This window comes from Python bivittatus, unplaced genomic scaffold (genome assembly GCF_059951505.1).
Source record: "Python bivittatus isolate LINGU-HERP-01145 unplaced genomic scaffold, Pbiv_v1 ctg000440_np1212, whole genome shotgun sequence".
NCBI classification, from domain to species: Eukaryota; Metazoa; Chordata; class Lepidosauria; order Squamata; family Pythonidae; genus Python; species Python bivittatus.
In genome coordinates, this window is record NW_028277063.1 from 9,332,891 (window position 1) to 9,404,979 (window position 72,089).

At 40.0% G+C, this 72,089-nt stretch overlaps 4 protein-coding genes across 4 annotated transcripts; 3 read left to right on the forward strand and 1 right to left on the reverse strand.

The window, feature by feature from the left end:
* The first annotated feature begins 7,905 nt into the window (after positions 1-7,905).
* On the forward strand, positions 7,906-9,265 carry LOC148215791 (vomeronasal type-2 receptor 26-like). Its single transcript, XM_088142510.1, has 2 exons — positions 7,906-7,990; positions 8,367-9,265. Exon 2 carries the CDS (start codon positions 8,369-8,371, stop codon positions 9,263-9,265), a length of 897 nt encoding a protein of 298 aa, XP_087998636.1. The 5' UTR covers positions 7,906-7,990; positions 8,367-8,368.
* Positions 9,266-17,161: 7,896 nt separating this feature from the next.
* Positions 17,162-27,330, forward strand: LOC148215792 (vomeronasal type-2 receptor 26-like). Its single transcript, XM_088142511.1, has 4 exons — positions 17,162-17,362; positions 19,900-20,127; positions 20,954-21,080; positions 26,432-27,330. The coding sequence occupies exons 1-4, from the start codon at positions 17,162-17,164 to the stop codon at positions 27,328-27,330; spliced, it is 1,455 nt and encodes a 484-aa protein (XP_087998637.1).
* Positions 27,331-29,240: 1,910 nt separating this feature from the next.
* LOC103057547 (von Willebrand factor A domain-containing protein 5A) lies at positions 29,241-56,415 on the reverse strand. Its single transcript, XM_088142792.1, has 18 exons — positions 56,241-56,415; positions 52,695-52,768; positions 51,520-51,722; positions 48,888-49,110; positions 47,611-47,783; positions 43,830-43,947; positions 43,515-43,681; positions 42,325-42,413; positions 41,956-42,097; positions 40,872-40,951; positions 39,707-39,821; positions 38,690-38,858; positions 35,019-35,115; positions 34,133-34,401; positions 33,354-33,584; positions 31,453-31,580; positions 31,149-31,272; positions 29,241-30,893 (listed from the first exon to the last, which is right to left on the reverse strand). The coding sequence occupies exons 2-18, from the start codon at positions 52,729-52,731 to the stop codon at positions 30,814-30,816; spliced, it is 2,445 nt and encodes an 814-aa protein (XP_087998918.1). The 5' UTR covers positions 52,732-52,768; positions 56,241-56,415; the 3' UTR covers positions 29,241-30,813.
* Positions 56,416-71,017: 14,602 nt separating this feature from the next.
* Positions 71,018-71,983, forward strand: LOC103057948 (olfactory receptor 10AG1-like). The gene has a single exon (XM_007442405.1). The coding sequence runs from the start codon at positions 71,018-71,020 to the stop codon at positions 71,981-71,983; it is 966 nt and encodes a 321-aa protein (XP_007442467.1).
* Positions 71,984-72,089: the final 106 nt, after the last annotated feature.

A 72,089-nucleotide genomic window follows, 5' to 3' on the forward strand; every position in this document is an offset into this window, starting at 1 on the left:
GGCTTGCCTGTCAATTTTTCCATTCACATATCTCATTTTATTAACCTGAACACTGTATTGTACAAAGCTATCTGATTCTGCCCTCTTTAGTTTTATTCCTTCAAAGTTCCACATTTCATTACTGCTTTGCTGTGCTCTATTGTCTGGATTTTTTTTTAATCTACTACAGATTATTTTCTCCCATTCCTTCTTTCTTTACCAAATTCTTCCCTGGACTTCTGAAACAAGAACTCTGCCCTACTTCTGTAGCTTTTCAGCATAAAGTAGTGTCAGGTATTTGGAAAAAAAAAAAAAAAGCTAACATATGTTGAGTGTGCTGTCTGCTTCAGAACTTCAAATCCAATATTGAAAGGCATATGTCAAGCTATAATGAATTATACATATAAAGGAACACCTGTCAGCATGCCTCACAATTGAGTGTATTCCCTCAGTTGTGGGGAACACATTCATCTCTGTTGGACTTTATTTCTTTCAGGTATGCTAGAGTTTTCTCTTATCTACACAACTTATGACAGTCCACATTTACTAGTTTTTAATGTTACAAAAAAGTTTTTTTTTGCTAAAGTACTACTATATGTTTCTTCTAAAACATGTTTCGCTGTACCTTATGTAACTCTGCAGTATGATACCCAAAAACTACCAGTACATTCTGGCTCTCATATTTGCAATAAAGGAGGTCAATGAGGATTTCGTGATTCTTCCCAATGTCACTTTGGGTTTCCACATCTTTGACAACTACTGCAGTAGACAGATCACATATCTTGCCACCCTGCGTCTGCTTTCCACAAAGAACAGATTTGTCCCCAACTACAAGTGTGATCCTGAGGACCGTTTGATAGCTGTCATCGGAGGACTTGATTCCGAAACCTCTCGTTATATGGCCACAATATTAAATGTTCACAAGATTCCACAGGTGATATTTTGGGGCATACCTGCAAAACATTACATAACTAAAATATTATGGTATATGTATAAGATATTGAAGGACAGTTAGTATTAATTAAACATAGAGAAATAAATCAAGGTTGTAAGTAAAAGTATAGTCTATAATGCATAAAAATCCTCCATGTGAGATACACTTCAAAATACTTTCCAGGAACAGCGTATCAGAAGGTAACCCTGTGCCAGCAATTGAAGAAGGCAGGTGGGATCGTTTCCAAAGATTTCCCTGTGCAAAACATTCCTGGCAGTTAGTAATAAAACTGTCAGTGGAAAGTATTCTAACCAACTTTCTTCATTATATGGTTAATTGGCAAAGACATGAATAATCTTTATTTTATTTAGGTCCTAGAATGAAATATAAAGGTAGAAGTAGATTGGAACTCTCAAGCTTGATGCAACTGAAGTTCTGTTCAAAACCAGATTGTAAGATATTTTGGCTACAAATGCACATTAAGAAGTAATTTATTGCACATATACAAAAATTATTCCATTTTTTATTGTAATGTATGCTTTTAGATCACTTATGGATCGCTTGTTTTAGGACTGAGTGATGAAATTCTTCTTTCTTCCTTATATCGGATGGTCCCACATGAATTCAGTCAGTACTCTGGGATTGTTCAGCTGCTGATATATTTTAGATGGACATGGATTGGCCTCTTTGCAGTTGATGATGACAATGGAGAAAGATTTTTCCAAGCCATGGTGCCTATGCTTTTTACAAATCATATCTGTTTTGCTTTCATCAAAAGAACACCCAATTGGACCAATTTGGTTGAACTGTTTGACTTATTTCTAGACGATCTGGAGAAATTTTCAAGTCTCATGAAAAGCAAAGCCAATGTATTTATTGCCCATGGTACACTTGTATCCATGCTAAATTTAAGCTGGTATTTTCAGATGGTTGCCTTGGATTCCCACACAGGTAAGGTGTGGATTGTGACAGAACAGTGGGATTTCACATTAAGTGACTATCAAAAGAGCATGGATATCCATCCTTTCCATGGTGCTATATCTTTTTCAATTCATTCTAATGAAGTACCAGGATTTAAGACATTTCTTGAGAACGTACAGCCTTTCTGGAGAAGAGAAGATGGTTTTATCCAGGACTTTTGGGAAAAGACTTTTGGCTGTTTATTGAAAAATGACAAGATAGATGAAGATGAGGAGTCCAAGAAACAGTGCACAGGAGAGGAGAATCTGGAGAACCTTCCAGGGACTTTCTTTGAAATGAGAATGACTGGCCACAGCTACAATATCTACAATGCTGCCCATTCCATTGCACATACTCTACACACTATTTATGAAGCTAGAGCAAATGCTCGAGCAAGGATCCCTGAAGAAAGCCTGAAATTTTGGCATTTGCAGCCATGGCAGGTAATTAACATCCAAAAAGCATGGCTTAGTTTTCATATGGAGATTATCAGAAGCTAGAACGTTTGTGGGGAGAGGGTGATTATAATTTCCAAACTTGGTGTCTTCCATTTATGTTGAAATGCAGTTCTCAAAAAGTGTATGAGACTTGGCTTTGGAGGAAAAAAATGCTCTACTTCATGGATAGAAACATGGGGACTGAACTGGCTGTGATTGAAAGCCACAGAGATTGTATTGCCAAAATGGAAAAAGGGATATTGATTATATCTGCCTTATGAGAATTGAATAATTGTTTTCACAGAAGTGCAAAGATCTCATCCAATTTAGGAATCTGGCATAGTTACAAGTAAATTGTTTTAATCTTTTTCCCTTCAGCTATGGTCCTAGTTCAAATCAAGGGACTTTAATTTGCACTGCAAAGTAATTACTGTATATCATTAAATTAATGTGTCAGAAAGATACACACACACACACACACACACACACACGTAGACATATACACATACAAGAGCTAGTTTGGTCTAGTGGTTAAGGCTCCAGGCTAGAAACCAGGAGACTGTGAGTTCTAGTCTGTCCTTAGGCATGAAAGCAGCTGGGTGACTTTAGGCCAGTCTCTGAGCCCCCAACATCAGGCTCAGGCGACAAGCCAGTTGGTCAATTCCTGTCACAACCAATGGATCAATGTTCGGGATCCAAAAAAAGAGGATCCTGCACATGTGGGAAAACTGCTAGGAAGAAAATATACAGTATATGTATACATATACATATACACATGTATAGTAATTGATTGATTATGTGCCATCAATTCATTTTCAAGTCCTAGTGACCACATAGATTTTCTCTATGATGATCTATTCCTATCCTGGTCTTTCAGGTCTTCCAACAGTGCACTCATCGCCATTGTAATTGAGTGCATCCACCTTGCTGCTTCTCATCCTCTTTTTCTCCTTTCTTCCACCTTTCCCAGCATTAGAACCTTTTCCAGAGAGCTAGACTCTCTGGAAACAGACATAATATTCTGAACTAGGATAATTTGAGCCTGGTTATTTGTACCTTGAGTGAGAACTCTGGATTGATTTGTTTGATGATCCATTTGTTTCCTTGGCTATCCACAGTATTGTCAGGAGTCTTCTCCAACGCCAAAATTCAGAAGCATCAATACCCTTCCTATCCTGCTTCTTCAAAGTCCAACTTTCGCTTCCATAGAGTTTCACCTGGCTTGCATGATTCTGATCTTTGTCAGTATAGAGACATCACATCTGAAACTTTTCCAAGGCCCAAATATAAACATATTGCATTCCATGTTTCCCATCTACCAACTTCAATACTTGTGGACAGACCTACATAAGCATTTAGCGTGCAACATCAGTGAAAAAATGGAGATGCAGTTCTGGGCATAATCAGTACAATTTCTAGTCCCTTAATGATGGGGCAACATTTGAAATATTGTGTACAATTTTGGTCATCCCAATATTATTAAAGAACTGAAAAGTGCCCAGAATCTCCCTCTCCCCCAGGGAGAGATGTTAATAAAATGTCAGGCATTATAATTTTGGAAGTGTCTTTGGAATACTGTCTATGGAGTTGGTTACCCATCTGAAGTAAATTACTGAAGAACTGAAAGAAAAGGCTATGAAAGTATTTTTTCCTCTATCTCTTCATTATATATAATAAGACCATATGATTGGCAGTAGACACAGGACAGTTATAATACATAAATAAATAGAATATAGGATTTAGCATCACCAGATCTAGTATTGGCCACAATACAGATGACTTTAAAAGGGCATTTAAAAAAAAAAAGATGGAAGATATATTATGAATCACTGTTATTTAAAGGCGGCTTTAAGTCTCAGTTGCAAAGTAGGAGAGAAAATATTTGGAATCATCCTGGAAGAATTTTGGTGGCTGTGGATTCTATTAGAAATAGAAACCTGGGGTGGCAGCATATGATCTAATAATGTTCTTTTCATTTGGTATGATCACGTTTGAACATTGTAATCGTATAACAGAAGTTTTCCAAGTCTGCTTCCACAAAATCTGTTGTTGCATTTGAAATATTGCCAACTATATTATGACATACACTTTTTATTCTTTCCAATCTAATGGAATGTTGGAAGGAAATTAAGTAAAGGGGGTAAGGACTCTCCATCAGCTGGGTAGATAGCTCACTGAAGAAGCTTGCAAGAGAAAAATTGAGTTCAGAAATGAACTGGATCAGGGTGGGGGCTGCAGAGAGAAAAAAAATAAGAAAAAAATTCTTCCAATGCTTTCCAAGAGAAAGGCAATTAGGTAGTGACTCAGAAAGTTGCAGACTGTTTCATTCTAAGACCCCCTCCCTCTTCCCTCTTGATCACATGAACCATAGCTAAGCATTTGCAGTTCACACAAATGCAAACACAACCCACACAGATGCAACAGAAGGAGAGAACAGAAGCACATATATTTATACATAGAGATGTAACATGTTACTTTGTGACAAAGCAGAAAATGCAGATGTTTCCTATGGTCATTGCATGTTTTCCCTATTTGTTTAGGTTCAAGGTAACCCTACAGCGTTTGTTGCTCTTCAAATTGTGCAGGTTCTTCAAACGTATTTTTCTGATGGTTTTTATTGCCACAAAGATTGCACAAGGAACTTCCCCTACTTTTCTTATCATCCAGCACTTACCACAAACCTTTCCTCTCGCTGTTATAGTCATCTGAGCAATTGGGTAGCTGGAGGTCAACAGCTCAGTTTCTCATTTAAAATGACACTGGAACAAATTCTGTTATACAAAACAAATGAATACCTTTATTATCATCACTGATAATATACAACTATATACAACTTCATACTATATACAACTTTATAGGAAAACGTAATTCTTACAGTTTTCCCTCTATAATTAGCCTGAAGATGCCTACTTAACCTGACAGGCCTCCAGCTACTTCTAACCAGACTTAAAAAGTATTAATCTCTCTGCAATAAATGTTTTAATCTATTTTTCAGGATTTCAATAATCAATGTTCTTGTTTCTTTGACTTAGCTCCATCCCTTTCTGAGAGGTATATCATTCAACAACAGTGCTGGAGAAACAGTCCATTTTGATGAAAATGGTGAACTAGTCACTGGATTTGATCTTACAAACTGGGTAACTTTCCTCAATCAATCATATGTTAGAGTCAAATTTGGAAGTTTCGACCCTCTGGCTCCTCAAGGCAAAGGATTGTCCATTCATGATGAAAGCATTGTGTGGCATAGAAGGTTTAACCAGGTAAGAAAAAAAAAACTCAAGTTCTTATTTAAGAAAGGGTAGTGTCATCTCAAATTCTTGATTCCAAAAAAGGAATGATTCAGACAGCGTCCTCTCAAATTACAGTAAGAATCATAATCATTGTGTGTAGTCATGGAGCTAGAGATCTAGTTTGGAAAATGGGATTGCCTTGATTATCTTGTTAGATGACTTAAACATGGAAAGGAACAGAAAATATGCAGCCTCTCAGTTCTCTTCAGCTTTGGATAAAATGGTCTTTGATTATCCTTGTGAATGATTAATGGCAGCAAAATAGATGTTGGGAAAGGGATACTGAAGCCTAATAGCTCTTCTGGAGTTTTAGCTTTTGAGACCATGGACTATATTTTGTTCTGGGAATCAACACTGAGATAGTCTTGGGAGGTCTAAGAAGGCGATCAGTCTTATGCCCTATGCTTTTTACCACAATAGAGGAAATCACCTGAAAATTTTCAATTAAGTGTCAAAAACATGCTAATCATGTTTAGTTCCACCTCTGTATACCATCTTTGAATTCTGGAGAAACTTTGAAAGACTTGAGGAAGCATCAAGAACCCATCTGGAGATTAATGGGGGGAAAGGTACACTTTCCTTAAAGGTTGAAATCTGCAGTTCAGAAAACAGGTTTTTTACACTCAGCACTCTCTGCAGCAGTTTAGGTGGTGACTTGGTTTAAACAACTGATGTGTGCAGTACTGTAGAGGACAGAAGGAATGGCCTTGAGAACAGGAGGAGATTCATTACCAAGGCAACTGTCAGATAAAAGGGATCTGAGTCCCAGATAAGAATATAATGTATGTAAACATCTCACATAAGCCTCTCCCTAGTTCAGATAAAAGGAGGAAGGGAGGGAGGGGAGAAGTACATTCAAGATTCAAGAAGACTTGCAAGATTCCATTTCTATAACTTTACAATAAAAGTACTACTGACCTCCATGGCATTGGTTTCCTAGTCTGATTTACCTTGAAGGGCTAACAAGTGCTGTCCAGAATTATGTTTGCTGTTGCTGCTTTTGTCAGAATTATGAAAGTAGTGTTGTGCTGCAGGCTCTGTCCCTTTGGGTCATGCCGGCAATGTCATGATGCACATTAAGAAGGGGTGTGGGTGTGTCTCATAATGACACAGTGCTGCTTTTATTACTCTGAGATCTGGGTCCCTCCCATGGACACAACTGAACGTGTATAGCTCCACTATGTTTATCTTTTCATTTCTTCAAAAGAGAGTGACTATCCAATCAATTTCATATAAATTGAGGAATGACAAATCTTACTTCATCAGTCACTTTGCTTTGGGATTTGTCCTGCCTCACACAGGAGCTAAAAGGGGGAAACCCCTTAGACTACCCATTATGCACACACATACACACATACACACACACACACACAAAATGCCTAGGCAAAATCTATTTTTTGACACATCACTAGAAAGTAAGGGCAATGCATTCTAATGTACAGTTCAATTCAATTCAATTCAATATTCCTTTCAATTCAGTTTTCAAATACCAAAACCTACTTTCTCAATTCTAAATATGCTCAACTGAAACTCTTGTTATTTCTTCAACTCTTAACCATTTATAATGACCAGGCAAGAGAATTTTAAAAAAAGAAGTGGAGTCCTTGGGGTTCTCTGAGCTTGGTTCTTTTCTTGCAAACGTTTCATTACCCAGCTAGGTAACATCTACAGTGCTAAAATGGGATGAGGTTTGCTCTCTATTTATCTGCTGTGGCCTGCCTTGCCAGTGTGGTGGGGGTGGGGGTTCTGTTTTGCTCTTTGGGTAGCTCATTGTTGACTGCTTGATTGTGTGCCTGGTGGTGACCTTTGCTTATCTGGGTGATGATTGCTGGAGATGATTGCTGGTGATTGAATGATGGTGAGGTGATCTTCTGGTCTTTTGTCTCTTTTGAATAGTATGTAGATGCTGTTTATCTCTATGTGTCTGTTAACTGCCGCCTTGTCTGAATACCAGGCTTTCAAGAATTCTCTTGCATGTTTGGATTTGGCTTGGTCTAAAATGCTGACAGGTTTTTTGTTTTTGTTTTTTTGCTATTACCTTTGTATCAACAGGATGATATGGGAAGAAATCTTCGTTTGTAGAGATAATGAAATGTAGGGATTTAAAAATTATTAACAACTCCATGAATTGGTCTTGATCACAAATTCAGAGTAAATATAATTCCTTACGTTTTATTATAACGTGGTTCTGTTGTGGTCATATACATATCAATGGTGGTCATATATGTCAGTCCTAAATACTCTCCACTTATGTTTATGTTAGGTGTTGCCGATTTCTGTATGTAATGACCACTGTCATCCTGGTCTCTATAAGAAAAAAAAGGAAGGGGAGCCATTTTGTTGCTATATTTGTGTACCATGTCCAGAAAGAAAGATTTCTACCCAGAAAGGTATGAGACAAGATTCCTTTTCAAAATAGAAGCACCATATTAAGTTAAGATACCACAAAAGAGAGAATGGGACTGTTCCCGCTGGCCCAGGACAAAGTATGATGTGTTCCACGTATCCAGTAGATGACCTTTAGTTAGACTTCAGTCTAACCAATTTCATATAATTGCTGGGATGATAAAAGAGGACAGAACCATAAAAGCCAGCTTGAATTTCTTTGAAAAGCAAGGGTAAAGAAATGAAGTGAAATCAAAATGAAAATGAAAATGGGAGAACCCTTCAACTCTCCAATAAGACACTGAAACTTCTATTTCCTTCCTAGATTGCCCCAGATTTCATTCTTCTCATCTAAAATCTATTTCTTCCTCCAATTTCCAGATATGGATTTCTGCACTGAATGTCAAGAAGATGAATATTCAAATATTGAACAGAACCAATGCATCCCAAAGCTTTTAAACTACCTCTCCTATGAACAGCTGCTAGGGATGACTTCAATGGTGTCTTCAATTGCTTTTGCTCTGACAACAGTTTGGGTACTTAGAACTTTTTGGAAGCACCAGGACACTCCTATAGTCAAAGCAAACAACCGAAGTCTCACCTACGCTCTTCTCTTCTCTCTTTGCCTTTGCTTCCTTTGCTCTCTCCTTTTCATTGGAAAACCCACACCTATCACGTGTCTTCTCCGACAAACAGCCTTTGGCATTGTCTTCTCTTTGGCCCTTTCCAGTGTTTTGGCCAAAACAATTACTGTCCTTCTGGCCTTTGTGGCTACCAAGCCTGGGTCCAAGATGAGGAAATGGGTAGGGAGAAGGTTGGGAGATACTATTGTCCTTTCCTGTTCCTCTATCCAAGTGTGCATTTGTTCTCTTTGGCTGTTTACTTCCCCACCATTCCCAGATAGGGACACATACTCTTTCCATGAGGAAATCATCCTAGAATGCAATGAGGGCTCAGCTACCATGTTTTACCTTGTCTTGGGCTATATGAGCTTCCTGGCCATGGTCAGCTTCTCTGTGGCTTTCTTTGCCAGGAAGTTACCTGACAGTTTCAATGAAGCCAAATTTATCACCTTCAGCATGTTGGTCTTTTGCAGCGTTTGGGTGTCTTTCGTTCCAATGTACCTGAGCACCAAGGGAAAATATGTGGTGGTTGTGGAGGTCTTCTCTATCTTAACTTCGAGTGCTGGGCTGTTGAGCTGCATCTTTTTCCCTAAATGCTACATAATTATATTCAGGCCTGAACTGAACAACAAGGAGCAATTAATAAGGAAGAGGTAACTCTAAAACACAAGAACAGAAGCAAAAATGAAATGAAATGAAATGAAATGAAATGAAATGAAATGAAATGATGAAATGAAATGAAATGAAATGAAATGAAATGAAATGAAATGATAAAACAAAACAAAACAAAACATCTAGGAAGCAAGCCATTTTCTTCTGATTTTCTTTACCCTAAATTTTCAAATTAGACTGGAAACATTTAATCCAAGGAACAAGAATATAAAAACTCAGGTTAATAGTATTCATATGCTAGAAACAGACATATTCAAGCAAGTACTTGACTTTAAATGAAACACCTATACGTAGGCAATTTAGGGTGGTGGCAACAATCTTTTCTGATTTTTTCCCCACTTTTTTTATGTAAAAGGCTGGATGTGTTCCTTTTTTAGTGAAGGTACACCAGTCTGCTTCTTTTCCCAGTTTTGATAGCTGTCAACCTTGTTATCAGTTTCAGAAGCAAGGTAGGAAATAAGTTACATTATTTTTAACATATAAATGAAGCAGCATTCATCTATTCTTAGAAACACAGATTTCAAAATTTCAAAATTTAGTATTTATTTAGCAAAAAAAAACCTAGCTAAATTATCTAAACTTTCTTCAAATGATTATATACTGAAGACAATTAAATCTGAAAAAATATGTTTTGTTTTAATTATCTAGATCAACTAATAGTACAAATGTCCAATAAGCCAGTTGTAAGATATACAACTGAACTGAATTGAAAAAAAAGTGGCTCGGTGGCTTTTCAGCTCTTGCTTAGGAACTGCTCAGATTTTCTGGCAAAAGAAAACAAGAATATACAATATTTACTAAAAATATAGAGGAAGGGAAGCTAACCATTTCTTTTATACTTTTTTTAATGAAATGGGAGAAATGGATATAAAGGGTTAGGGAATTATATTATGCAGACTTGATGCTCATTTGTTGTAGTATCTGACTAACTCCTGTTCATTGTTCCAACCCACTGCTAATTACCCAAGTTAAATTAAGATAGCCTAGCATTATTTAATTAAAAATGTCTTGATATTGGAATAATCTGCGTTGCTGACATTTTCTCCAATAAAGGGTAACTGTCAAAAGGCAAAAGATTTTTTTCAAACTCTTCAAAATCATCAAGCTCTTCACTCCACTTTTGACAGGCCCACAGACCCATCCACTCCAAGTGATTGCCCTCTGGGACAGTGATTACACTGCTCAGGATTACGTTATTGTGGCTTTTATCTGATTTGTAATATAGTACATTGGATGATATTTGAAAAAGATGGTTCAAATAAATAAAATAACCCTGCCTTCTGCAACAACAAAACAATTTTCTTTCATTTTGGCATGAGCGTGACAAACATTCAGATTTTTAAAAAGATAGCTATCAAGAGATCCTGGACTTCACCTCTCTGTGTGTGTGTCTGTATGTGTGCATGTAATTGGGTTATGATTCAGAAGAAACAGGCAGGGAGAAATGAGTTGGTTAGCAAAAGGAAAATGAATAGATTGAGAATGAATTGATTTGCAGGAAATTGATTTGTCATCTTTTATAGTTGGCTTTATGTCAATTTTAGAGGAACTTATTTAAAAATAGTTTGGAGAAATTAAATTTTCCTTGTCTTTATTTTCTTGTTACTTGTCTCTTAGCTACTGGACACTTCACTAGACTACATTCAGCATACTTCTGCAAGAGACCTCCTGAAACTGAATAGAAGATGTAGGCATATAGTGTCTTTAACGTATGCAGGACTACAGTATCTCTTAATAAGCATGAACTCAATTTTCAATCTATTTCTCAAAGGCAAACAGAACTAAGAAAATGTTTATCTCAGTTTATTCCATTATTCATTCCCATCCAGACTGATTGTATCAAAGTCCCTAAATTTGCAGAAGCACAAAGGAAATCTAAGGGACTGTACATTTCAAAACTCTGTTATTGTTATTGTTGATGATACTTGTATATCCCATTTTTCCTCTGGGAGCTTAGGGTAACTCACAAATGGGGTCTTCCCTCATTTTACCCCACAAGAGCCATATGAGATAAGTTGGACTGAGAGATAATGACCTCGTTGAGCCTTCAGCTCCTTCAGTTCCCAGTTAGATGCCACCTTTGGTACAGATCTGGTGGAGATGCCTGGGGCAAGGTCTTGCCTGGTTATCTGGGAATGGTTTGAACCTGTTGGATCTGAGGGACTGGACAGGGTCCTTATGACTATGAGGTCAGACACCTGCTCCTTATCTCCATGCCCTTCCTGGCTGTCCAGGGGGTGTCGTGTGGTTAAGTTCTAGCAGTGGTTAATTCATCCTTGAGAGAGGGGGTTGTTCCAGTGCCCCTTAAGGAGGCTTTGATTCAACCCTTCCTCAAGAAGCCATCACTAGATCCCACCATACTGGACAATTTTTGTCCAATATCTGACCTCCCTTTCTTAGGGAAAGTTATGGAGAAGGTTGTTGCATACCTGCTTCAATGGACCCTGGATGAAGCAAATTATTTGGACCCCTTTCAGTCAGGATTCAGGCCTGGGCCTGGGACAGAAACAACATTGATCACACTTTTGAATTATCTCTGGTAGGAGTGGGACAGAGGTAGTTCATTTGTCCTTGCTATCTTTGACCTCTTGGTGGCTTTTGATACCATCAACCATAATATCCTTCTGGATTGGCTCCATGGGCTGGGAGTGGGCAGCACCATATTGGGCTGGTTCTCTTCCTTCCTATGGGGCTGGTACCAGTCAGTGTTGATTGGGAGTGAGAGGTCCCACCCGTAGCTCCTATTATGTGGGGTGCCGGCGGGTTCAGTATCCTCCACTCCTATTTAAAATCTATATGAAGCCACTGGGTGAGATCATTCATCACCATGGGGTGAGATATCATCAGTATGCTGATGATGCCCAATTATACATCTCTGCCCCTGGCGAACTAAGCAATGCTGTTGATGTCTTGTTCCAGTGCCTGGAGGCTGTGAGGGTCTGGATGGGAAACAATAGGCTTCAAGTGAACCCTGCTAAGACTGAATGGCTCCGGAGTTTGGGGCCTTTTGGATTTGGGACTTTACCATCTTTGGTACTGGATGTGATGGCACTACCCCAGACAGACCCAGTGTGCAATCTGGGAGTCCTTCTAGACTCATGACTATTGCTTGAGGAGCAGATGGCAGTCATGGCTAGGAGGGCCTTTGTACAGATTTGTGTTGTGCTGTAGTTGAGCCCTTTCCTGGATCATGAGGTTCTACTCACAGTCATTCACACCCTGGTCACCTCCAAACTGGATTACTGTAATGCACTGTGCATGGAGCTGCCCTTGAAGAGTATCTGGAAGCTTCAACTGGTGTAGAATGTGGCTGCATGGACAGCTATGTGTGCCCCTAGGATAGTACATGTTAAACCTCTATTCTATGAGCTGCATTGAATTGCTTCTGGGTGCAATTCAAAGTGCTGGTTTTGACCTACAAGGCATGGAGCCAGGCTATTTGAAGGGCCTCTTCTTCCCGATCACATCTACCCATCCCATCAGGTTGAGCAGGAGGGGTATGTTGTAAGTCCTGTCTGCTAAAGAGTTCCATTTGACAGGACCCAGACAGTGTGCCTTTTCTGCTGTGGCTCCTGCTCTCTGGAACATCATCCCCCCTGAGGTGAGGTTAGCCTCAGCCTTGTTAGCCTTTTGGAAAGGTCTGAAAACATGGTTTTTCCAGCAACCTTGGGGATCCCATAGGGAGCCTGCACAATAGTTGTGCTGTGTTTATATGGATATTCTTCTCCCACAAACTTGGTTTTTATTTATCTTTTAAGTTTTGACACCTCTGGCATGGTTTTAATTGTTGGTTGTACACCACGCAGAGACATGTACAGTGAGATGGGCAGCCATAGAAATTTGTTAAATAAATAAATTAATTAAAATATATAAATAAAGAAATGTATTTATATTTTAGGCATCTCCAGCCCCATCTATAATACTTGGGCCCATCTATCCATTGAAAAACTCAGTAGAGAAAGCATGCTGAACGTGGCTCCTGGAATTGTTTTCAGCTTCTTAATAATGGCTCTTCTTTGGTTCGTGGGACTGAGTGAGCAACTTAGAATGGAGGAGTCAGCAGCCTTCTGAATCTCTACCAATTGCCACTCCCATAGGGATGCATTGGCAATCTTCGTTCTGGATTTTTTGTCCTCAGCCCACTGCTACATCCAATTCATTTTCAGATGAAATGTTTCTTTCTCCAGCTTCTCCCTGCACCCAATTTGGTCAGTTTACAGAGAGCTGTCATGCTGATGGGCAGTCAGACTGAGTCCTGGCACCCATTACATCATGTCATTACTATATTCTAACCTGTTGGACAGGGGGAAAATACATGGAATTGTGACTGTTTGTACCTGTAAGTCTATCTTGATATCTGTTTGAATCCACGCAGCATTTTATTGAACAGCACATTAATAAAAGAGGATCTTGCCGATAAAGCTTTATTACATTCAATGTACCTGCAAGGAGAAGTAGAATCATGTCTACTTGAGACTGCCAACCTCAATTCATAACATTTAGTAGAATATCTGAAAGTTCCTTCATATGTACATGCAGTCTGTCAGATTCAGCCCAGCACGGCCAAGCAGCGGCATTGTTTCAGTTTCACCGCCGCTAGTCAGTTTCACAGCTTCAGGCATAGGCGGCTGGGAAAGGTAAACAGGCAAGCGGACTTCAATTGCAGACAGGTGGCGGCAATTAACCCAGGGCGAGAACAACGGGGAAAACAGATACCTTGTAACACAGCCGGCTTCCCCAAATGCCCCAGGCAACAGCAACCACAATACTCAAGGAACTCGGCAATTCAGCAACAGTCAGCAACCAATTAAAAACCTCCAGTTTAGCCCGCGGAAAAAAAGCCCCACGAGCACAGTGATTACAAGACAAAGGAAGCAGGCTGAAACTGCCATTAGGAGAAGGGAGGGGGAGCTCGACAACGGAAGGGCGACCCAGGTATGGGCAGTGGCAGAACCCAGGAGTACTGCGGGGCAAGGGAGAAACCCCATATAAACACTGTAAGGAAACCTGCCAAGCCAATCCTGGCTTTGTCTGTAACCATTATGCATTACACTCGAGTAAAGTAACTTTCATCCAAGCCCATGTCTCACGAGGGTTTTATTCAATGTTGAATCCGGCGATCCTTACACACTCATGGTGGCCCTCCATAGAACAAGTTCCTAAATCTCCTGTGTAGTTCCTACACAAATGGACTCTTTCAGATGTCACGTAAAATATTGATACAAAGAGGTATAAATGAGTGAAAACCTGCTGCACTTTTATCTGAATAAGTGTTTTGAAAGAACCAAAACCTCTCCAAGTGCTGGTTCCTGGTTTTCTCCCAAAGGAAGAAGCACCCTACAGACCATCCTACAATCCCAAAGCTCATCAGGTTTTTTTGTTTTTGTTTTTGTTTTTTTGCAACTCCTGGAGTCCTCCAATATTGCAATAATTTTGGTGGCAATTCACTGACAAAAAAGGATTCCCCAAGGTGTTTTTTTGTTTAAAGAAATTACAGGTCAAAGAGGTGTTCTGGTGGACTAACTGCATTTATTTTACTTTCTAAATGTATTGAAGATTCCAGTCCAGTGGCAGTGACTCTTCAGCACCTTATGAACTACTGACCAGAAAGGGCCATTAGGTATAGATAGGGAGTTAAGGATTTACTCTGCACCTCCTCTTTGTCTATCACTCTGCTTGCTCTTTGTTTTATAAGTCTGCTAATCTGAGGCCTCTTCCTTTTGCTATTCTTCCCAGGCACACACACATACTTAGAGCACATACAGATTCTCCTGGTAGGGTCTAGACTTTGCCTGACCACATAATGTTTCCTGTCAATAAATTTCCTTTATTTAATAGTTATAAAAGCTGCTTCATGGATCATTGCTCAGGTTACATTCCCATTATTAGAAATATGCACATGCACAACATTTCAACCTCCAACCAAAGGCACCTTGGTCCCTCAAAAGAGGGCTAAACAGTCCCTCAAAAGAGGGCTAAAAATCCCCTCCCCAACCATTGATGTCCCTGCATCACCATTAAGCCCCTGGTGGCTTGCAGAGGCTTAAGGAAAAACATTAAAAGGTAGACAAAAAAGTAGTAAACCTTTCCTCAGCCAGCTGCTCCAAATTTCTCACTGAAGGGACATGGAAAGAATGGTATCTGCTATAATGAATCCTCATAAATATATGAAGAACCTAAGTTCTCCATTCTTAGTCATGGTTCTCCAAACTGGTCTTCAGACTGTAATCATCATAACACATGAATTTATAATTTATACATCTGGCTTTCAGGAGAGAGAACTTGGCTCTACTAAGGCCATTCAAAAGCCTGCTTGGGATTTCCGAGGATGGAGAAGTGGGAGTCTGATACTCCAGATTCTGGTGTATCTAGTGCTACAACAATGTCAGCAATAAGGAAACACAGTGTAATTAACTGCATTTCTCTAAGGAATTTCCCTGCCAGTCAAGATTCTGTGGAAATCTGGGTAATAGAATAAAGAAACAAAGCCAGAGAGTATATTTAAGGAGAGCTGGAAAGGACCTGCAGCAAAAAGGACTCTGTCATTTTGGTCTTTAGGACTTTTAGTAGCAAGAAGTTGTGTGAGGTCATGAAACTATATGCACAGCAGATGTAATATTTAGAAACATTAAAACCACTGCAACATCCTCTTTTAAATCAGGCTGCAGATGAGGGTGCCACTATTCATCAAAGCAGTAGTGTTAACCACCATTGCATTAGAAGTAAAAGACAGCTGAGGGGAAAGGGAAAATGAGGACCTGGGAAGCAAGTTTTATCCTCAAGATGATGATGCTTTTTATAGTCCTGCTTGGGTTATTGCCTCGTACTGTGTGCAAACTGCGATCCATTCATCCCAGTACAAAGTCTGATTCCACCAAGTGCAGCATAAGTGACCCACTTCCCATTTTGCATGAGTTTTACCAGCCAGGAGACCTTACCATTGGACAAATTACTTCCCAAGTCTTTTATCTGCGTTTCCCAACTAATTTTGGTGAAGAACCCTCTCCAGTGTTGATCAAGGAAGCGATGTAAGGAGTTCTCTCCTCCTTTTGCTTAGACTTTATTGATTGGGAACAGGGCTTGACAAGAATTTGAAGTGCCCCTGCTTGCAATCTTATGAGCAGAATTGGGATAGGCACAAATAATCTCCCAGGATTAGTTTGTTCCTACTTTAATCTATTCCCATCTCCCTCCAATCCTTTCACCTTTAACAATGTACATTTACCAATGTTCCCCATAACTGAGGAAAAAAAATATCTTGGAAATGGTGATGCTAAGTAGCAACAAAGAGAGAGAGAGAGAGAGAGAGAGAGAGAGAGAGAGTTGGGGGGGCTATTAACATGAATAAGTTTGGCAGTCTTTCCTCTTTCACAAAAATGATCCTGGCAGAATCGGCTAATTGTGCAATGTGAAATGGTTATTCATATTTATTATATAAAATTAGGCATGAACTACTCCTATTGTTTGACTCTAGATAGCTTACGAGGTCTAAAATTCTTATAAAATATGACATATCACATCTCCTAAATAATTTCTCCAATATAAATTATATAGACCTTTGAAATCACTATAATGCATCAACAGTAAGAATGTACTTTGAAAGCAGAAGTTTGAGAGTAGGAGATAGCTATATTGGCATTATGAAATATAGAATATTTTCCTTCATACATATTTCAGAAAGGTAGTTGCTATTTATTCAGGATGAAAGGCTACAAGCCAACCTACAAACAACCACGATGATGATGATGCTTTTTGTACTTCTATCACACAGCAAATCTCTTTCATTGCAGTATGATGCCAAAAAACTACAAGCATGCCCTTGCCTTGGTATTTGCTATAAAGGAAATCAATGACAATCCTTCCATTCTACCAAACACCACAATGGGATTCCACATCTATGACAGCTATTATGATCCACAAATGACTTTTATGAGCACCTTTGGTCTTCTTTTCACCCGGCATAGATTTTTGCCCAACTATAGATGTGATATCCAAAGTTCTCTGATAGCCACCATTGGGGGATTTTGTTCTGAGACCACCCTGTATATGGCCATTGTCTTAGACACCTACAAGATCCCACAGGTAGGGTTGAAACGTGATAGAAAATATTTCAAGTGAAATTGGACTTTTCCTCACTTTGATCATGAAAGGCTATTCATTTTAAAAGGGAGAGCATATATAATTAAAAGAGATTGGTTTGGTTCTTTGAATATCAGCCCTTAAATTGAAGGAATTCTGTTATTTTATCAGGAGATATATTTATTTATCTATTAGGATGTACACACATAAGAATGGTGGAAAAAGTTAAATTCTCTTTATCAAATACCATGGATAACTACTTCATCCCCACTACAGTTTTTCTTCTTATAATACCAAACCAGGGTTGCTCAGAGAAATTCAGAAATGTCAATATTGGATTGAATCCAACTTAAGATTTGCATTCTGTCCTATTGTTTTCCATATGAAAAGTCATGACAGAAACTAAAATCATTTAATAAAAGTAAAACATGCTATATGATCAGAGATCATATTTTTTCAGGATCTGCATTCCTATACACCATACGTTCATTCCAGGAACGTGTGTATCTTGACTGTAGCTTCAGCCCCAATTTGAATAAGAGGTACAGGCCTGAGGTTTAGGACTGCATGCAGCCCCCCAAAGCAATTGAAGTGAATCTTCTAATGACATCTAAACATTATTAAAAATGCCTCTAGTAATAGCAACAAATAATATAAGTAATAATAAATCATAATACATTGCAATTGTTCCCATGATAGCAGACAGAAAGTATTAAATACCTCACTGAAGAATGTTTGCATTAAAGAGATTTAATTTTAAGAACACTTAATTGTAAATTAAGTGAACTCGAATTTAGTTTTTACCTTGGATCCATTGCTATTTTGGAATGTGCCCCTGCTTTGCTTGTTATTCAGATGAGAAAAGGTTGCATATAATTGTCTCTAAATGAGAATTTTTTGCTGAGAAATATCCAGCTATGCAAGCCTGAATACATAAAGTATAACCTTCATTTTATATGAAATATTCGCTAGGCAGTTAAAATATGTTGGCAACAGATCTGATCATATCATATACATCATGTACTGCTTTCAAAAAAGTGTTTGAATCTATTCTTTTAGCTTGTTTATGGTTCCCTTGATTCCAGTATGAATAAGAAAATGTCACTCTCTTCTTTGTATCGAATGGTTCCAAATGAATTCCATCAGTGCACTGGGATTGTCCAATTACTTTTGCATTTCAGATGGACTTGGGTTGGGCTCTTCACTGTAGATGACAATGATGGAGATAAGTTTTTGCAAACACTGGGACCTATGATTTTTGCAAACGGCATCTGTTTGGCCTTTGTGGAAAAAACATTAAAATGGACTTTTGCAGATAGTATGCTGGATGTGTTCTCAAATGAGGTAAAAATATTTTCAACTCTTATGGGAAGCAACGCAAATGTGTTCATTGTATACGGTACACCTCCATCCTTGCTGAATTTGAGCTGGAAACTTCATGTGACTATTTTGGATTCATATTTGGGTAAGGTGTGGATTCTGACACCACAGTGGGATTTCAGATCCAGTACATACAATGGAGATCGTAACATGCAACCCTTCCATGGGGCCATATCTTTGTCTCTTCATTCCAATGAACCCCTAGGATTCAGGACATTTCTTCAAAGCATAAATCCCTCCTGGGCAAAGGAAGATGGCTTTGTCAAAGACTTCTGGGAGCAGAGTTTCAACTGTTCATTCAAAAACATTATTGTGCAAGAGGGTGGGGAGACCAAAGAAAGCTGCACTGGAAAAGAGATACTTGAAAACCTTCCAAGCACTTATTTTGAAATGAGCATGACTGGCCATACTTACAATGTTTATAATGCTGCTCTTGCTCTTGCATATGCTCTGCACAACATGTATGAGTCCAAATCCAAACACAGATCATGGCCTGCTGGCAAGATGCTGGATTTTGGGAATTTAAAGCCATGGCAGGTAATGACATCTCAATGTCCTGCTTTGTTTTCAGTTTGCAAAACCGTATTATTTTCCATACATACATATCTGCCTACTGCTGATTCATCCAAGGATCATCTGTTGAAAGTATGAGGTATGATCATCTACTGTAAACCATGGTGAGTTCCTCTCCTCTTTTACATAGAGACCTTGTCAGCAATGTCACGTGTGTGATTTTCTTTTCCATAGAGCCATCATAATTTTATTTTATTTCTGAATTACTTTTATAAGTTCCTTTTGAAAAATAATGTCATAAAGGAGTTTGCAACTATGTAAAAGAAAAAAAGAAAACCAAAAGAGGGAGTAGAGCTGGAAGCCAACAGCTCAGTCCTTGCTACTTAGGAAAAATAACATTGCTAAATATACCATTTTCTTTCTTTCTTTTACTGCACAGGATCCATCAGTAGAAAGACATTCAACCTCTCAAGGAAACTGATCTGACTTTTGGTATGACATCTGTCTAACCACTCAAAGGGCTGAATCTAGATTTAGACCCAGTCTAAAGTCTGAAGAACTGTAGCTTAGCAGTCTCATTGTGAGCATTTCAACATCTTCTCTTTGTCCTTCTGAATCTTTTCCTCTTTTTCTCTCTTTCAAAATAGCTCCATCCTTTTCTAAAGAGTATTTCATTTAATAACACTGCTGGAGAAACAGTGCACTTTGATGAGAATGGAGAATTGATAACTGGCTTTGATGTTACAAATTGGGTGACTTTCCCTAACAAATCTTCTGCTAGAGTCAGAGTTGGAAGGCTGGACCCTCAAGCTACTCCAGGCAAAGAATTATCAATTCAGGATGAGCATATTGTGTGGCAAAAAACATTTAACCAGGTGAGATCAAATGGTGGGTCTTTGAAGTCACAAGATCATTGGAACATAGATTAGTAAATCGTATTATATTTGACTATTCAGTTCTTTAGCAAGTTTCAGCTTTAAAAGACAGATATTAAGATAATGAGAGGTTTCTTTGTTTAGGATTTTATAATATATCCAAAGAGTATAGCACTGTGAGAAGTGATACATTAAGGATGCTATAAGAGTGCAATTGTTTATTACTTTTCTATCCCACCTTTTGTAAATAGAGCTCAATGTGGCATACATAGCGCTTGCTCCTATTTTTCTCCACAATAACAAACCTGTGAGGCAGGTTAGACTGAGAGTAAATTGCTCAGAGTCATCGAGAAAGCTCCCATGGCTGAGGATGGACTAGCACCTGGGTCTCCCAAGTTCTAGCCCAACACCTTCATCGTTACACCACACTGGTTCCCTTTTTGCCCCATGGACTAGTGTTTAAGAGCTATGCAAGTCTTTCATACCTCCAAAATAGGAGATCTAGGTCTACTTCAGAGTGGGGTGGGGGGGAACAGGAGAGGAATTTGCCCTTAGAAAGGTAAATCTTAGATTGGATTAGGTTAGGTGATATTCAGAACCAATGTTCAGCTCAGTCTTCTACTTCAGCCCTTCCCAACCTGATGTTTTTTAGATGTGTGGGACTTCTATTCTCATGATTTCCCCCCCAATCACCATGGCCACTGAAATTGAATGGCATTTCAAAGCTCAACATTTGTCAGCTTTCTTCTCTAACCACCAATGCCTGAACTCTAAGTGTCAGTATGTACTGTTGTGCATAACATTCTCCATTGATATATCTGGGAAGGTGCTGCCCATTTCTTTGTGCAATGACAACTGCCAACCTGGTTACCACAAAAAGCCAAAGGAAGAAGAACCATTTTGTTGTTACGATTGTGCTCCATGTCCAGAAGGGAAGATTTCAAACCAGAAAGGTAGAATATTTGAGCTTCATTTCCCCTCTAGCAAACTATAAATCTGGAGTGGGTGAAAATTCCCCCTGGGTATAAGACTGTTGTTAGATACATTTTTTGCAGATATCTGAAACTAGCAATCTCTGGAGTAAAATCCAGTTTGTAGAGTTTCTTTTTGTCCTTTTGATGTTTGTAGGCTACAAAGGCCTTTCATCCCATTTCTGCACTAAATGTGTTTTTTTTCCTAAAAAAAAATGCATTACATTATTTTTATTTTCAGTGGCAATGTGGGCTGCAGGTTAATAGGATTATTTTTCATACTTAAGAAAAATAAATAATGGTCCTTTATAACAGTGTTGTCCAAACTTGGCCACTTTAAGATGAGTGGACTTCAACTCCCAGAATTCCCCAGCCAGCATGGCTGGCTGGGGAATTCTGGGAGTTGAAGTCCACTCATCTTAAAGTGGCCAAGTTTGGACAACACTGCCTTATAACATCTAATGTTGATCCCAGAGTGAAATGGGGCGGCAAATGGCCCTGGGAATATCAAATCACAACAGTCCCTTCCCTTCCTTTCAAGAGCATTTCACACACACACACACAAGTTGAGTATCTTACTTACCTATATGACAGCCATCTTTTTATTCAACACTTCTGGCAGTAGAGGTAGGTGATCATCCCTCTTTCAAAATCTGCACTTTGAAACTGTTCCAGATGATTATTGCCTGCCTGTAATACTTTTTAGGGGGAGTTTTGCAGCACAACCACCATCCCCACTGCTATTTCTATCTCAGTTCAGAAGCTGTTTCCCTTATTCCTGACAGATTCTGTTCAACAGCTATTTATTTCATTTAATTTAACAACGTAAGATTCAAGGAAGTTTATGCAATAATAAATCAGCTAGTCCTTAACATACTATAACATTTAGCATTGGCTTTGCTTGAAAGTTCCTTAACTTCTGGTTAAGATGGCGGAGAGAGAGGGAGCTACTATCGAGCAGTCCTCTTGAATGTTGTGGCTTTCTGCTTGTGTTTTGAGGGTGCTGTTGGGGTGTTTGTTTGGTTCTGCCTGGGCTGGAGAGAGGAGCCATGAGTCAGATAAGTACAGCTGGAGAGGAACGGAATGAAGCAGAGCAGAGAACGGCCACGCCCGTCGTTTGCCGCTCTTGCTGCTTTTCGGCATTTTGCAGCGTTTTGGGACGTTTGGCTGGCCACAATTTCTGTGCTGCCCCTGTTTGGGGTGTGTCGGACTGGATGGTGGCTTCCTGTACTCATCAGTGGCTTGTTTGAACTGGGCTGCTTTGTTAATTTTTTAGTGTTTGGGGGCGGGTCTCTGAGGGACTGGGCTGTGGAGAGGGCTGGAGGATGAACAGGTTTATGGACTCGGCTGTGTCTGGTGCCTGATTCAGCTGTTTGACTGTGTGGAGACAGTCCTCTTTTGCTGCTGGCGGGCATAGCTGGACACTGCTGGCCTCTGGATGCTTCTGCTATTGACTATCCTTCTTGTATTGCTTCTTTTTGTTTGTCGTTGGACAGTGGTGGGCGGGGAGGTTACAGTAGAGTGGCAGGCTGCTGTGGGCCCCTTGTGGAAGCCACTTGGCTCCCCCCCCCCCCCCCCCCGTATAGGAAGGCATTGAGGAAGGAAGAAAAAAGCAACCCGCTCCATCTCCTGGCTGAGTCTGGATGTTATTCCTCCTCCTGGGTGAGAGCCAGAGGGAAATTGGTAGGGAGTGACTGGAAGAGAGCCCCTTACTGGCTGGTGAGGGGAGTGGGGAGGGCTCTTGTGATTGTTAGATTGTATGAATGTGTTGTGAGTGTTGTAGTGAGCTGGGAGGTGGTGGCTGGGCGCTGAGAGCTTGTGTAAAGTGCCTCAGGGTGTCTGGCTTGCCCTCTAAGGAATGTTTGAGGAGGACGCTAAGAGGTTCCCAGCCTTGAGTCATGGGGGGCACGAGTCTGGGGATGGGATTGTCACTGGGGGAGTGGAGGACAGCCACAATATAAGGGTGGTTATGGGCATGGGGAGATATGGTGGGAGACAGGAAACAGGCCATTCCAGAGGAACTTGGGACCAATATCTCATACCGGTTCCGTGTTACAGCTCCATGATCTCAGCCTCAATATCCTGTCAACAGACCTTCAGTAGCCCTGGCCTCCGGCTGCTGCTACTGAATGCCAGGGCGGTCTGCAATAAGGCTTCCCTTATTCATGATTTAATTGATGAGAGGACCAACCTGGCATGCATTACCAAAACCTGGCTGGGTCCAGAAGGGGTCCCCAGATGTGTGACTCTATTCCTTAGGTTGGGCTCTAGGGATCAGTTGGGATTGTTGCTGTTGTACCAGCCTCCCTGCTGCATAGCAACTTCCCTGACTGAGCTCCTTGACTCCATCTCAGGGTAGGCAGTGGAGTTCCCCAGACCTATGGTTCTAGGGGACTTCAACCTGCCTTCTCTTGGAGTGGGGTCTGAGGTAGCTCAGGAGTTCATGGCTACCATGATGGCCATGGGCCTATACCAGGTCATCCAGAGCCCAACATGAGACTGGTCACGCTCCAGATTTGGTGTTCCTGTTGGAGCACTGGCTATGTGATCTGTAACTGGAGGAGCTTTTGGTGTCTCCCTTGTCATGGTCAGATCACACTAGCACCAATATCCACTGCAGGGAGGCTGGACCCATTAGATTGGTCCACCCCTGGAGACTGATGGACCCAGATGGGTTTCAGAGGGAGCTGGGGATTCCTTCCTTTGCCAAGGAATTTGCTCAGCATCTGTCAGATAAAATCGCTCAAATTCATTCGCAGTTGGATGCTGGTTTTGTTGCAGGTCCAGAGGAGATACCCGTGGTGGAGTCTTGCTCAGTTATCTGGGAACGGTTTGAACCTGTTGGACCCAAGAAGTGGACAGCGTCCTTCAAGCTGTGAACTCAGCCACCTACTCCCTAGATCCATGCCCTTCCTGGCTTGTGAAAGAGGCTTGGGGAGTGTCATGTGAGTGGGCTCTAGTGGTGGTGAATTCTTCTTTGAGGGAGGATGTTGTTCCATTGCCTCTTAAAGAGGCTCTGGTGTGCCCCCCTCTCAGGAAGCCATCGCTAGATCCCACCATATTGGAAAACTTTTGTCCATTATCTAATCTCCCTTTTTGGGGTAAGGTGGTTGAGAATGTGGTTGTACAACAGCTTCAGAGGGCCTTGGATGAAGCAGATATATGGATCCTTTTCAGTCTGGATTCAGACCTGGGTATTGGACAGAAACAGCATTGGTCACACTTCTGGATGATCTCATGGGCGGGATGGAGGTTGTGCATCCATCCTTGCCATACTTGACCGTCTTGGCAGTTTTGGATACCATTGACCATGGTATCCTTCTGGATCGGCTCAGGGGACTGGGGGTGGGTGGCACGGTGCTCTGCTGGTTTGCCTCCTTTCTCCAGGGTCAATTCCAGTCAGTGATGATTGGGGAGGAGAGGTCCTGCCCTTGGCCCCTACTCTGTGGGGTGCTGCAGGGTTCAGTGCTCTCCCGTCTCCTATTTAATATCTACATGAAACCACTGGGTGAGCTCATCCATCACCACAGAGTGAGGTATCATCAGTGTGCTGATGATCATCAGATGTATAGTTATACATCTCTACCCCTGGTGAAGTAAGTGATGCTGTGGACGCCTTATCCTGGTGTCTGGAGGCTGTGAGGGTCTGGATGGCGAACAACAGGCTTCAACTGAACCCTGGAAAGACTGAGTGGCTTTGGGTTTGGGGTCCTGCCGGTTCTGGAACTATACCATCTTTGGTGCTGGATAGGGTGGCACTGCCCCTTACAGAGCCAGTGCATCCTAGACTCGTGACTCCTGCTCAAGCAACTCCGTGTTGTGCGCCAATTGCGCCCCTTCCTGGATTGGGAAGCTCTGCTCACACTCACTCATGCCCTTGTCACCTCCAGGTTGGTCTACTGTAATGCGGTTTACAGGGGGCTGCCCTTGAAGAATATCCAGAAGCTTCAACTGGTGCAGAATGCGGTGGCATGGGCAGTTATGGGTGCTCCTAGAAGAGCACATATTACACCTCTGTTCTGCAAGCTGCATTGGCTGCCGATTTCTGGGTCCAATTCAAGGTGCTGATTTTGACCTTTAACGCCCTTTATGGCATGAGTTATCTGAGGGACCAGCTCTCCCTGATCACATCAGCCCATCCCATTAGACCCGACAGGGAAGGTATGCTATGTGTTTCATTGGCCAAGGACTTGTATTTGGTGGGTCTCAGGAGGCAGGCCTTCTCTGCTATGGCTCCCTCCTTGTGGAACATTCTCCCCTCTGAAGTTAGCTCGCCCCTTCCCTGCTATCATTTAGGAAGTCCCTCAACCGGAGACATTCTTAGATGGCTCCACTGTAATTGATATTCTGCTCTCACTGTTAGGTTTGTATATTTTAAAATCTAAATTTTTAAAAGTGTCATAATGTTTTTATCTTAATAATAACTTATCTTTTTATAATGCTTGTTTATATTCACTTGTTATTTTATTTAATTGTTGTATGCAGCCCAGAGTCACTTTGCATGAGATGGGTGGCTATAAAAATATGACATATAAACAAACAAACTTTGGTTTACTTACAAAGTCCAAAAGATCAAACACTGTACATTCAGATAAACATAATGGGGGAGGGGAAAATGATACTAATAGAAAAAGTTATAAACTATCCTAGCAAAGATAAACCTAATGTGTTTCCTGGCCATCACATCTGAACACCATTTAGCAATTTTCCTAGATATTTCTGTAGATCTGTCTCCTAACAAAAATAAAGCATTCTCAGCCCAAGTGGGAGGTTAATTCAAAACACCGTGGCTGGTAGAAAGGACAGAACAAAAAATGCAACTCCATCTAGACAAGGATACAGGATATATTGAACCTTCTCCTCCAAGATGATAGATGGGAAGGCATGCCTTCTGCCCAATGAAAATGCTTTTCAGTAAAGCATCTGCTTGTAATTTGTATGTGAAAATCAGCCTAGATCAGTTGGTAAATTTGTGGTGGATTTTCTTAACCATACATTCATGTTTAGATGATCCAAAGAACTATAATTAAGTAACCATATGACAAACCATCAAGATACTGACTTAACCAGAACCTGGAACCATCTCTCAGTTCAGATGAGCCACAGAGCCCAACTATAATATGGTTTACCATGTTATCCAATTGCATCCTCTGTGCTTTGAATCTTATATGACGTATACTATACAGATGGTACCTGAGAATTAAAAATGGCTTGTCATAGGCTTTCGAGCCCAAATTCCTAACTAAGGCAGTGCTAAGTCAGTCACTTTCCATCTTGCAATTCATGTATTTAGACTAACAACTTTGTCTCATTTTTTTTCTACTCATTTCCAGATGAGGATGTTTGTGTCAATTGTTCAGAAGATCAATATCCAAATCTAGATCAAGACCAATGCATTCCCAAGGTTATAAGCTACCTCTCATATGATGAACCCCTGGGGATCATTTTAGCTTCATCAGCTACTGTCTTTGCTCTGATCACAGCATTTGTGTTTGGAATCTTTGTAAAGCACCAGGACACTCCCATCATCAAAGCTAACAACAGAAGCCTCACCTACATCCTTCTCATCTCCCTCCTACTTTGCTTTCTCTGCCCCTTGCTGTTTATTGGTAAGCCAAAGGTGATGACCTGCCTTGCCCGGCAGACAGCATTTGGCATTATCTTCTCCATTGCTCTCTCATCTCTTTTGGCTAAAACAGTCACTGTGGTTATGGCATTCACAGTTATTAAACCAGGATCCTGGATGATAAAGTGGATGGGGAAAAGACTAGCAATCTTCATTGTCCTTTTCTTCTCTCTTATTCAAGCAGGACTTTGCACAGTTTGGCTAAGTATTTCCCCTCCATTCCCACATATGGATATGCATTCACTGAAAGGGATAATCATAATGGCTTGTGATGAACAAACTACTTTTTTGTTTGGCTGTGTGCTGGGTTATTTAGGTGCTTTGGCCATTATTGGTTTCACTGCTGCTTTTTTTGCTAGGAAGTTACCTGCCAGTTTTAATGAATCCAAACTCATTGCTTTCAGCATGTTGGTCTTTTGCAGTGTTTGGCTGTCGTTTGTGCCAACCTACTTGAGCACAAGAGGAAAATACATGGTAGCTGTGGAGATCTTCTCCATCTTATCCTCCAGTGCTGGCTTACTGGGCAGCATCTGTTTCCCTAAGTGCTATATTCTTGTACTAAGACCCCAGCTTAATAACAGGGAAAGGATAGTAAAGAAAAAGTAATAAAATATGAGTACCTATTTTTTTTCCTTCTGTGTAATCATGTCATAGCCAGTTTGAGTTCTAGTCCCACCTTAGGCACAAAGCCAGCTGGGTGACCTTGGGCCAGTCACTTTCTCTCAGCCCCAGGAAAGAGGCAATGGCAAACCACTTCTGAAACACTTTGCCAAGACAACCGCAGAGACTTGTCCAGGCAGTCTCTGAGAATCAGACACAATTGAAGAGGGGAAAAAATGTCATAGGCCACATCCACATCTGAATCTGGTGTTATTTTTAGAACTATGATAGTTTCTTTGTATACAGACAACCAGCACTATCTAACAATCTCTGAATGCGAAAGTGTGATTTTGTTTCCTACTGTGCAAATGTTATCCATTGTCCATAAAGCCTAGTCTTTATTTGTGATGCCCTTCTCCTTCTTCCCCTCAAAATCCCTTCCCTTTCATAAAGTAGAGTACCTATAGCTCTTAAACACTGCTGAACTACAACTTCCAGAAGGCCCAACATATTAAAGGCACATGCTATGCTGTGCTTTGCATGTTTGCTCAGATTCCAAAGTGCTGGAAAACAAAAACAATTTCCTTACAAATGCTAGGAAATTGTACCTACATCCTTAACAGATGTCTTATTTGTGTAATATGGATTTGACATTTTATTCTAGGCCAGAAGTGGACAACTTTTTTATCATATACAGATTTTAACAAAATGTCTCCAAGAGCCTTTGGCAACGTGATAGATGTCATTATGATACCACCTAAGTGCCTGGGCCCAAAACCTAGCCATTTGGGCTTTTGGCCCTTCCATGGAAAAATTAACCTGACTTCAGGGAATTAGGGGACTTTTGTGAAAAAATCATTTTAAACTTCAAGGCTTAAATGTTCCATTTTGCCACCAGCTAAAAATGTTGGCCTCATCTACTCCAGTGTTGCTTTGGGGAATGCAAAATAGATATAACCCATGAGTGAGGTTTGGTCGCTCCTGTGGTTAGTTCCAATTTCATCATCATCATAGAATGAACAGCAGTCAGTCAAAGAGTGGGGGAGACATGCAACTAATGTTCCATGTTATATATACCTAACTGGCAACTATTATTGAGAATTTCTTAACATTCAGCAACAACACTGCCCAAAAAGTAATGGTAGCGAGAGGCTTTACTTCTTTCTCATATCGCTGCATAAAGACCTTGTGTTTATTTGTTAAATTGTGCTTTTGTTCCAGATTTTTAAAAAATTTTCCTTTGCACGCTTTGCTCAATATTCTCCAAACAGTAAATAAATCCTCAAATGTGTTAATCCAGGGGAAAGAAAGGCCTCTACTTTCACTTATCTTTTATAAAATACTTTCCATGAAACTCATATTTGTTATTTGAAGTTTGTATAGAAATTCATTTAGAAGTCTGGATCTCTGTGGATCTCTAAGTCTATAAAGTGGGTGAGATTGCAAAATGCCTTTTATTTTGAGGTGGGAAATTCTATTCATTTTCTATTCATTTCTTTTTTAAATTGAGATAACCAAGCAAGGATTGGGGAAAAAAAATCAAACTCTTCATCTATTGATGCAGGCTTTCACAGCCAGCATCAATCCAATGGTGATGAGTTTCTGGGCTAGGTGCACTATGGAGTAGATCACTATACCTCTTAAGATGCCAGCCACAACTGCTGGTGAAATGTCAGGATACCAGATAATTAGACCATGGCCTATTAGCCCAGAAACTCATTACCATAAACTCTTAATCTATTCAAGAATTAAAGCCAGAACTTTGTCATTAATAACACCATGCTAAATGTCTGCCCTATTAATTTGACAATTGCATTTTTTTCCCCTGCTGAACCCTTTATGCAAAGCACTAATAACCAGAATAAGTCTCTAAGTCACAATATGGTATTAACTTTATTTAGACAAGCATACACGTTTCCAAGGTCCCCAAAACTCTTCATTAAAATGGATGTCGAGTTATATTTCATACAAAACCTAAATGAATGACTGTACTCAACTTACCAACCATTCTGTAACTCTACTTATTTCAGTTCCCTTGGCTGATCTTTGACAGTAATAAACTGAAACTGAAACAGTTCAGTTCCTGCTAATTTTAACTATAACATTTTTTATTTTCAACAAGACAGCTTCCATCCATTTTGTGTTTTTATCTCAGAAATTCTTGATGGATGCCTATAACTTCATCCCAGAAGTATGAATTCAAATGTACAAAAATATATCATGTTTAACATTGTACCATGCAGAGGTTGTGTCAGCTTCCATTCTCTTAGGGATTTATTGAAACATACAATTTGTCTAGGGATGCCTAAACTTTTTTTGGTAGGCATCAGCAAAGACTATAATCTTTGAATTAGAATTATAATACAATTATAATAAAATATATGACTGAGTGTGCAAGAAGATTGCTTGGGCAAAGCATGTAGTAGTAAATATTGCTCAAGGAGAAAGAGGAGACAACATGGGAAAAATAGAGAAATTCGCTAAGAAAATTCCAATCCCAGCGAAAACTTAGGCTGGATGAATCAATCTAATATTTCCATAGGTACACGACTGAAACCTAGGGCTATGCTTCAGCTCAGATTAACAATCAATTGATCACATGAACTATGTTCAGTTTCGAATGTGAACTAAGACCAGGTAACACAGGGAATAATATAATTAGCTCCTCTTATGGTACCTGATAGTAACAAAAAGTTAAGAGGTTGTTGGAATTGGCTTGAGCCAGTGAATTCCATATGTATTAGGATTATCACTCTTAGAGTTTCCAGCCAGTGTGGCCAGTGACTATACAGGCTGGAAGGTAGGGAGTTGTGATCCAAACTCTTCTGGAGGAACCTAAAATGGCAAAAGTGAATGCTCATCTCTCTTATTATAGAAATATATATTTGTAGGAAAAAATAAGAACCTAGAGTGTTTCTTAAAATATTAGTTTCAAGAGAGATGATCCTACTCATCAGTGCCTTATGTTCAGCATAACATAAAAGCCTTATCAACCAAGCACTTTTTGTTAAGTCCTTTCCAACATCTTCTTTTTCCCCCTCTATCATGTCCCTCTGTTCTCTTTCTTTCTGGCCTTGTCTAAATCAGTTCCAGTGGTGATACCAAGGAGAGAATACATGCTGATTGATAATGATTTTGCCTACAATTCACGCAATGAAGAAACATAACTACAAGCGTATACTTTGGCCTCAAAGCGGCAAGTAGTTGTTGGCTCATGTTCACATAGAAAGCCAGTGCATGCATTTCTCTCTTTTCAGTCATCCTGACCTAACCTGTAATTCTAGTTGGGAAGAAATTCTCCAGAGCATTTTGTGTACCTTTTTGGCACTCACCTCTGTGGCTTATTTGGGTTTTACCTCAACTGTATCTATATTTGCAGCCATTTTGAGGAAAAATATCAAACATTCTAGCACATGTAAAAGTCTGACAGAACAGCAGCAAAAATGAGTGAGAAAGTTCCACTGATTTACTAAAGAACGGGAGAACACCTCACAGCTTAAAAACCGCAGGGTTGATATCGCATCCCAGAAAAGTATTGCCGATCTGTATGCATTGAGCTAGTTTAGGACCTGCAAAAAAGAGGTAGGTAGGTATGTATGTATGTATGTATGTGTGTATGTATATATTGTAATATCACTGCATTCCTCTTCCAATATTGTTGTCATCATTGTCATCATTATTCCCCCAAACTACATTTATTGTTTTTAATTGTGCGTGCTGCCCTGAGTTACATGTTAAGTGGGCAACTATATAAATATGATAAATAAATAAATATTGGATGGATGGATGGATGGATGGATGGATGCTCTGTGTCATACACTCACCTGCATTCTCATGGAGCCATCCCAAGGCTTTTGCTTCCAATAACTCCCAGATATCCCTCTCCTCTGTGGCATGAACATGCAACCAAAGAATGACAAGAACTGTTGCCCATGCAGCTGGGGCCACCTGAAATTATACACAAGGGAGGAGAGTTGCCCAGAATAATGCCTACTCACTGTCAGAGTCATCGCCAGTTCTCCCATAAATAGGGATGCTCTCCATATCAAATAAATGCTTTCTGTCTTTATGAATGAAGACAGAGAACCTTATCCTTATGGGAATATTGGAGTTTCCTGAGTGTCTTACCTGGAGAGGTTTCTTTGCCAAAGTCTCAGCTTCATTCAGACCTAGTAGGCTGAGCAAACAGGCATCCAAAATCCAGGAGCCATCTGCATTTTGCAAGGAGACCACTTTCAAAAGAAGCGATTCACTGTCTGAAAGGAAATAAAGCCATCAAAACATAGCAGACTTCACAAGTATAGCATGTTCCGCACCTGTTCTCTAGTTGCTCTAAAAATCACAGTGCAAAGTACTCAAGGGATAGCATGGACAAGGGTAAACCAGTGTTCACTACTTTAAACCAGGCTGGAGGGGCATATTATAGTTCATTTGGAAGTTACAGGGAAAACCTGAATGACTCAGCCCTCAGGTTAACAAAAAAACTTTTTTAGATTTAGTATAGAGATCTCGTTCATCTTTAGCTAAACAAGTCCTTTTTCAAGCTTCCCTGTTCTTGAGTTTTCACATTCAGGCACATCTCAACATGCAGCGCATTTCCTCTGCCTACCTACTTACAGCCATATGAACTTGTTCCACTCTTAAGATCAGCCTCACAAGTTCAGGTCATGGATACGCCAGCAAAAAGTATCAGATCAGTTGGCACTAAAGACCAGGGACTACATTCAGAATTAATCAAACTTAGAATAGACCATCTGAAATTGATAGTATTTATACTGTACATTTGGTGAAACTGGATACATATGTTCTATGTTGTTTATACATAAACAAAATAATAAGTGTTCCCATGTATTATCTGAATGACCTCTCCATATGAAAATTTGGGACTGGAGGGACCACAGGAAGGCTATATCTGAAAGATGACACACAAATGCTGAAATAAAACAATATACAATTGATGACCTGTCGCTGTCTGCAAAGCTGCACTCTTTTACCTACAGTGCTTTACTCTTCTTTCTATTTAATGAAGAAATGCAATAAAGTATGATAGAATCTGGGGATGTGAATAGGATTTTATAGGTATAAATATACAAGTAGAGAAGGGAGGGGATCTCAATGGATTATTCTTTATGTATTTATTCATAATAATGTTTATAAACTTCTTTAAGACATTGCCTAGGTTATACGCTGTGTGCCAAGCATTTCTGTTATTACCCAGAGATGCAGAAGATCCCTTCTCTGTACTCCCCAATACAATGCTTACAGGACCCACTGGACTCTGGCTATCTGTGTCATGGAATGGAAAAGAAAAGGCATGCAGAAGATTATACAGAAGAGAAAAGAAGGTTGATGAAAAAGTATGGATGAGACCATGGGGGCAGAAAAAGACAGGGGGTTGTGTGGGGGAGCATCGGAAATGGAAAATCCACAACTAGGGGAAGGAAGGATTTGTCTTCTAAATTACAGATATTCTGTTAGAACAGAAAACTGGCTTGAAATTAAGGGTTTTGTGTATTGGATTCAGATGTCACCATTCTCTTACACAGAGTTTCCTGAGAATTACTTGCCTTTCAGGCCACCAGTTTGCTTTCTATGATGGGTACCATGACACTCGTTATGGTAGCCATTTTGTAAATAGACAAGCCCTTGGGGGCAGCCATTTTACAGTGGCATCCATGACACCACCTCAAAGTTCCAAATACACCATAGGCCACAAAAGGTAGGTTATCCCTGACTTAACATCTAGAAGTGGTAAGTGAAAAATCTCTGGGTATAGTTCTAGTCTCTCGTCAACAGCTTTCACCTTTTGGACTTGCACTTTTATTTACTTCCTATTAAATATCTCTTATCTATCTATCTTATCCTTCAAGGTCAAGCCCTTGAACAAAAAGTAATACAAATAAGAATTGAACAAGGAGATTACATACCAGACTATCCAGTTCATTGCAATTTGACAGACAGAATTTTTACTAATGAAATCTCTTTAACTGAATGCATATACTATTGCAATCCGCTGCATACAGACTTACCTGGTTGATCAAACTGATCAAAGGTTGTACTCTGAGCATTAACAAAATCTCCCGGAGTCAAATCATTTCTCCAGCCTGACGTACTAGTGGCAAAGAAGGCAGATACTGCAGAAGAAAACGTCTTTGATAATTCAACAAATCTTGTCTTAATCTTTTCATACTTGGAAGGTTCTTCTTCCAGCAGGAATAATTTGCAATCCCGCTCACAGACCTTATCAATGTTCATGCGCACTAGGAAGAAACAAAGGACATGGACATGTCTGGAGTTGATGTTCGGATAGTGGAAACAGATCAGAAATAGACAAACTGAATAAGAACACTATGGATGCTTTGTTCCTGCAGACTAACAGTACAATCCTAATTTTAGCAATATTTCTACTGACTAACAGTACAATCCTAACTTAAAATATGTGCTGGTTGGAGGAATTTACATACAGATGACACGCCCATGCAGTCACCAGGAGCTGAGCTTGTTTTGAGAAGGTATTACCTTTTCTAACTCACTGGGCAATTAGCTCTACTGCTGAACTGTTCATATTGTCAAGCACTTTTTCTCAGATGGAAAACCATGTATGAATGGACAATACCTCACATATCTATCTTCCAAACTAATCCAAAATTGTCTAAATTTCCTGCACACAACTAGGGAAACCATGCAGAGTCCATTCCCGTCATATTCTAATTATATAATTACTAAGTTATTGGAGAAATAAAGTAATGCAATACACCCAACCCAGCATCCTCTTGACCCCCAATAAAAAAACATATGTAGCTCTAACTGATGTCCACAACTTCATAAGCCATTGGTTGAGTTTGTAACAAACGACGGTTGCATAAGTTCACTGGGCCGAGAACAGGAATCCTTCGGAAGTAAACAGAAGATTGAAGTGGCTTGCCCAGGTCTGTGTTTATTAACACATAGGCAGTCTGATCACACCACACTCCAGAGCTTAGGCTTGTCTCCAATGCCAAGTTTTGATTTTTCATTGAAGTTGCTCCCTCCAGATCTTGCAAAAGGGCCTGAGCTGCCAACCGGTGAATAGGTAACCTGGAGGAATGTACAGCCATGGAGATGTGAGAGAATGCTTGAGACAGGAATGTACAGCACAACATTCCACAAAATTCTAGGGAAAAATATGTATATATGAATCATGTACATCCTCAAAGAGAATATTTAAAATTCTTGTCTTTCATTCCCAAAATCTAGGGTTCCAATTATTTTGGCAAGATGTCTTTCACTGATGATTTTTGGAACAGAGTCCAGAAGGTTGATTCTGCAGTGACAGTGACAAAATTTCTCTTAAGAAAACCCAGCCCAATTTGATTCCCCTCTCCCACTGGGTGAATCTGGGTAGCAGAAAATAGCAGTCACCACTGTGGAAGGAAGATACTTTTCACCAGACTCCAACATTCCCAGTTGCTGGGAAATGCAAGTTAGCAAATGCTCTTGATGTTATATTTTCCATATGGGCTTCTTACCAGCATCTGAGAGACTACTGCGAAATTACAAAGTTGTTTATTCCAGCAGAAATATCATATCAAATCTTTTTTACAGCCATAGACCAGCCAGAAAGAATATATAAAAACCAATAAGAATCTAAAAGAAGGGGTAGGAGCATTAGATGGGTGTAGCGGAGCATATTTGGGAGAGGAAGCTATTCTAACCTGTCATTCTCCTGAAGTTGGAGTGAGAAGGCCATCCTCTCTCTGAAAATCTGGCATTCTGATTTATACTGAAGCACAACAGAACCCTCCAATTCACCTGAAGTCTATAAAAATAAAGGTGTCAAGTTAAAGAAAAACATTATGAACAACTTGTGAATAAGAACAGGTGATTCAGATTTGAGAAACTGAAATATGATAACCCTCTGACCAAGAGGAGAGTCTGAAACTGCCTCTCACAAAGCCCTCTTGGCCAAGAGAAGAAATTCTCTTAGCTTATCACTGATGCTGTGGAACAGGGCAACAGCAGCACATTTGATTTTTATACTTTCTAAAATGTTCTTTTATTTGAAATGAGGGCATGTTATTATAGAAAGATGAATGGGGATACACTTTCTGCTCTGTTACTGCTCAGCACAAATGCAAGTCTTTCTCTCCACATACCCACATACTACTCTAGACAGGGCAGGCCCTAAGTTGCAATTTTATGATGGCCCTAAGGAAAAAATGGAGGACTAGAGATTTAGGGTTAAGGTATTGTTTTTCTATCCAGTTCCTTGCAAAAGTGGGGGGGAACCTCACTATCCTTTGTGGCTGCAAAGTGATGCTAAGAAACATTTCAAACAGAGTCAAGCTGGTCCACACAAGCACAAGAAAAGCTCTTACATCAGTGTTGTGCAAACTTGGCCACTTTAAGATGAGTGGACTTCAACTCCCAGAATTCTGGGAGTTGAAGTCCACTCATCTTAAAGTGGCCAAGTTTGGACAACACTGCTTTACATTCATACTTCGGCAGCATCTTTATTATGACTTTATTATGACTATTTAAATAGTCCCAGGATACAGGAGCATCCATGGAAAGGGGTAAAAAAAATCAAGATGTTGGCTGGGACTATGCAATCAAAGCCCTGCTCCCCTTTTTAGTGTCAGGTTATCCTGAAAAAACCAAGATAGAAGCCAAAAATTGTGTCATATGATATAGCTATGAATTCTGCAATTTAGACTCAGCCTGAAAATAAAAACTGCACACTAAGTAACATAGTTCCCATTCAGCTTTGCTGAGATTATACACAGAAGCAATATTGAGTCTCTCAGCCCACTTACTTGTCTTAGGTTAGAGATGGGCAGTCTAAAGACTGTGGACTATATATGGTCCTCCAGTCCCATTTTTGTAGCTCCTGGAATCCCTGGATCATATCAAGATCTGACAGTTAACCTTCAAATCATAGTGGCAGATTTATTTATTTTTTTGGTATATTGCCAAAAAAATATTTTTGGTATATATTGCTCACCACCACACCACCATCTCTGGATAAAACAGAAGCGAAGAAATATGTGACAGTCTTCATATTCGCAAATATAGGGATTGGTTTTATATGGTGCACATCAAAAATCAACCGAAGTCAAGTTTTGTGGCATTTCCTAATGTCTGGAAAACTAATACAAGGGAAGCCATACAGCAGCTAGTTCAAGGGCTATACTACTGAAGCCCTTTCACAGATTGATACAAAAGTTTCTAATATGAGGAGTATCACTGTATACCAGTAAGTGTTAATTTATTTCATTAAAGAAATAAAGTTACTTCTTTACCATTTTGGTTTGGTGACTTATCTGACAAGTCTAAAAATACCTGGGACTCAAATATTTGGTTTGGTGGTTGTTGAGTAATTATATAACAACCTTGAACCTAATTATCTGAAACTCACCAGGATTTATCCTCTCAGAAAAGGCAACTATGCCCGATTTTTTTTCCAGTTCTGCTAAGAAACAAAAATGATATGGGCAGTTCTCAAGCTTTGTCTTCAACTCAGCATGTGTTACCCTCTCATAAAAGGCTATCATTCCTGCAAATTTAGCTGTTTCATTGAATGGAAAACAAGAAAAAAAAATCCCATTTGGTGATTTCCAGTTATAATTAATGATTATAATTAAGCATTAATGGGGAAGGTTTGGGGTTTTGAATCAAGTTGAAGAACCTAGCCCATGCCTCATCTTGTAGGAAAGTCGTCAGTGGAAAGCAGGACCGGCCTCTTTGGGATTGGGTTGGTGTGGGAACAATGTCAGAAAGAAGATAGGTTAAGTCTGCATTTGAGAACATGCTTGTTTCTACTACCCAGAAAGGGAAGGAAGCCACAGTGAGGAAGTTAGAAGAGATGGGTACAGACAAGTGGGGCGACCTCTTTCCCCCGCCACTGCATTCCCTGCAGCTCCTTGCTATCTGTGGCTTCCTCCTTTCCAGCCCAGTAACATAGGGAGGGCCAGCAGGGTACGTGAGGCAAGGCCACATTTCTCAGAGCCTCTATTACAAGCCAGGTTAAAAGGAAAGCTGCTTTTTTACCAAGCACAAAGGCATCGTTGTGACCTTGGGAAGCTGAAAACAGGGCCCAGCATGCAAACAGGGAGCAGGAAACCACTAAGGATAGCAAGCAAGGTATACTGAAAAGGTCTGGTCACTGCAGCAGAATACAGGAGGAAATGACCAGGTTCTATGGCATCTAAGCTCAGGGCAAAAGGCCCATGACTCTGAATCTGCTCAGTAACTTTTTGTACAAAACTAAGTGAAGCAAAGAAAGGAGTTGAGTTGCTTCTGTGTCCAGACCAGACTTCTCCCATCCCCCTCTAGCCAGTGCGTTGGCCAAGCCTGGTTGACTAGGGTCCAAAGAGACTGGGTGCATGAATGATGTGTAGAGCTAGCTTTGCTTAAGAAAATCAATAAGCTTCACTGTTACTCTGATTTCACTCAGCTACTGCATGTCTTTATTTAAGGAACCTTTAGTTTATCTAGACAATCTCTGCACTCACTGACAGTGTGAATGTTTGCCTCCTCTTGTGATTCTCTGCCTGTAGGTGAAGATTGGGGTCCTTCCTCTTCCAACTATACCCAGATCAAGGGCTAGGAGAATTCCAGTAACCACTTGAACCTGGAAAGCAAGAGGGAGAGGCCAGGACTCTTGTTTCCTTACAGGGCAGTGAATGAAGTCTGTCTGACTACAGTGGGGCAGATTCCATAGGATTCCAATAATATCTGCTTCAAGGCTATTAGGGTGCAAAAAGATAACAGGAAAGGATCACGGAGTTGGGAAGCTACAGTGGTGAAACATCTCTCAGCAAACTCCAACAAACTTCACCAGGAGGAGAGCATGCCTCCCACTGCAAAGGCAGGAGGCCTTCTGTCCCTGTCTAAACACTAGAAACATGGATATTCTCCTGGTGGAGCTTCTATCAGCGATGCCAGTGGTGAGCTGAGAGGCTCAATCAAGGCTGTGACAGTGCCTTAATACAAAGTGTGGGTACAGCAAATGATCAGGAGGGCTACACACATTCCCTGGTCCACCAGCTTGAGACTCCTAAACTAGATCCTTCTGTTACAATGCTTGGGTGGAAAGCATTGCTATAATGCCTGTGCAGCTCCCACAAAGACATGGATTCTTTTATATAACGCATTTTAGAGTTTATATATCTATAAAACGTAGCTTTCTAGGCATTCAACGTAATACTTTTTTACTGTTTAATTTTATGCAGACTAAAAGTAGCCATCAAAAATGGGTTGCCCAATCCATTTTAATCACAAAGTAAGACCATGTCGTCTGTTTGCCTCTTACACTTATTGCGCGGAACCTCACACATCAATTTTACTAGCTTCTAATATTTTAGATAAGCAAGTTTGAGGCTACTTGCCTGCTGCTGACCACTGATTTGAGCATAGATAAGATAACATTCTCCTGCAAATATGACCTGTGGGGCAGGTCGCACAAGCACAGCCTCAAACCCGGAAGGCAAATCCCACTGAAGACAGATGTCATTCAGTTTTGGTTGTAAGGCTCGCTTCATAGAGCGTAAGGCCTGTAGAAAAAAGAACTTGCAGTAAAAAACTCTCATGTTTTATTAAGGGGAAGAATGGCATGTATCATACCATATTTTGTTCTTAGTAGGTTCAGAAAACCAGGTGATATGAAGGTACCTTACCTGTTCAGACAATGGAGGCATCTTGTCCAGCCTGCTCTACATGGGCACTGGCTGAATTCATGCATGGTTTGCAGATCAAGCTGTAGTGGCCTGGCTCACATAACATACTGGGCTACAAAGCATGGTTTACAAAATCCAATGGCTATGGGTATACATTATAAGAAGCCAAAAAACAGAGTATGGCAACTTGAGGCCCAAGGTCAATATGCATCCCTTGAAACCTTTTTTTTTTTTTTGGCAACCACTGGACTCTGCCCACCAGAGCCGAAAAATGAGTGGCAGAATTATCTCTCATTTTATGATAGGCAACGTAATAAATTGTTGTGGAAGTTCTAAATTTAGCACAGTTTATATAATCAAATAAAGGAAAAAAACCCATCCCAAATATAGAGGAAAAAACAGATGATTCTGGGCCCATCCATATTTGTAATATGACTCACCCCATTACACCATTGTTCTCCCAACAAATGTTAAGTGCAATCCTCAGCTATCAAAAGATTGTCCTCCTTTGTGATAAACTAAAGAAACAATTTTTTGGCTTACTGCAATATGTAAGTTTTTCAGGGCTTCAGACCAGTTATCTTTCCCAGCTTGAACTGAAGATACCTGGGACTTGGGGCCCTCAAACTTAAGGTCTATTTTTTTTCCACATATTTCAGCTCTATCCCAAGTGTGGGTGGGATCTAAAAGATTTTGGAGAGGAAGGCAAAATGCTTGTAACTCACTTTGGTCTGCATTTTCTCACTGCATTTGATGAATTCAGCATGGCCACAACCTGCTTCAGCAATACCTTTTATTAAGAGAGTAGAGACCCCTTCACCAATTCCAAAAGAAAAACATCTATAATGGAAATGATAGAAAATGATTTTTACCCACAAAACAATAGTTCAAGTTATGACAGTGTCTGAAAAAATAACTCGACCAATGTCCGCATTTTCAACCTTCACAGCATCCCTCAGTCACATGTTCACCATTAGAGTCAGTAATCCCTTCCTCTCCAATCTCTCCACTCTGTGAGGAGGGGGTGAAGGAAAGACACAAGCAATTTCTATAGGCAATCTCTCCTGTGCCTGACCCGTCCCCCCTCTGCTACAGCAGAGAGATTGGAGAGGAAGGGATTACAAGAGAGTAAACAGACACACAGTGATGAATACACATCAAAAGCAATGCGCTGGTGCTGGCAGCCACGAGCATGCTACAAAACAGACTGGTGTATTCCCCATTGTGTGCTTGCTTGCTCTTTTGTAATCCCTTCCCTTGTTTTCAGCAAGGGGGGGGGGGAAGAAAAGAAACAAGTGATTCCTGTAGGCAATCTCTCCTCTGCCTGACCCATTCCTCCCCCCCGAAGAGTGGAGAGATTGGAGAGGAAGGGATTACGAGAGAGTAAGCAGGAATACAATGGGGAATACACCTGGCTCTTTGCATAGCGTGCTCATGGCTGCTGGCACCAGCAGATTGCTTTCAATGTCCCCACTGTATGCTTGCTTACTCTCTTGTAATCCCTTCCTCTCCAATGAATGTAAATATGAACATTAATTCCCTTCTTCTTAACCATCCCAGTGCTGGGGTGAGCATTCCAAAGGATGGGGGAGTGGTTAGGAGGCAATCAAAAGCTTGAAGGTGTGAAACTGATTCGTCTTGTTAGATTCAAGTCCGCTATCCCAGCTCTGCCTGAGTTAGCACTCCAAAAGGTGGGAGAATGGGGAAAAGGAAAGCACAGTCCCAGTCAGGTGATTTCCCACTTAGTAACTGCTTTGCCTAGCAACAGAGGCGCTGGTCCCAATTGTGGTCACCAAACAAGGACTACCTGTACTTCTGAGCTTCTAACGGTTTTAATATGCCCCTTCTACAGCCACAAACTCATACTTCTGTCTTATATTCTGAACTTACCTGTGGGTATTGATGTGACTTTGAACTTCTTTAATGACTTCCATTGTGTTAGATACCGCTCCATCAGTGAATACAAACAGCTGAAGAAAAAGGAGAAAAGGAAAAAAAATGAAGCAAAATTTTGGCAAGGTGGTTCCATTCTTCTTCCTCACAAACTCAAGATAAGCCCTAAGCAAGTAACAGTGTAGGAAACACTGGTGACACCTATAATTAATTTAATAACCCACAGGAACCTCAAAGCATTTGAGATAATAAACCTGATTATATCAAGTATATTATTAAAATGAAGAGGTGAGAAAGAAAATATGTTTTGAGTGGATAGTCTGAAAGCAGATGGCGTTAGCTAGATATACAAATATTTATTTTAATTAGATATAGATTTATTTGGATTGCTTGGCCATACAAATTCTGTAATTGTTATGTTATGTAGATGTTGTAAAAGCAGCCTTTTCTAACCTGGTTCCTTCCAGATGTACCAGGTACAACTCATAATTCCTAGGTATTATGGAACTTGTAGTTAAATACATCTGTAGGGCACCAGACTGGAGAAAACTATGCTATGAGGGTGATCAGCATCATAAATCCTCCTTCAAGTTGAACTTAATTTCTGGTGAGTTTAGGGACCTGTTCATGTTGTTTCCTTGGAACTGTACTATGGGGGTGACAATATCATGTATCATACCAAATGATTTTAACTAGATGATTCCACATGTGAACATTTTCTTTAGCAGTTAGAACAATGGCTTTGGCAATAAAACATTCAATACTGCCCACTGGCCAATGGAAGTCTCCTGGTTCAAACTCTTTTGGTATAAGCACTATAGGGAAGAAACTGTTCAGTTGCCTGCAATGACCCTAAGAACAAAGAACAAAAGTACTCCACTAAGCCACAGTCAAAGAGTAGCTTGGCACAACACAGGAATAAATCCAGGATTTTTGCACATCTGTATAAACTATGTTGGGTATGTCCTGGAGTGTGTTTGAAACTGAAATTATAATGTGTAAAGGAAGGTTTGTGTATATAAAGATATACTGTGTATGTTTCCTACAAAATTTACAAGAATTTAATCTTAACATTTAGTACCTGACAAATGTATCCTTCCTGGCATGGCTGACTGTAAATTGCCTTCAACGGTTGGAGAATCTCTGTGCCTCCCATGTTGGTCACCTCCTTCACCCGCTTGAGGGACTCTAACATGGTTTTCTGAGTATATCTGACACTCTGCCTATGAAGAAAACCAGAGAGGAAATGATACAAGGGCTTAATTCTAAGATCAAATTTATCAAATGGCTATCTTGCAGCAATAAGCCTTGGACCCATTAAAAAATCTTTGCCTGGAGCCAAAAAGATAATAGTGTAGATGCCAGGCATATTTTTCTAGGGAACACAACACTGCAGAACCTCAGAGATGGAGAAAGAAGCAGCCAGCATATCACATTTTTTTATGCTTACGAGTAGAAGGAATAGTAGTCAGAACCAAATGCATAGATGTTGAAGTAGCTTCCAAGAGGGAGACTCTTCAGAAGAAAGATCAGGGTTTCCTAAAAGAGATGCTACAGTTAACTTGCTATGGAAACTAGCTACCCCCCAATTAATCTTTCAAGACTGCTTTAACATTAAAATATGTAATTCTATGCTAGATGTGCACTGCCTCTGAGGCTCCCCTCACCAGAATTCAGCAGTAAACCACGGACTTCTTCACTTTATATGGCTAAACTCACTTCCCAAGTTAGGACCTGGCAAAAGTCTCACTGACACAGTTTGGCTGAGTAAACTTTACTGCAGATAAGAATGAAGCCATATGAAGCCGTGGATTGCCCACTGCCAGTGTAAGGGTATAAGTGCCTCTTTTTGATGGAACGTCTAACATACTCTGGGCAAGTGGAAGAGGAAAAAGGACCGTTGAAAAAGAGGGGGAAAGGAAGGTATGAGAAAAAGGCTCAGTTCAACTCTGTCATAATTAATAAGTTGCATGGGAGAATTGCTTTGATAGTTTTCAAGATTCTGTTACATTACCTTACAAGCAATAAAGACCTTTCCAGAAATCCAAGTGGGTCTTCTTTCCTGCGTCTGCCAGTCTTATACCAATGGTACTTCATCCCATACCTTTTTCTTCCCATCCTTCCCATGAATTAATGTACTCTACATGCAGTTTTGCTAGCCTGAAGCTGGACAATTATTGAGTGTTTACATAACTACTAAACCTGGTCTGAGAACTGCTGGCTCTGAGCTAACTGTTCACACTGCCATTCACTGTGGTATTTCCCATTCTACCCCACAATTTTTATTTCCCATTCTACTCCGCAATTTTTATTTTATAGAAGGACATACAGACCCAAACAATTATTGGCATACAATTTATATTCAACTAAATGGGTGGCACCCTAAGAGCTGTATAGTACATTCATCGGAAGCACAAATGGGGAGGAAAATCCACTTTTCTGTAGAAAAAGAAATGGTTAAATACAAACCTTCAATTGGAAACTGGATTTTCAGACTGTATGTAATTAAGATTTCTGTGAGCTTAATTTCCCATTGGATTCCTCCCTGCAAGCCCAAGTGCTACCAGATTTTATTTATAAAATACCCCTCCTTGTTCAAAGATTATCTTATTTTGTCCCATTCATCCAATCAGATGGTACCTTGGCTTTCTCAATGCAGGATGGAGAATCCTGGTCAAAACTACTGAACATGCTGCCAGAACAATCTACCAAGAACACAAATTCACCAGCTGCATTCAAAGCAGACTTTAGAGAAGGGACGGTGGGATACATGGTAAGCAGAAGGACTGGGTCCCCCATCAATGAGCCTATATTTAAGAAAAATAAAGAAAAGTCATCTCATCACAGATGCAGCAGATATTTCCACAGAAAGATGTTCATTACCCTGGACATCCGTACTTGGCCCAGGCTTGTATGCTACAACCTCTTCTTTCCCCAGCCATAGTTTTTGCTCACCTGGATCAGCCCCAGGTTTCCCAGGTTCAAGCAAGGCACTGGGCTTATGAACCTCTTCCTCGTAATATATCAGTAGTTCCACATCTCGATCAAAATGATGCTCTCCAACCAGTGAAATCTTTGTCAGAGGCAGAATAAACACAAGCAAGAGTTCAAAGGTAGGCTAGGCATGAAACACAGAGCGATTAAGTGCTTCTCTACCCTCAAGTTTGTCTTTGTAAAAATCCAGTCTCATTATTAGATGATCAACTGCATTCTGGCCAAGGTTAAGCTCTTGTCAAGTTCTTCCTCACTTTATCATGAGAACTGGAAGTTGCAGTCACAACACATTTGGAGAGTGCAATTTAAAAAGGTCAATGCTATATTTACTGTTGTGTCTGTGCTTCCAAAAACAAAAGGGAATTTAGTTTTTGATGGCTATGATTTGTACTGTAAGTTGGTAGGATTCTTCCGGTTGGCTTTTATAGATGTTTTGAAATATGGACATGTTTTATCCACTGCTGTACTGTCTCCTCCAGTTTTTGGTGCTACTGCCTTAACTAGTTTATAAAAGGCAGGGTTCAGCTTACTTTTCCAAGTCTTAGAAATCCAATACTCTGAAATTAGAAGCAAGTAATTGTACTTTGACTCACAGAATGCAAGAGGAGACACTGAGAACCAAGCCACAGTGTAGCAGAATGTCAGCACTTCATGGAATGTTGGGAACAACCTTGAACATATGTAAATACTACCACAGTGAATTCATTCAGGTCAGTGTTTATTGTATGCTTACTTAATATTAATCGTATGTGGGGTGACTTATATTGTACCACAGAGATTTACACCACAGAGGTGATACAAGTCTTTTCACTAAAGCAAAGTGGCAATGTATTCCCTTGAAATTTCTCCCTCTCTTACACCTGCCTTACACTAAAATCAGAAGAGTTTTCTGCACAGGCTATGCTGAACAGAAGACTCTTCCAACTTCAGCAAGGACATGGCAAAGAAGGTGAACAGGACATTCTTGCACAGCACTCACCAAAGTTTTTGTGAGTTGAGCCACAGAAGGCTGAGTGGCTCATCTTCCTCCCAAAGCTTGGAGTCAGCAGTGTTGAAGGAAGAGAGGGAGCTTGAAATAAATAGTGCCAGACAAGGCAAGTCACATGTTCTCTTACAGTGCTTGCCAAAACTTTTGGCAAGTGATGCAGAAGAGCCCAAATAGCACCATATCCCACAGTACTTGCCAAAGTCTGGTGAATACTGCCTGAAAAGCTGTGCTAAGAAGCATGCTACATAAAGCACAACAAAAGGAAACAATATTGTATAGTCACTTCACTTTGCTCTCAAGAAGGTAGTTTGACTTACTGTGGAGCATATTTCTGGTCACCAAAAGATGGACTAGACAGGCAAGGATTAACTCCACCTCTTCTAGCTAAAAGACACATTGAAGCTTCTTCCTGTCCTTTGGAAGAAGCCCCTTCACTTCAGTCACATGTACTGACTTCAGCTGAGTTTAACTGGTTTAACTCCTCCTTTATTGTAAATTCCACTTCAATATTAAAAACTTGCAACAAAGAGACAGCGGAACAGAAGAACAAGGTACTAATAACATAGCACATAAAATAATGAACATCTCAACTCTTGCACCGCTTTGGGTATTTTCTTAAATCTTCTTTGCTGACTAAGTAGGATCCTTACTTGGATCCCTCTTCTGGCAACCAGAAAGATGTTTCATGGTAAGTTCAACCACCATTCTCAATAACCAGAGATGAACCAACATGAAAGTGGTATTCATAGAGTGGGTCAGTATCAGAGTTTATAGCAGTCTTTGTGACCCAATATGGACCAAAGCTTGTGTCTGCAGAGGTGAACATATCTAGTTTACAATATTTTATAAAAGAGACAGATCCACCCTGAAGCCTCCCCAACAATGTTCATTAACAATACTCCTGTTGTTAAGGCTGCCAAGAAAGATGTGCCCTTTACAGAGTACACTTTGAGGCAGGAATGGGAGTGCAGGTTTTTTGCTAGTCAGCTGGTTACCCTTCTAATATTTATTTGAGGTAGAGCCTCAGAGCCCTGCACACTTCTGGTCTGAGCTGGGTGCATTCTCTGTGTTTAGGCAGAAGTTGAAAAGCACAATTTCTTGTGCTTGGTGGAATCTGGCATTAGATGTTAGGCATAAAGTAGAACCACCAGGTCCTGGTGGAACACATTCATATCCCCCTTGAGAGTTCCCCTATCTTCCAACTCTCCATGCCACAGAGTTACAAGAAGCCAGTTTCCAAATAAAAATGTTAGACATAATCTGTTCAATGGGTTTGAGGGGACAATCATGTAGACCTGAGTACCAATGAAAAGTCCCCATGTGAGGAAAACAGGGAATCATGGGGGGGATAGGAGCGTGCTTGTAAAGAATTGGCACACATGGGTCACACATGGCCCTAAAAGCTGGATCTCTTTCTCATCCAGAAGAACACAACCTAACATGGCTGTCTATCTATGCCAAATGTTCACCGCTACCACGCTTTCCAGCCCCATCTTCATGGAACCCTATTGCCACTGCCCTAGGTTTTTGTCTTATGTGCCACCATTCAAAGTGTACCAAGTTAACTGACAGATCTGGTGACTGTGGGTGGTGGCTGCTTATCCTAGGGCCAAGATGGTCTTTACTGCCAAAACTAAAAGATTTAGGTTCAGGTACTGTTCCATTCAATTTCCAGATGTATAACTGTAGTCACTCTGGGTTGGGTGTAGTACTGAGACAGGATGACCAGACATTTTAGATGCCGCAGGAATAAATATCTGTCTCCATCAGGGCAGAGAACCAGAGTCTCCTCTATGCCAGATCAAGGTGAACAAAATTACTTGTACATTCATCAGCTTACCTTGCACACAACCTTGGATAGTACTGTACAGGTTGAAAGTGTACGGGGATGTTCCTTAGGATGCCTACTAGGGTATCCATCCCCTTGTTTTGTTCTCTTGGAATCTGAGAAGTATTTCACCCAATTTTTGTCTTCTCTTGTGAACAAATTGACAGAGGAGGATTCCCAACTCGCTGAAATCTTATGAAAAGTCTCTGGACATACAGTAGGACCTATTTTCTCTGCACCAGATGCTATTGACTGAATCATTCTGTCATGTACTCCACTTTATTCCACTGATATGGACTGGAGATGTTCCTCTGTTCATGTGTGCCCTTCCTCTGAAGGCTCTTTGACCTGGATCTTCCCTACTGAGTAAACCAGCTTTCACTGTAGGGTTGTCTGTTCCCACCAGTCATGGCAGTCACGTACTTGATCTGAAAGCACTTTCAGTCATACTGTCCTCCACTCCAGTTGGTTGATCAGCAGTATTGACCTGAAATGGGACCATGTTCCCTGCTCGCTAAGATAATCTGGGGAGGCACACCCTCAGTACAATCTGTTTTGTTCAGCTCCTGGATGGGGTTGAGTTTTCTCCAAAATTGTCTCACATCTGTGGAACTCACTTCCCAATATAGGGACTGAAGTCCACATTTGCCTTTAAGGCTTTGAAAATACATCTGTTGCAACTGGCCTACAGTGTTTAATTGTTTATCCTAAACTGTTATTCTGACATCAGATTTCATAATTTTATATGTTTTAAATACCTTATTTTCTGCCATTCATCAGACTCTAAGAGACTTATATAAGTTTCATAAATAAATTAAACATTTTAAAATGACTCAATGTAGGGTTTGGGGCACTTTGTACACCATCCAGCAACTGGTTGGTAATCTAAAAATCACATCAATCAGTTAACAAATAATACTCCTTACCAAAGCAATGGTGTGATCCTCTGTTGTGTACTGCAGGGGTGTGAGAGTACAATTTGACTCCACATGGGAAATTCTGTAAGGAGAATCCAATGTGACGTTGAGGCTCAGAGTATAAGGAAGCTGCTCCTTGGGTACTTGTGGTACATTCTGAGTAATGCTGCCCTCTTCTGAACCTGCAGAAAGCAATATTAGAATGCATGGAAAAACCTCAGAGTGACATAATTTTCTCAGTTCTATACACAGAGTTAGCCTTCCCTAGTTCAGTGCCCTCAAGATGTGCTTGACCACAGCACCCAACACTACTAATCAGATGAGTTGTGCTAATAGGGTATGATCTAACATATCCTCTAAGACTGTGAAGTTGGGAAAGCCTGAATTAAGTTCTTACAATTCTGTGCTCCGAATCATTCAAGGCCAAGGCCAATTTTTATTGCAAAAAATTGGGAGGAGGCAAGTAGATAGCATGGATTAAAGTTCAGAAGATAAAAGGATACCTAAGGAACTTTGGTTATTCCCACAATGGGACATGGCTAATGTACAGATTAATACAGACTGATGGAAATCCTAATTATTTTTCTGTCCTGAATTTCTTAAGTTTGTGAGGAATCCACAATAATGTACAGACATTGAAAAAACAAGAGTGGAAATCCATTTATCAAATTCCCTCCTTGGCTAAGTTTACAAGCCACTAGAGGAAGACCATTTCTATCCCCAAACCCATTTCTATCCCCAAATTCACATTTATCTATGCCTCTGATGATGTTACCTGCCTTTCAGTTGCATTATTTATTTTTGGCTTGTTTTATTGATTCTATTTTAAGACACCATGAAAACATTCTATATGGAAGGACAAGATGTGTATAAATGAATAGCACCAACTGATGCCATCCTAGATTGCCATGATCTTTCATCATTATGCAAGGACCCATACCTCAACAACAAACTACTGGAGCCACCCAGCCCTGCTATTTCATATACTTGCTACTGATGATGTTTGCCCTCTCCAGTTAAATGAAAATATGGAGCAGAAGTCTCTGTCATCATTGCTTCTTCTGTCCCTCTGCATTATGATGCCAATTGGGGCCAGAAAATGGGCAAAGCAATAGGAGAATGAAGAAACATCCAAAGAACTAGCACTAATATCTCAGAAGTATGAGCAATCACTGAATCTATCAATTCCTTAGGAAGTAACAAAGGGTAAGGGTTGAGGATAGGAACACAGCCAATCATCTTGGTAATTAACAAGACATTAGTAGGCAGCAAGAGCTATTCTTTACCTTGAGGCACATACCGTGGCTTTAACACAACTGGAAGGCCAAATCGGATGGCTCCATCAGGCTCTGGAGAAAATGCCTGGACATAGCACAGCTTTAAAGTAGCTTCTCCATTGGGAGGAAGATTTCCCAGCATGCATCTGAAAATATCCTTGCTCTTTGGCTCTTTTTCAAGCAGGGCAACATTGCTTCCCATTATTAACCCAGTGTCATACAATGTTCTTGCCTAGTGTGATGAGAAAAAAGCATTTGTGAAGACAGTCAGATGATAGAGATCACAGTCAGCCAAATAAAGTAGTCCTCTTCATACATCAGTGTCATAGTGTTCATTCCAAACACAAGCATGGACAAGTGCACAGTTCTGCCCTTCTACTGTTGTTCTTAATTAGCAAAGTTACTTCTTTACCTGACAAGGCGCTCCATACAGGAAACTCTGTCTCTGCTCATTCTTTTCTTGCCTGCAGAAACAACTTGCTGTTGCTAATGTCTGAAGAAGCCTAACTTCCTGGCCATATCCTCAACCTTGTGGTCTCAGGTTCTTAGTTGTTAGCAAAAAGTGCACTGATTTTTTAAAGTTGTTTTATTTTACTATGTACTTCACATGGCTCTTGTTAAAATGCAAAGCTATTTTAGATCTTTATCTATACATGCAGTAGGGAAAGGCAGTGGCAAAGGGGGATGTCTCTCCCAAGTCCTGTTGTGTTGCTTTATCATGATGGTGGGGGTGTTCCTGGGAGGGATGAGCAAAGAATGTTAGGAGTGTATGCAAGAGTATATAATACCAGCAGGGTTATCCAAGGTGCGAAGTCAACCCAGCTGCCCATCTAAAGCAAGTAAGCACCTATATTGGCAGCAGTGATATAGGAAGATGCTGGAAGTGGAAGACTGCTTTAGCGACAACAGAAAAGGCATCATTTCATACTGCATAGGGAAGGCAGTGGTAAACCACTCCTGTATTTTACCAACAAAACCACATGAATGGACAATATAACGTCATTCACAATATAGAGCGGGATGATGGGCCTCTCGGGTTGGATGGCACTCAACATGCTACTGAGAAAAAACTGAGGATCTTTTGGAGTTCTAATGGTGTTTATGACATGGCTAGATTAAAGTCTAGATGTTGCCATGCAGGAAAAGAAAATCCAAAGCTGCAAAGATAGAATCGCAGTGGAACATGGAACATAAGTAGCATGAACATGGGAAAGCTCAACTTAGTGATAGATGAAATGAGTTGACTACATATTGACATTTTAAGCATCAGCAAATTGAAATGGACTGGAATTTGACACTCTCAGTCAGAAGGTCATCCTGTTTCCTACTTAGAACATGAAAAACAAAGAAGGAACAGTGCTGTCATAGTCAGGATATGGAGCCAGAGGAACTGTGGAATGAAATGAAAAATATTGTTAAGGATGAATATGAAAAGAGACTGCCCCAAACCAAGAAACAGAAGAAAACAAATTGGATGTCAGAACAAATGGTGGAAATTGCTGAGAAGAGAAGGCAAAGCCAAAAAAAAGATCTCAGGAAAGTATTTAACAAATAAGTTTAGAGAGCTGTTTGAAAAGACAAGAAGCAGTATTACAATGACATCTATAAAGACATCAAAGATGGAAACAGACATGGAAAAACAGAAAAGTCTTCCCAAAGAGCTCTGAAGTCAGAAGGAGGTTCCACTCTTGAACTGGTACGCTAAAGGACAGATAGGGACTGATTCAAAGAAGATCAAAGATGGAAGAAGTACACTGAAATACTATACAGTAGAGATGTCAACATTCAAGATATCCCCTACTTACAAAAACATCTACGTAATACTAGAAGATCTACTAATTATATCAGCTCTTTGATCATTATCAAATCTGAAGGCTACAGGAATTAGTAGAATATCTACAGAAAAGAATCCGTAAGGTTCTATTCAAATTATGTCAGCAAATCTGGAGAATGACACATTAGTCACAGCCATTTTTGGAGTTCCCACAATACGTTAAAAGAAAATTAGCTGGGTTTGTTCCACACAGTGTGCCACAAATACAAAACGAACAAAAAAACCCTAATCATGATTAATATTAGTCCATCTGAACACTGGGTTTCAGTTAGTAGGAGAAGATTCTCAGTCTAGGTATGTAGAAAGTGTAAACATGCAACTTTCATTCACAAGTAAATGTGAGAAAAGGAAACTAGAGCTTTGCTACATAGGGAGAGGTGCAGGAAAATAACAACAAGATTTGAAGCAGCAGTGGATATAAATTCTATACCAGTTCTGTCACTAAACAATGACTGTAAACTGTATGAGCAAACATTCCTGATTTACAATACTTAGTACCTAGCCATGCATTTCCTACTTTCTGACAGTCTCCAGCCTTATTAGTTCAAATCTTGGGGAGATGAGACACTTAACACGTTGCACAGATTTATCTTTTTAAGGTTAGTGTGTTATCTGAATACAGCCAATGAGCTTTCATTACCAGAATATGGGATGGAGAGCAGGCTCTACAGATCTATGGAGCACTTAGTGACTTGCACAATTTATTCTGAGCACAAACAAAGAAACAGCTCTAAAAAGCATAATGGGATAGTTTTCAAGAGGGAATCAAATTGGGCATCAACCTCTCCACCACCATTTCTCACATACCTCCTCCCTTTTCATGAGTTGTGATTCAATTTTTTGACCATCCATCAGACCCTCAAAGGCATAGACAGCAGCTTCAGCATGCACAGGGAAGACAAATTCAACTTCCAGGGGGACAGTCTCCTGGTTTTTGTAATGAAGCTGACATGTAACATCACTCAGAAAGCCTCGGATCAGCACATCCACTGCTATGTTTTGCAAGGGCACTGGTTCCAAAGCAAACAAACAAACAAGAGATCAAAAGTCTTTTCAACAAGTAACTTTCAGGGCTGCATATGGCCCTTGAGTCCCCCTTCCTGTTTTGTATCATCCAGACTCCTTCCAACGGTGGCACTCAATTTTGATGTTTAGCTTTTTACAATAGCTTGTAGATGTTTGTATAACTTTGCATAACTTTTATACCTTTTATGTCTTAAGATATATATCCTTTTACCTTATACTTTTTTATTTTTATGTTTCTTTTTAATGACCATACTCTACCCCTTATGCTGGCCTATGACTGTAATAAAGATTGATCTCACAGTTCCTAACAATCAATGCCATTTTCCTGATATTTACAGGCAACAAATTAATACATTGTACTGTAAACCTTCAAACACAAAGTTTTTAAAAAAATTATTTGCTGTTAGAATAAAAGGAAACTACTGACCTTGCCTACATACGTAATAGAACCTCATTCACCTTGAGCTATCACCCTAAGATATGACAGATACGCTGTTGTATCTTCCTATTAAATGTAATCCCCAGCTACTAAAAGGTAAGCTCACCATCAGCCAAACAACATGAGCCATATGTTGTGATTTTCTCCAAAGCAGATATACTGAGTATTACATTGATCAATGCTAGAATTGGTTCATTAAGTGCTGGCTGAGTAAGTTCAACTCCTGGTGATTGCATGGACAAATGTCGCTTGTCTCTAGTGGTAATTAGTAGCTCTTCCAAGGATATTTTAATCATTTCTTTGTTCCCATTCATCCACCTTATTGTTTTCCCCTAATTCTCTCAATTTTGCTAAGCATTTCTCTAATCCATCACCCACTTACATCAAAGTATTTAATTCTTCCTTTTAAAACACACATCCTTCTCTTATTAATTACATGAAATTTCTCCCTCTTCACTTAACTACAATAAATGCATGCATATGACCCAAAACATTAAGTATCTTTTCTTTAACCTACCTTTTTCAGTTATGGTATCAACAGGGCTTTCATCCATCTTTGCCAAAGGAAGAGAAAGTCACCAATGGGGTTTCCTGCCATTTTCACATAAAAAAACACAAAAACTGTACCCTAAGTCCATAAGCAGACAATTTTAAAAAACATTTCCCCCACTGAAACTACACTCTTTAGGCATCCAAAAATGCTAAAAATGAAAAAAAGTCCACAAAAATACAAGAAACATCCATGAAATTCTTTGACTGTAAAATATGTTTAAACTGAAAAAGACAAGAATCAGCCAGCTACATTATTTATGAATGGACAGAAATAGTTGTAAACAGCAAAGAAAAAAAAAAACTGGGAAGGGTTTTTCTTCTTCTTTTTGGGCACAGTTCTAAAAAGTGCTATGCCTAAAAAGTGCTGCGCCTAAAATATGTATTTCCAGGGTCTCATCAGTTTATAGAACTCAACTCCATATCAAACTCCAGATAATCTCCTGGGTCTTATTGGATGAAACTCAATTTCTAACGATTGTTTATCAATAGAGCATAGCCAGATTCATCTTCTCCTCTGCACCTCAGAATTACAAACTTTGTCCATTCACCTTTGCCACTGCCTTGTTTGGAGATGCTTAATTTGACTTCACAGTCTGGTCTTCAGCCTTGAGGCTGCCTCATAGGCACCCATCCAAATATGAACCAAAATTTGGCTCTGCATAGCCTTCCGAGATCAACCAAGGTCACTGTCAGCTCTTCAAGGTAGGCCAGGCCGAGAAACAGACTCCACAAGTTTGATGGGAACTATACTTTATTGATCTAAGCTACAGTAACACGATCATCAAAGCCTGATTGTGCCTTCCCTTCCCTACCTCTTATATCCCAATAGTAGAGCCATTCTGACCTTCTTTTTCACCCTTTCTCTGTTTCTGGAGTTTAAAACACGTTTTTCTTTTCATAATGATTTCAGAGTATTTTCCCCAAGGTCATCTCTGTAGCGCTCTACAATCAGCTAGGCCCTGCATTTCAATGGAGGTGACTAAATAAAAAAGGAATCCCTTAATCCTTGGCAGAATGCTAACTGTGTCCTGTCCTAAGACAGTGAATCATGTATGGAATGTATTTTTCTTTTATTGAAACACTGATATCCACTGATTTCTAAGGAAATCAAGGGGGTCTACATGGGGCCTCCATTCTATCATTACATTCCTTCCCTATCCTCCATTTGTTTTTCTCTGTCCCTCTCTTTTATTGCTTGTTTTTTGCCTCCTGAAGATAATGGGCCAGTATTGGGGAACAAGGAGGAAAGCCCTAAATAATGAAATAATTCCTGAAATTCTACTTAATTTCTTAGTTTTACTGCACTGATTGAAAAGTGTCAATTCAATGAACATTCTGAGTACTGAATTACTGGACTGGTACTCCTTTCGTGTTAAGGCCTGGGGCAGTTAGTAACACTGACATCCCCTCCAAGTCCCATTTGATCAGACATCTAACTGGTCTTTCCAACAAAGGACCACATAGGAAAGAGCAGGAACATTTTTGCAACTTGGGATTGTGACAGAATCTCTCTCTCGGTTAGTAGCCTGGACATTATTTTTGTTCCATGGCATGTCAAGTCCAAAACAACAGTGACTCCAGGGAAACAATGTCCAGGGAATCTGGCACATTTAAGGCCACTGCTGATGCATACCTTTCTCTCCATGCCCATATTATCCATTAGGTACAATAAGCACAGTGCCTAAGGACGACAAAACTATTGGGAGAGGCATGTTACAGGTTCCATCTATAAAAGAGTGTCATCTGTGGGACGCAGGAAGAGAGCCTTTTCTGCCATGGTGCCCAACCTATGGAACATTATCCCCCTGAACTTCAGATTAGACCCAACCTTCCTGGCCTTTAGGAGGGCCCTGAAGACATGGCTCTGCTGCTGTGTCTGGCAATGGTGGAGAGCTTTTACAATGGCTGTGTTGAGCTGATGTAAGGAGGAATCTGCCACTGATCATGATTTTTTGTTTTAATTGATTACAAAGAGTTTTTATATGTTTGTACATGGTTTTTAACTTCTTTTTACTGGATTGTTTTTCACCTGTTGCGAGCCACCCGGAGTTGCTTAGATTACATACAAACTGAATAAATAATTTTAAAAAATGAAAATATGGAAAATAACAGTAAAGTCAAAACCCTAAAATTAAATATATTCAAGTTGGTATTACTATTTATTATGCATATACTTACTGCAATTTGTGACATCATTTAAAATATTCATACTTAAAGAATGAGGCTAAAATATCGGCAATAAAGAATATGAAGAAATATAAATCTCTGAATTATTATGGTGCCCTTTTTAGAGAGTTAGAAAATAATTTTCTATCTTTTAAAAAAAAATCATGAATATAAACAGCCCAATAATTATATTATTTAATGTGATAAATAATGTTCATTAACATTTTACTTAACATTTTATTTAAATTATAATTAATTAACAAACACTGGCAAACATGTTATTAAAGAACATTCAAGAAGACTTGGGTTTTTCAGGAGTTAAAATTATACATTTGGCAAATGTTGACTTTGCAGCATCTCCTACTGGCAAATTCATAAATTACAACATCAGTGGCTATTTGTTTTCATAATCACTTTTCACAGAAAATAGAGAAAATATCATTTTGTTCGTGTATAAGGTAAAGCAGAAATAGTTTCTGACGTCATTTAATTTGGAGAATGAGCATTCTCCTTCTGAATTTGTACCAAAACCTGATAGGTAAATTCTTAATGTGGTATTTGTGTTTGGGAAACTTGGGTCAAGGTTGCATTGTGTTTGAGCAGTCTATGGAAAGCCTATGAAGATAAATGTGCCTAGGGGATACAAAAGTCTTAATGTTTCTCTCTTTAATGTTTTTAAGCCCCCAAGTATCTTACTGTACCAGGCAACCTTGGCATGAGAATGACCTTGTAACATTGCTTCAGATCACATTTTCTGCTATTGTACCTGGCAGGATATAAAAGCATAAAACCGCATTTCAGTCATGTTAATGCAATTAAGACTGATGGAAAGATAGATGAAACAGATTAAGTTTTCCATTTTTGTAACAGATATTCTCGAAAACATTTTTTTTCAGTAATTCAATAAATAGAGCAGAAAGGTGATTCTTTTACATAAGTATCTTTTCTAAAAATGCAGATGGAATATTAACAGCATATGGAATCTAAAAAATACAGAACTCCTGATGCCAGAGGGGAGAGTACTAAACGCTGCCCCACCCCCGGTTTATTTATTTACTGAATTTGTATGCTGCCCATCTCCCCCAGAGGTGGAGAAGGTGAACATGCAGCAGGTTTGGCCTATATGCAGGGAAATGAAATCTGCAAAAAGGAAGACAGAGAAAGAAAAAAAAGTAAAAAGCCACACGCAGTGGAGAAGGGGGAACTGAGAGCCCTGGATAGCGCAACAGTGCGCAACAGACGGGGGGAGCCCAGACGGCAAACGCCGACGAGCCTCTACCGAACAAAGGACATACTCATCCCTTGGAGAGGATCTCCGCATTCAGCGACAAGAGGATATACTCACAAAGAAAGGCGAAAGGAGAGACGCCTCCAGTGAATTCTTATTTTACGCCCTCCTGCAGCCGCACTCCGGGGAAGGGAGACGCTAGTGACGTCACGGCAGCTCCTTTGGACCAGCAGTCGCATCAACGCAAAAGCAGAGCAACCGCGCTCCTCCGCAGCCCCCTTCCCTCCCTGGAGTCCTGTCTGCTCGGGGCGTCAGCCTCTTTCCTTTCCAGAGCAGCGCTGCCAGTTGCCTAGTGCGAAGTGACGCAGGGCGCGGAGAAGCCGAAGACTGGATATAAAGGACATTTGGGGAGGGGAGGGAGAGAGAGAGAGAGAGAATGAATGAGAGAGAGAGCCCTATTAAACTTATGCTCCCTGCAAAGGAATAGAGTTCTGGAAAAATCAGCCACTAATCTAGAGGATTTCATGTTGTTGTTTTTTAAATTCCCTCCTTTGTTCTTCACTAAAGAAAGCTCTGGGCTGGGGCCAAGACACTGCTAATACACCAGCGGTATGTCTAACGAAGGCTGAAATCCACTCAAATGAATTGCAAATCGTAATGTCTGTATTCACATAATTTGTAAACCATGGTTCAGAAATCCTAGTGTAGTATGTCTCAACCTTGGCGGCTTTCAGAGGGGTGGAGTTCAACTCCCAGAATTCCCCAGCCAGCCTGGCTGGCTGGGGAATTCTGGGAGTTGAACTCCACCCCTCTGAAAGCCGCCAAGGTTGAGAAGCACTGTTCTAGTGGCTGAGTGCACGCAACAGGCCGAACCAAAAAACAACCAACCGTATTATGATTTAGCATGGTGGACGAATTTAGGTTGTGTATTTCAAGAACCATTTAGGCATAAGTGGTGCCTTTTGGAGGGGGAAAAAAATGAGTAACTTTTTCTCACGTCAGTATAGTAATACCTTTTCAGTGAACTATATTAGTGTCTATCTTAGTTTTTGCAGCAAAATAAAACATTCAAGGCTATGTTCTGCTGCTTCTGCCCGAACTTATTTTCTGAATGATATATATAGGAAAAGAGATGAGTAAATAACATACTTTTCAAAATTGTTGCAGAAGGCAACTGTTTCCAAAAAGATGTCTTATACAAAGTAATTACAAGGACAGAGGAAGTGGAAAATGGAAACAGCAACAGCTGAACATATAATTCTGCAAATGAGGCAGAGCAAATAAGCAGTGGTATAAGAGAAGAGTGAAACAAAATAAAGCTGATTTTTACAAGGGTGTTAACATAACTGAATATTTATTTATAATGATTTTTACATTAAACAATGAGGTTTAAATAGACTCCCTGGTGTCTGGGTTTTTTCCCAATTTTCTTACTGGATGAATATTTTTCCTGGTTCATAACTTTCCCATGGGTCTAACAACAATAGCCATCTGAAAATGATAATGTGTTCTTTCTATAGCAAATGCGCAATCACAAATGAAGACTCATCTGTCTGATAAGAAGGATCTTTATTCATTTCCTATCTACAGTTATTCAGAAGAAGCCTCACCTCTTTCTGAAGCATCTTTGAATTGGCAGGAAAATTTTACCACTCAACTGAATATAGAACAATGCTAAGTAATCAAATTTATGTACAATTTGCAAATTAATCAAATTTAGATAAGATTTTAAACTGAACTTGCCTATAGATTAAATTCAACAGGAAAGCTGCAGACTTCCATCTAAAGAACCATTTCGAGCAGGTTACCTTCACTGAGAAAATGAGACCTCACAAATATAAAATTCTAGAAAGGAAATTAACAACTATCACTACAGGATGGGCTTTTCTGTCATTCTGCAGAGCTTCAAAACTAGGTTTCTTCATTCTATTCTAGTGGCAATTTCTGGACCAAGCACAAGGATAGCCCCATATGACATCAAAATCAGGAAAATGGACAATTATAGCTAGGCTGCCCCTGTCAGGAAATGGCATAATTGTTGCACCAACTAGAACTTAATGGGTGCTCTTGGCCAGAGAGATTATTGAACCTTCAGTGACAATTATGATTCTAGAAGCATCTGTTGTTTTTCAGAAGGTGAAACTGCAGTAAGAATGGGCAAACTTCACAGTGCCATTATCTTGGAACCACCACCCACAGTGCCTTTGTCTTTTCAGGATTTAATCAAAATTAATTGACCATCATCCACCCCATCACTACTTCCACAGAACATGCACAACGTCTCCTGATATAGATGCTGTGGGATGTGGAGTGTCACCAGCATATACATAGAAGCATAGACAATAAGGATTGGAAGGGCTTCAAAGGTCACCTAGTGCAAGAATACTGCACTAAGGCATCCCTGACAGATGGCCACCCAGCCTCTATTTAAACACCTCCAGTGAAGAAGAATCCACCATCTCGTGAGGAAATCTATTCCATCACTGAACACCGCTTACAATTAGGAATTTTTTCCTGAGGTCCCACCACAAACTGCTTCCTTGTAATTTAAGTCCATTTTCTTTTTCCTGATTTGTGGAACAACTTTGAAGAAGTCTGCCCCATTTTCTACCTGACAGCCCATCAGATCCTTGAACAGAGTTATGTTTCTCTTCAGTCTTCTCCAGGCCTGTAACCATTCCTGCTTTTTGACAATCCACAGATCTCCAGGTCTAGAGGCACAATCACCCAATATCTGCAGATAGGAACAAAACCAGTCTGACCTCAATTTCGAGAGATGGTCTAGAAAAATACCATGGTTAATGGATATAAAAAGCTCTTGAGAAATCAAGCAGCATCAAGAGAATCACACTCCCTCTCATAGAAGTAATCTATCAGTCAAATCATAACTATTTCTCTATCAAATCCTGGATAGAACCCAGAATGAAAAGAATTGAGATGATCTGTCTCCACCAAGGACACTCACAACTGGTTCGAGGATACCCATCTCCTCAAATACCTTACCCAGAATAGAGGCATTTGTGATTGGGCAATTGTTGCCAGAATCCTCCGGATCCAAAGAGGGCTTCTTCAGGAGTAAAGGAACTACTACTTCCTTTAAAGCAGGTAACACCATTTCATCATGGAAAGACACACTATTCTCTTGATCTATTCAGTCAACCCCTACTATAAGCTAAGCCAGACTATGATCAAAACAGCATATGGTAAGCCACAGGAATCTTGTTTACTTCCTCAGGCTTCAGAAAATTAAAGTAATCCATACCATTAGACTAGATAGTACACTGAAGTCCTCAACATGAACTATATATATGAAGATATGTGAATTTATCCTTGTAGCACCTTACGATCACTTTGAGACTCTAATATCAGGTTTTCTGGAACAAATGAAAATAAGTCCTTGACCATCATGACAGTTCTGCTAGACAACTACTTGGGACCACAACAAAGGCTACAAATAAGCCTTCTTTGCCTTGCAATGAACATGTTGGCATGTACTGAGACATTTCTGATAGGCCTCAGGGGAAGTTTTGAGCTTTATCTCTTGGCTTGCTTCACTGCCCAGAACTCTTCAGAGGACTAGGAGAAAGACCAAGCTTCATAATGCTGGAGGGGCGACTTGGGCTGATCATATCAGTGGCTCATTTTGTTTCCTCATTCCTTAAGTCAAAAAGGGCATCAACAGCCTTCTGTTTTCTGAAAAATCTTCCAGAACACTCAAAATCATTCAATTCCATAGTTTCTGGAAGTGCACCATTTTAATGGATCTGTCACTCTGGCTCAGGGCTTGAAACCAAGCTTCACTAGAGAGTGGTCAGACCATGACAACAAGATAATAGTAATGCTTCCAATATCCATTCCTTTTTGACTTGAGCATAAGTAGACATGTTCCAGGTCCAGTCAGTGAAGCAGTGTCACTTGGTGGCTCCTAGGAAACGTACCTTCTCTGTCATGGTGCCTGTCTTGTGGAACAGCCTCCCTTTTGAGATATGGATAGCCCTTTTCCAGAAAGTCATGAAGATTTGGTTCTTCCCCCAGGGACTGATGCTAGGGTGAATAGAGCTCAGACATGGGTGCAAGTATGCTTGTCCTGTTGCTATTGCAATTTTTAAGGGCCTCCACCTGGTTTTTCCTTAATGGATTGTGGATTTAATTTTCTTTTTATAATTGTTCAGAATGCCTTTAGTAGATGGACAACCATATAAATATAATAAATAAATAAATTGAGGGCATGCTTTACCCAATGCGTTGGCATTGTAATAGTTTGAACAGATGCATGGTTATCATGGAGAATGGGCATTTGAAGTCCTCCAACACCATACTCCATACATTCTGGAGTTCTCTACCACTCAACCAGCTCAATAGGGCAGCAGGTGGGTGGTATACCAACAGTATCCTCAGTGTATCTCAGACTGATGCCCAGAGTCACCCGCTGGGGAAGATGGGCAGCGTACAAATTTAATTAATTAATTAATTAAAATTTACCAAATGCCAGGTAAAAATCCTTGTATATAATGCTATTTTGTAGTTATTATATTATTAATGCCATGCTAATCTGCAGTTTTATGCCATGTATTTGTGTGAAGGTATGATTGGATAGGTATGAAAGATGGTATACATGAGGCCCACTCAGAGCAGGTCATAAATGCAAAAAGGGTTGTTCTGGTAGATGTCAACATATGCAATATGAAGAAAAATATCAAATGACATTTCTAAAAAGACACAAGATATGGGTCTCAAAACAAGAGAGAGTCCTTCTGTAATATGTCATATGACACATGTGGCGTACATAAAAATAATTTTATTATATAATACAGTATATGCAGATTCTTGTGGTAGGATGTGTTGTTTTTTTTTACATAGAATAAAAAGTATGCATTTTATTTGTTACAGTCAGGGACCAGCTTATAATTTCGTATTGTGCAAGTGATAGATGAGGAAATAGGATATGCAAGTCTTATATTATTGCTCTGGAGAGTGGTGCAACTGGTGCCAAATAAAAAAAAGTAAGCTAAGGGTATTGGCAATTGGAAGGAAGACATGGGCCTACTAAGAACATCTTCTAAAAAAAAGCATCTCCAAAAATTTTTTAAAAAAAGACCTGGAACCAATACAAATTAGTTTCAGATATAATCCTAAACTTTAATGCAATTTGTTTGGTTCTGGCTTAATGTGTTATGTGAATTCGGTCATTTGTAAATCATGACTTATATAACAGCATATTGTGTCAACCCAACAAGTGATGCTCTATTATATACAATATGTAAACTAGGTCTTTCGCAAGATTGATTGAATGATTGATAAAATGTACAGACTGCTTCAATCTAAAAAGACTCTAAGAATGCACAAGAGTTGTTTCACTCTAGCTGTTTAGTCTGTAGAACAGACATGATGTCTTCAGAAACCCTAACTCATCCTAACTTGCTCATTATACACGGAAACATTATATCCAGAATGTAACTGCAACAGAGTAGGGGGAAAGGAGTAAGATTTAGCTCCAATCCTTTCTTTCGTTTAGTTTTCTGTTTGCAGGTTGCTGTTTCTATTGCTGGAGCATTTAATCCCATAAGCCCTTATCTGCATATCATAACACGACCAACTTAGTACTGTCCAAATAGGTTGGACTTTAACTACAACAGGACCCAGCCAGCATGCATGCTAGGCCTCAGTTTTGGCAAGTTCAGTCACAACAAATGATTATTTCTCCATGCCTTTCTTGCTTGAGGAGAAAGTAAGGATGCTCTAAACACAACCCCCCTGAGATTCGGAGGCCATTAGTTACTGTCCTTTGCATTACATAAAGGACATTTAACTGCCTCTTGAAGTGGCCAGCTCTACACAGAAAAGCCGCTATCATGTGCTAGCTCACAACTTGTTTCAGTCAATATTCAGTTAATATGACTTTTAAAAAGTAACGAAAATAAATATCTATAAGCAAGTAGATGGTTGTCAGAGAAAACAGATAAAGTGACTTTTATTAATTGCTGTATCATATGCATTTTCCATAACAGAACCATCTTTGCATGAACAGAGAGAGAGAGAGAGGTTAGATGGGAAGTGAGACAACAAAAATCAGGATGGGGAAAAAAGCAAGCCTTAAATTATTGTGGAAAGGGAAAACTGTTATATGTAGTTGTATTTTATGGATCTTGTTTATTAATACCAAATAATACAAATTGCTTTAGGACATGATTTGCATCTGTGGAGCCCAAAATATCCAGTGCCCTCATCCTATTTGAGGCCTAGCAGAATCAAAAGAGAAAATGCTAAGTCAAAAAATGTTAATTATATTTTTATTATCTTGTATTGAAACAACAGCTCAGAACTCTGCCCTAACTTAGTGAATGGCCTTTGTTGTGACCTGTGTTTACCTGAATGTCGTTCTCACTTTAGTGCCAACTCCCAAAGCGGCTTCTCCCAAAAGCACGACCCAAGCCAAGATCCCGCAATTAGCTATAATTGAGGTAGGCGGATGCAGCCAGGTGCTCAATTATGTCTTGAGTCAGACCTGCAAACTAAGTTTGGACTGAACTTTGACAAGGAGTTGATTAGTAGCCCAGAGACCAATTCTTGAATCCCTTGGCCACAGCTGTTGTCTCTCTTGCTTTGCTGTTTAATGAAAGTAATAAGGAAATGTCACAGCTGCTGTCAGAAAAGAGACACAGAAGTGTTGTTGTGCACAGAATTATTATGCACAAAAGTAAAGCACAGTTCAGTTTAACTTAACTTACACACACACACACCTGCCATCACAGTACAGGCCAGAGTAAGCAGTCCTGCATTGCAGGATGGCTATAGAGATATTCTGAACAATCTAAGCATGAGGTAAACACCAGATTTTAGTGCAACTTAATTTTATTAAAGAGAGTATTCTTTATCAGTAATGTTCCCAGACATGATCACTCATGCAGCAGAGGAATTTTCCTCTCAGGTAATATGGATTTCTTCAGATGTCAAAGCTTTAGCGATACCTCAAAAGTTTTTTCAAGTGTTGGTCAGCTTCTGTTTCTCTTGTACTATGCTTAGATATAAACACATACCAAATACATACACTATCCTATAAAGAGTACTAGGTTTTTCACAACATTAACAAACTCTTTAATTTGTAGACAACAAGCCATTCTCTTAGGGATGTTCCTCACAGCCATATTAACATGTAGTCTTCCAGTTCCTAAGTTGGACAAATAATGTACTCATATGAACAGGTGCAGAAGTTCCCCACACTGCTGACCTATCATCTGGGCAATTTCTGAACACGGGTCTACTATTCTTCTGAGCTGGACCTGTTTGTTTAAACAGATGACCAGCACTCTTCTGGAAGTACACTAAATCCATGTCAAAAAAATATTAGCCCAGCTGACAGGTTGCATGCCCAGCAGTGGGAATGCAGACTGAAGGAATGAGGGAGTTCTCTCTGGAGCATTTTCCCATTTCATTGAGTACCCCTCCATCATGTGTATGACCTATTTATTTAATTGATTGATTGATTGATTGATTGATTGATTTGTATGCCGCCCATCTTCCCCAGAGATGGGCAGCATACAAATGACCTAGCTAGAAGAGTGCCAGATACATGTTCAGAAACAGCCCAACTGACAGGTTACAGGGGTTGCTGCACACACAGTGGGGAGTATGGGCTGAAGCAGAAGAGAATAATTAACAAGGGCTGCCAAGGAATGGCAGTGCTTGCAGTAAGTGGCCTTGGTCAGAGCACCCTTCAGCCCATGGCCCTTGGCTGTACCTGTCACTTTGTCCATTCCACCAAGTCCCCATTTATCCCATACTGGTAAGTACCACAAGAGAATGGCAATGAATGGCCGTACCTGGCAGCACCTGGAATCAACCCATAGAGAATTCAAAATTACTTTGGAGCAGGCTCAATGGCACACATACCTGTCCTCCAAAGTAATAGGACTAGTAAAAAATACTACCATGTGAAACACTTTGCTGGCCTAAGCAACAGAAAATCTGTATGTAACATACTCATTTAGGACAGAACCAAGCAATTCTTAACAAGCACCCAATTATCTTGCTTAAAAAAGAGAAGTCTAACGCTCCTTCAAATAACTGCTAAATACATATTTAAAAACAGATTTAGTGCACTTCCAGAAGTGTACCAGTCCCATGCATATAAGGAGCCTGCAAATGCATTCACAAGAGCCAGTTCCTTCGTTTCTCCAGTTGCCCAAGCCAAAATGGCTATGGAGGGCAGTGACCAAGGGGGAAGGGGGCATGCCTGGAGCAGCCTAAAATGGGCAATATAAGCTGGGCATATCCTAGTCCCTGACCACATAATCACTAATGTTGCCAGGGAGATGTTATAAAACCAATTTGGACAGCAAGGCTTGTATCAGAAGAAAAGGGAAAACTGGAGTAGTTGGAAAACTTAATTGGAACAGCCAAATACAACTTTAAATTTCCTCTGTGGTGGGCTGGGGATAAACTGAAGGCAGTATGAGGGCATGTCCTCTAAAATCAGCATAGCATTTATACGCCATGGTTAGCAAGATACAAGGATGAGCCCACAGAGACTGCATTGTTTCTGTCAACTTTTTCTTGCTAGCCTGGAGTCTTCCTATCCTACCAATTTTAAATTTTAGCCTTCTGGCAGACCCCATTTCTCTACATATTTCCTATGTTTGCAACTTTTTGACCATTTCTTCCTCTTTTTCCTGCCTCTTGCAAAGTTTTCTCACTCCCCCCCTTTCATGCTATAAAATTCTGACACTGCATTTATGTTGTAACCAATCAACAGCCATAATGACCCATGGATCTCTGTTATCTTAGCATTTGTCCCACGTAGTTACAGGGTCTGCTTGTTTCTGTGCTACACTGGCCTAGTTCTTATAGTGAAGCTATCATTTTATGATATGATGAGCGGTTTTATTTATTAGCCAGCTTATTGCAGAGCCTGACACTGATTAAAGCTGAGAGGAAGTGACTGGTCCACAGTCATGCAGCTGGCTTCCATGCCTAAGGAAGGACTAGTGCCTATATCTTCCTGCTCCTAATCCAGCACCTTAACTACTATGCTATGCTGATTCTCAGTCTGTAAATACTGTAACTGTCAGGTCCAGCTCAAGAACAATGGTGAAACAGTCCAGTTAAGTATAGTTCCTTTATTTGCTTACACCTTATAGACCAGTGTTGTCCAAACTTGGCCACTTTAAGATGAGTGGACTTCAACTCCCAGAATTACCCAGCCAGCCATGCTGGCTGGGGAATTCTGGGAGTTGAAGTCCACTCATCTTAAAGTGGCCAAATTTGGACAACACTGTTATAGACAGAATCTTGCCAAACTATATCCATGCTACAGCAACTAGTGGAAATACCCTGGGAGATTCTACGCAGTGGCTATCCTGAATCTCTTAGTCTTCTCATGCTCCCCCTGTGGACTGTGTTGTCTTTTGCCTCCTTTCCCCTGCTGGAATACCATCCCTCCTTCCCAATAGCCTTGATCTCCCACATCACTCTCCTCGTAGATACATTCCATCACAATAACTGTGATTACATAGGTCAGAATATCAGAATATCAAATAGCTGCACACACAACACTAACTAGTACTGCGTAACTGAATCACCACAGCAGCTGAGTTGGCCTATAGAGAAAAAGAAACCTTTCTCTAAATAGTATCTTGGGCCATAGTTTTTACCTCAGACAAACATGAGACTGCTGCGTAATGGTCTTTCCCAATAGGATGTCCTTCAGATATGTGGGAATTCAGCTCAATAAGCCCCAGCCAAAATAGGCATTGCTGTGGTGGCTGGAGGGATTATAGGAACTGGAACTAAACACAGCAGGATAATCACAAAAGAGGCCTTAAGACAGAATGTATAAGATGCAATTTATTACTGCAGGTTATTATTATTGCATGATGCTTATATCATTACATGATACATTATCATTAGTAATAATATTATTATTTAATGCTCCACTCCTGTATGTTCTGAGCAATTTGCAGTGTTAATCCAGTAAGATTAACAAGCATCAGTTAATGCAGTTATAATCAGTCTGGTGTGCCATCATTTGAGGACAGCATGATCCTACTCACTTGTCCCCAGATGTCTTTCTGAAAAGCCATGTTCTTATGTGACCCCAAAGCCCCAAAGCCATTGGAATTCCACAGTGAAATGTCATTTTAATAATCCTGGCTTTTGAGAGTGGCACTTGGTTCTTTCTTTAGTGAGGTAAAGGCAACATTTTTTTTTCTTGTGTCTGCAGATTTATAAAGGACCAGGGAGGATGTTTAATATTTCTATTCTATCCTATTCCAATTTGTTGACCTTGTTGTGAAGGGTCAGGATTGGGGGGATGACCCCGATACAGGCTTATATGTGGAATTGAGGCCATGCCAACACCATTTTGAAGAGCAAGCAGGGCCGTGCACATGTGGAGGTCACAGGGAGGAAATGGCACATGAACAACCATGAGCCGTTAGGGGAATAGCACGAGGTCAATCACCAGTGGTTGGGACGGCTGGTAAGGATGTGGGTAAAGGTGCTGAAAGCTTGCAAAGGGGAACTGAAACTTAGCTACATGCTCAAAATAGCTTGCACCCACATAATAGGGCAGTGTTGTCCAAACTTGGCCATTTTAAGATGAGTGGATTTCAACTCCCAGAATTCCCCAGCCAGCCATGCTGGCTGGGGAATTCTGGGAGTTGAAGTCCACACTTCTTAAAGTTCCCAAGGTAGAGAAACACTGCACTAGGGCCTAGTGACTAGGAAAGGCAAAGGCAGGAAGGAAGAGTTATAGCTGATTTCTTTGAGGAAACATGCATTTCTGAGTATCAGAAATAGACAGTTACCGACATTATTACTGGGAGACCACAAAAAATCACCCAGAAAGCCTTTTCTTAGAAATATGCTTTTTTAAAAAAATAGGCCTTTACTTTATGTTTAGAAAACCAAAATAAGCATTACTACCTGGAGGGTCCCCAGGTTATGGTTAAAATGCTTCATGTCACCCACAAGCAATCTAATTTTCTTTCTTCTGGGCCTCTCTTTACTCTTTGTGCTAAACACAGATTGTGTGTATCAAGTTCTGCACTATGAAGGAAATTCCAAACAGACCAACTTCTCAGTTTACTAGATTTCAATTATTATAGTTCTCCTTGTCCTATTTCCTCTACTATTGACAAAATACTTGGCACTTTTTCCCAGCCATTGCCACAAAAGGAGGTGTTTCAGTTGAATGCTTCTGGGCATTTGAATACAATTTTCAGTATGTTGGAAGGCTGCTTCAGTCTTCCTTTCCTAATATTAATCTCTTACAAGTTTCCACCAACCGTACAAGAATTACAAAAAATCCTAAACAAAGAGGTTTATTTTCCCCTCCCTCATGTAGTATAGCATCAATCATAGGACAACTTGATCTGTTTTACAAAAATCCAGATGACTACTAGATGATATAGGAAACTCTTTGCTACCACCCAGTAATTGTCACATTTTTTGCAGCATTGTTCTGGTAGCCCTAATAAATAAGTGGTTTAAGTCCAGAGGTTTTTCTTTTTTAAAGAAAGCAAGTTTTAGTTGCTTTTAAAAGGCCATTTATTTTTACTAAGTAACTGTATCAAATGTTAGTCCATTAACTTAAAAAATGGTCTGTATTTTATATTATTTTATATTTTAATTTAATACTTCAGTGTTCAGAACAGCAGGCTTTTGAGAACTGTTGATTTTGTTGTGCTTAGTTTTATCTATGCATTATATATTGGGGAGGGGTCCTGCTCCAGGCATGACGATGCAGGTGTTAACACCTCTTTTCTTCCCCAGTCGCCATTCAAATTGCTCCCTGGAAACATGTGCACAGAAAACCAAAAGGGTTCTGCCTGTTACTCCATTCTGCCTGTCTTTGACATGTTGCACTGTGAAAACCAGATACTTTTGAATGTGAATGCCTACATTTTAAATTAGGCTACATAAAAACAGCTGAATATTCTTCTGGTGTACCAGCCGCCCTGGTGTCCAGTTAGATCCATCTCCAGACTCCTTGATCTGGATTCCAGGTGATACTGGAGTCCCCTCATCATATGGTATTACGTTTCCAGTAGTTTTTCTCCTAGAAAATACTGACATTCTTGTGATGAAGGACATTTACACACACCCTAGCTCAATTAAACCTGTTATGTGAAAGACCCACCATGTATTAAAGCAAAAATGCACACATGAAAGCCTTCCTCCCAAATCATGGATGTGGTTCCAGAGGCCTTTCCAAAATTCCCACTGAATTGCAATTTCTATTTAATGTAGTGGAAGGGAAAAATATTAAATGCACTGCAGTAATATTATACCTATACTTAATTTAATTTTATTTAAAATTTCATTACTTTTAATTTTGTTCTGGCCACTTGTTGGAGTTCAGCCCAGGCATACCTGTGAAAGTTGAGCACCCCATATTAAAAGAATGAGGTATGCAACAAAACATTGGGACATCAAGGCCTACTCTGAGCTATTCATATTCATGGTTGCATCTGAGAAGATATCCATTCATTCCGCTACATTCAAAAAGGATGATAAGCCAGAATTCTCCAGAAATCTGGTTTATTGTGATCAAGCTACAACCTCCTGTTAGCAATTTGCTTATTTAAGCTAGGTGATGTCATCTTAAAGCTATTTTATTCATGCAAGCAACCTTTTCTCTTAGGTAGTGTTATCTTTTTTCCCCCATATATGCTTTACTAGTATCTCTGCACAGAAACTTTAAATAGATGAAACTTTAAATGGCTTAAGCTTTTTGAAACCTTTTCTCTCTGTACCATGAACATGGCTGATGTTTGGCAACCACAGGGAAAAGTTATACCCATATGCTCCACACAAATGCTCCCAAATGTATAAAGCTGGGGACTTTTTAAAAGTTCTTTTCATCTCTTTTTTCCCTCTCTTATTCCCAAAGGCCATCAATTCCTATAGAACTCCCATAGCCAGCATTTCTATGATGAACATCTATACAGACCTTAGATATCTACTGATCACTGTGAAGGGGTGACAGAACAAACTTGCTAATTAGGACCAGCAGAAGAGAATACATCTAGAGCAGAAAGTAGGAGCACATCAGCTGTAAAAATGGTAAATACTCCTCCTTCTCTATGGCGCTTTGGTAAGAATTTTTAAGAGAAATGAACTCAAGTCTTTTTTTCCCATACCATTTATTCATCCATTACTTTGATTTTTTATTTTATTTTTTTGGTCTATATGATTGCCGACTAAAGCAATCAGTCTATGTCATCTCTTCCTTTTGAAGGTAGCACAATTCAAAGTAAAGAAAAACAGAGATATACAGAAGAACTCTGTGTCAGCTAATAAGGGTGGCAACATCAAAAGTAAGTAATTTCATTCTGCTTTCTTGGATGGTAATTCGATATCCAATAAAAAGAACTGGACTTCTTTTTTTAAAAGTGTATGTAATGGTAGAATGATATCACCTCAAATAAATAGATAGGTAGGAGATAGTGGTTTCTTTGGAGATATTTATGGCAGACAATTTGTGGCAAATTCCTCTGTAGCATATTAGGCAAATGATTTCTCTCAATCTTACATAATTCTTGATTCTTGAGGCTCCAAGTTCTGAGCCCAAAAGTGATTCCAGATGATTAGTTCTTAGCACTGTCCATATGGTCTAGCTACCTTTTCTTCTTTAAAGTTTTTTAATAGTAGGAAAGAAAAATGAGACAGATAACACAAAACAATTGCAAATGGAAAGTTAAAGATGACCCTAAAACCTCATAAAAATCCCTGAAGAAGGAAGGGAAATTAAATAATTAAAGCCTCAGTTGGACCCACTTGAGAAATAAACCCCACTGCACCCTCCTGAAGATCAAGGTGGGCAGTGTACTTTCATAGCTCGTCCATAGGAAGTCCTCTGACTTTTGTTCACTTCCGGACATTGATGTTTTGTTGCTAAGATTTATGGCACAGCATAAATCTAAAAGTAGACAGTGGTAATACTAGATGGGAAGAAGAGAAAAGTAGGTGGACTTTAGATGTGGTGCTAGAAATGATTAATTCTGCTACATTAACCTGGTAACTCTGGAGAAATGCATAGCTAAGATACATACAGTACATCACCATTATAGCTGCATTTTTCCTATATTAGAGGATGGATATATAATTTTTTTTTCAATTTAATACTCTGGAAAAGTTAAAGGGCTCAGGAAAGGTTTCCCTGCTCAAACTAATGATGTCCACAGTTTTCTTTACATCCTGAGGTGAAAATTTCAGAGCATGCTAAGTGGGGGTTGGGGGAACATAAACATAGTATCCTGATCACATTCATGTGAACTTAACAAGAGTTACTTATCAAGAGGTACTGATGATTTAAGAAAGAATGACAATGCTTATTAAAAGCTCCAAGGCTCCTTACACCAAAAGATGCACAGCATTTTGTGTGATTCTGGTTACTATTATCTACAACAAAAATGTACAACAAAAATGTACACATTTTTCAATGTCAAAGGGGTGGGCACAAAAGCTGATAGTTAAGAACTTGAAATTATTAAAACATCACTTCTGTATTTTTGTTATATTCTGACCAACATTCCTTCTTGCTTGCTTTCCTGACAATGTAATCAGGCTAGATTTTATTTGATTTAGCCTCTGAAAGTAATTTCAAATTAAATATGCTGGTGAATCAACTTCATAGGCAACCTCAGTTTCATAAGAAAGCATCTTGGAGGAGTGAGGGGAGCTAGAACAGTCTTTTACAACTTGCTGCCTCCAGATATGTTGGACTGAAACTCCAAGAATGGTGAGATAAATTTTGGGAGTTCCAGTCTGGCACATCTGAAAATATCAGGTTTTGGAAGACTAGCCTACAGAGTTTTGATTAAGTCAGTAGTTAGATAAGTAGTCACACTCCCTGAAGTCCATCCTTTTCACCTTCCTTTCTTCTTTTCTAGATGAATGTTGAGCTGGCCAGACCCTGGGAGAACCAAAGTGCCATAAATGAGTTTGTCTTACTGGGGTTTCATGAGCATCCTGTGCTCTTCTTTGCTGCCTTTCTTGCTATCTATCTGACTGTTCTCTTAGGCAATGGCCTTGTTGTGATTGTAACAACAAGGGACCCTGCCCTCCATACACCTATGTACTTTTTTCTGAGAAGTTTATCAGGGCTTGAGGTATGTTACACTTCAGTCACTCTTCCCAAGATGATAGCCAGCCTGGCCACAGGAGACCACTCCATATCCTTGGAAGCCTGTGCCTCCCAAATGTTCTTCATGCTTTTCCTGGGTGGTACTGAGTGTTTCTTACTAACTGCCATGGCCTATGATCGCTATCTTGCTATCTGCCTGCCCCTGCGCTATATGACCATAATGAATCAAAGGATGCTTCTAGGGCTGGTGTCTGGTTCTTTTATTCTTAGCCTCCCAATGCAATTGGTACAAATTGGTCTCATCTTCTCCCTCCCCTTCTGTGGCCCTAATGAGATGGAGCACTTCTTCTGTGACATGCCAGCAGTCCTTAGTCTAGCATGTGCTGATGTCTATATCAATGAATTGGTGATATATACTGAGAATGTCATATTTGCTCTGGTTCCACTTGTTGTCATCTTAACCTCCTACTTCTATATCACCAGGACTATACTACACATGCCATCAGCCATAGGGCGCCAGAAAGCTTTTTCCACTTGTTCATCTCATGTGATTGTGGTCAGTCTTTTCTATGGCTCTGGAATAGTGGTATACCTCCGTCCCAAAACCACAGACTCCATTAAAGTTGACAAGCTACTTTCCCTCCTCTACACAGTCATCATTCCCCTTTGCAACCCCCTCATCTACACTTTGAGGAATAAGGAGGTAAAGGCTGCCCTGAAGAGGCTCTTCAGTAATAAAAAGTCCTTTGATGTGGGCAAGAAGGGTGATTGAGGACATCAGCTGAACACCTCCCTTGCTTTCAGAATCTTCCAAATCCAGGAAGACATATCTGCTGAAAAAACAAGTAAAATAGGCTCAGAAGCATGCTTGTTTAACC

What these genes read in the sequence shown, in the direction of transcription:
- LOC103057948 (XM_007442405.1), top strand. Translation starts at nt 71,018, where the DNA reads ATGAATGTTGAGCTGGCCAGACCCTGGGAGAACCAAAGTGCCATAAAT.
- LOC148215792 (XM_088142511.1), top strand. Translation starts at nt 17,162, where the DNA reads ATGGGATTCCACATCTATGACAGCTATTATGATCCACAAATGACTTTT. An exon ending in GGCAAAAAACATTTAACCAG is followed by an intron (nt 20,128 to 20,953) that starts GTGAGATCAAAT and finishes ATATCTGGGAAG; the next exon opens with GTGCTGCCCATTTCTTTGTG. An exon ending in GAAGATTTCAAACCAGAAAG is followed by an intron (nt 21,081 to 26,431) that starts GTAGAATATTTG and finishes ACTCATTTCCAG; the next exon opens with ATGAGGATGTTTGTGTCAAT.
- LOC148215791 (XM_088142510.1), top strand. Translation starts at nt 8,369, where the DNA reads ATGGATTTCTGCACTGAATGTCAAGAAGATGAATATTCAAATATTGAA.
- LOC103057547 (XM_088142792.1), bottom strand. Translation starts at nt 52,731, where the DNA reads ATGGATGAAAGCCCTGTTGATACCATAACTGAAAAAG. An exon ending in CCTGCATTGAGAAAGCCAAG is followed by an intron (nt 42,414 to 43,514) that starts GTACCATCTGAT and finishes CATCTCTTTTAG; the next exon opens with GAAACCCTGATCTTTCTTCT. An exon ending in TTATGAAGTTGTGGACATCA is followed by an intron (nt 33,585 to 34,132) that starts GTTAGAGCTACA and finishes GTTTCTTCCTAG; the next exon opens with TGCGCATGAACATTGATAAG.